Raw genomic sequence first — 60212 nt, 5'->3', positions numbered from 1 at the left:
AAGTGCAAGTCCAAAGACCATCTGGATGCTGCTCTGTTCTCGTCAGTGCACTGCTCCCCGAGTGCCGGCCGCTGCAGCGATCAACTGTTTGGCAAGCAGTTGAATACATCCGCGCCTTCACCAATCGTCAGTCATGGATGCATAGCAACAGTTACTAACCACCGTAACCTTTGGCAAGGCTGCGAGAAAGAAGCTTGTCAATGTTTATTAATGATGCTAAAAGGTTTTTGTTTTACCACAACGTATACAGTATCAAAACTGTCGGGGGCTTATGAAGTGCCTTGAAACTAAGTGGATATTTTTTTTGGCTTCCACATTAAAGTGAACCAAAGGTCAAACTGGACCTTGTAATACAGTGTGATCAAAGGAATGTGCTTCTTTGGACAAAATGATTTATCTGTTTGGCAATAAAAAGGACTAATAGCACACTATTAAAACAAAAATATGGTAGATTTAAAGGGCGGCATCTAACTCTGTGACAGACACAATAAAAACACTTTCATTCTGATCCTTCTCTTTATTGAATAAAGTGCTACACTTGGTGGATAAATGTATTAAATGTCAGCATTTTTTTCAGACCCTCGAGGATGGTGGCTCTGTACCCTTCGATCAGCATCTTCACAAGGCGAGATTCATCTCTAGATTAACCTGAGGGGCTGTGAGATGATGGATACAAGAATATCAAAAATTTGCTCCACTAAATTATGTTTTTTCTAACTTTTCTCTGATCTTTGCTGTATATATTTTTTTTTATCGCCTCGACATCAGCAAACTGATGAGGGAAAATCCCTTTGCATGCTCACAATTCATAGACATGCACCCTCTGTAGACAACGCTTCAGATAAAAGGGTCACGAGCAAGAAAGGTTTGGACCTCGGTGCTCCACCATCTTTTAAAAGGTTTTTTAAGGAATTCTGGGCCTCACTTTGAGAAGTGGTAAACCACGCTGTAGCTTCAGCATCAATTTTTTATGGGGAATGTGTTGCAACATGTTGCACGATCAACACAAATCACACAGAATGAGAAAGGGCATTTAAGCCCATTTATTTCCACCCAAGTTTTACTGTAAAAGATCCGATTCATTCATGATTTAATTATAAATGCTGTGCGGAAAAAAAATAATCTTAAGCATTGAACAACTGATCAAGGTTAATTCACCTTTTTTATTTCATTGTTTCCCATGATTCTAATATTATCACAGAATATTTACACTATAGAGGCAAAACAGGTCTTAACATGTGTCAGATATGGAAATTAGTTGTTCTTCCTACTGTGTATATGTGTGTGTGTCAGTCCAGAATTATCTCTATCTTACACACACAAATACAGTATACACACCAAGGTTAAAATGGCTGTGCTATGCCCCCCGGTCCCTGGAACACTATTTACGTTTGTTGAAAGTCACACTCCAACTCAGATAACCTGTATGAAATGGAGATAAGGGGGGAGTATTATCACTCTCTCTTGCCCCTCTGTCCCGGGCATGAAGGATACTTCAAAAGGCGGCTGGTCTGTCTGAGGTTCAGAAGGAAAGAGAGAGGATGACACAAGCCCGGCTTGTCTTTGAATAGCAGGTGCACCTTTCCCTTTATTCTGGGCCTGAATGAGGAGTGATGGAAAAAGCAAAGGATCAAAGTCTGTTTTCTCACTGTCTGCTACAACACAGCAGAGGCTAGATGGAGAAACAAATTCTCATTTGAAAACAGTCAATAGTCGGGTTGTTTGTGTGTATGCATGCGCGCATGTGTGTGTGTGAGGGCATATGTGAGAAAGAGTACTGACACATCCCCATTTCAAATAACAGGCTTTTATCCAAACCAAAAATTCCCTCTCGCTCTCCATCTCTCTCTAACTAGTCTGTGCTGCCAAGACAGATTAATAAACATGGCAGCCACTCTGTGAAAATCACAACGCCTTCTGTTGAAACCTGACTGGCCACGCTCTGTCCATGAAAGGCTGTGGGGTCAAGGGTTGCAGGGCTACCGGGGAGAGCGGAGCGAGCTGTGTTGCATGAAAAGCTGGGGACTGGGGGACGAGAGGGATGGGGTGATGAGACAGCAGGATGGAGGGGAACAAGGAGGATATGGAGAAGGGAGAGAGGTGAAGGTGATGGGGGAGGGATGGGTGTAGATGGGTCAGGGGGTGAGGGAGCTGAGCCGGGTGTGGGTGGATGGCACGTGAGGGCGATGAGGTGGAAGAGGATGAGGACGAGGGGGGCATGGAGAGGGCTGTGTGTTGTAAAATGATATGATGGAGGCTGGAGAGAGGGGGTGATGGTGGAAGAGGGGGGAGGCTGGGGACTCCCAGGGCCATGGGCTGAGTAAAGTTCTCCTGTGGGGTCACATGTTGGAGTGGGAGGCTGACCTGGAGGGTGTGCTGTGCTTGTGTGTGCATCGTGTCTGCGTGAATCGACTGGGCTTGAGGCTGTGTGGGGTTGTGCAGGGGTGCAGGTGTGTATTGTTCGTCTGAAGTCCCACAGTTGTCTGTCTGTGCTGTGCGTGTGTAGTTTGTCTCCATGTGTGTATCTGCACTCTCTTGCGTCTGTTCCAGGACTTTCTGCATGTGCTCTCTTGCCTGCTCTTGCAGGAGGCGATATTTGTCCATCTCGTCAGCAGTAAAGCTGATTGGCGGAGCTGTCTCTCCACCTGTCTGTCTGTCATCAGTCCTAATCTGTGATGGGCAGCGATTTGGCGTGCTGCTGCGGTTTGAGTCAGCCACGTCCAGAGGACGTTTTTGACTGCTGACGACAGCTCCAGGAACCCCTCCACTGCCTTTAGCTTCCTCTTCGTCCTCTGCCTCTTTCTCCTGACTCTTCTCCAGCAGCCTTTTTTTCCTCCTCGCCTTTCTCTGGATCGCAGGTAATTTCCCTATCAGAGGGAGAAGCAACATCCTGCCTGGTTTCAGTGGCACAGACTTACTGGGGGATAGTCCTGGAGTTGTGCCTGACCTGCTTGATGTGACACTGGCAGAGGGCCCATGTCCAAGGTCAGACTGCGAATTTTGCTCCTTTAGCTGAGGAGGACTTGTTTCGCAATGGTGGCCTGGGACTGTGGGAGTCAAAGAGGATCTGTGGGGCGAAGAATGAGAAGAGGAGCTAGAGGTAAGGCTGGATGGAATGGACATGGGGCTGCTCTGCTTCTTCACCTCCTGTGGGCCCTCGGGTGAGAGTCCTGGAGCTCCCGTGGATGTCCTGCAGGAGCTGACTGTCACATCCGCTCCTGAGCAGGTGCTGCTCCTGCTCCACTCCCAGCTCAACTCGGACATGCTGGTGCTGCTGCAAGGGCTGCAGGAGCGCGGGCTGTGGCATCTGCTGGCCCTTGTGTTGATCACACTCTGGGGGCTATATATCGGTCTACTCGTCCACCACTCAGGACTGGAGAAGTGTCTCGAGCTTGAGTGTCTGATGCCGGCACATTTCCACGTACAGCCGGGGCTGTCTCTGCTGTCTGGCCCTGTCCTAGAGCCTGATGTGGATCTGTGTGTCCCCCTGTCTTCCCAGCTGTCGCTGCTGCCCCATGTCCATCTGTCCCAGTCGACATCTTCTGTGCTAAGGTGTCGGCTTCTCCTGCCCCAGCTGCTGGGACTGGGGCTAAACCTTGCCAACCGATCCCACTCTGCTGCTCTGTTTCTCGACCTCCATCCAGGCCTCCTTGTCCTGCCCTCCTCGCTGCCTCCAGGACAGCTCCCTCTCATCCACTCCCACGGCTCTGTATCTGAAATCAGGCCCCTGTCTCTGTAACCTGGACGCCCTCCCATTTTCCTGCCGCTCTCCCTCTCCTCCCAGGCTTCACGCTGCCTCAAACTCTTCCTCTTATGATGAATGAATTTCCTGTCCCTGTGGAGGGGTTTTCTCTTTCTCGCCGGGCTGCAACCACAGCTGTTGTCAGGGTAACAGCAGTCAATGAAACTCCTGGGGTTGCTATGGTGACCCCTTTCCCAAAACAGCTTTGAGTCACATCCCGGTGAGAAGGAGTGTAAGGAGAAGTGAGACCGCCAGGGAAAAGTCGCTGCATCTTCGTCTCGCTTTCCCTCCCCCTTGGTGTCTGCTGCGTGTCTGCTGAGCTTGGAGGAGGCACCGCAGTGTTCTGCCTGCTCTCTGTCTGCCTGTGACTGGGATTCATTGCTGTGGCTCCTGTGAGGCCTCCTCTTCCTGACAGAGACAGATACTGGCTCAGCCTCACATCTCCCCAGGAGACAGCTGCTCCCTGCTCTCTGTACCCTCCTCCTCCTCACCTCCCCCATCTCCCCATGCCTCCTTTTCTTCCCCCAGCTCCCTCCAGCCTCTCCACTCCTCTCTCTGCCAGTGGAGACTGTGGAGACAACACTCCTCACTTTGCACCTCGCTGATTGGCGCTTGTTTGAAGCTTTTTCCTTCTCGCCCTTCTTCTTCCTCTTTCCCAACTTGTGTTTCTTTGTGCTGGCTTTCCTCTTTTTGCGTGTCACTTCTGAGACGCCCACGAATGGCTGCGGAGCGCTGGCACACTTGCACATTGTCTCACTCCCACACTCACACCTGGACGGGCTGATGCACATCCCTTGTGTGCCAGGCTGGATGACAGACTCTGATTTACAGCTCAGGGCTGTGATGGCTCCCTCCCTGATCCCTCTGGCACCCCCTAATCTGCCTCCTAGAGGATTCTTAGAGTTTGTGTCAGAGCTGTCACTATAAGCGGGGTCAAATGGATGGGAGGGTGCCCTCATGCAATTCTCCATACTTAGTGTGCATCTCCCTCTTTCTGCTCTTGTTTCTGATGATGAAAGGTTTCCGTTCTTTAGGAACAGGTGTTCTTCTGTCTCCACATCGATATGTTGCGCTGCCTTGAAATTCTCCTTGGCTTTTTCCTGTCTGTCTGCTCTCAGCTCCTGCCTCGTCTGTCTTTGTAAACAGGAATGAGCGTCTGGTGTAAGAATAGCTGGCACGCGTGGATTGGATTCATCTGAGAGAGCGCACAACTGAGTTTTCTGCGGCTCCTGCAGGCCCTCTGTGGGTTGTTCTTGTTGCGGGGGGTTCGAGCAGAGCGGGTTGTGGCTGTAGCAGATGTGTGGTTGAGACTCAGTGAACTTAAGCAAACTGACAGGCCATCTCAGACAGGTGGAGCCATCTTTCCCCAGCACACACATATACTGACCTTCCTCCCTCCCCCCCTCTGTTTCTTGTTTTCTCTCTGTCTCGCTATCTGTGTGTTCGGTGTCCATGTGCGCACCCGCTAGTGCTGTGCCCCATATGGTCACCTGGGTCTGTGATGGCAAGAATAGAGAATTGTGGCCCAGATTATCAGGTGCTGCTGTGGAAATGGGACAGTGTTCTTTCACTATTTCTCTTTTTTCAATCTCCTCCTCTTCTTTGGCAGCCTCTCTGGGGATTGGCACCATGTCTCTCTGCCCAGCGCTGTCAGAGCTGGACTTAAGCTTCTCACTCTCACTGAGTTTCCTTTCCTCTACTTCCCCAATTTCCCTGTCAATATCTTCCATTATCCCCTTTATCCTCTCTTTCATCTGCTCCCTCTTCTCTCTCTCCTCCTCTTCCAAGTCCGAGAAGACGGAGGCAGAAGGCTCAAGCCTGGGCCCCCTGCGTGAGAAGCAGAAGGACACCCCGAGCCTGCCTCCCGCTCTCCCCCGTCCAGGGAGGGGAAGCTGGGGACACAAACCCAGGCAAGACTGGGGCTTTACTGCGTCGGATGCCAGATGTGTATTTGTTATTAGTGGGGACTCTGCTAGAGCAGTAGCCAGAGGTGTTTGAGAAGGAGACTGGTATGGATCCTCTAGCAGCTGGCTGAGAGGAACTGTCCTGGGTTGCGTAGGAGGGGGTCTCTGGGTGTGGGTGAAGGATTCAGGCTTCTCCTCAGGGCTGTGGTCTCTTTGGTCCATGTGTCTGTCTTGCTGTTGGCTCACAGCCCTGACTGCACTTCTCAGTCCATAAGTCCTTCCCGGGACACTGCAACAGAAAGAAATAGAAATATATTTCATTGTAGTTGATTTAAGTTGTAGATAGATAGAGATATTGCTGGTTACATTGAAGGTATTATATAACCTTTTTATATATACCATACATAGAACACAGTTACAAAGTGCTCTAAGGAACCGAATAAAACACAAAGCGAATAAAACAAACTGAAAGCCACAAAAACTAAACAGAAAAATCTCACAGAGGGTAAAACAGAATGTCAGAAAAACCAATTTTTGTTTTTCTAAGTGGGTTTTCAAGTGTTGTAAAAATCGAGATGGAGTTTGCAACCCTGGTCTCCTCAGGCAAGTCCTTCCAAAGACTCAGACTGAGCCATGACTGAAAAGGCTCCATCATCTTTGTGTATTCATTTAGACCTTAGAATAACAAGAAATGACGCATCTGAGGGGGGCAATAAAAAACCGTGTCAAATAACTTGAGGTGAGGCCTACAGATTATAAATAATGAAAAAAACTCTTAAAATCAATTCTGAAGCAACAGGTGAACGGTGTGAGGAAGCCAGGAGCAGAGTTTTGGATGAGCTCGAGGCAAGAGAGGAATCCTAACTGATACCAGAGCACAAGGACTTACGATAGTCAGGTCGACTGGCCATGAAGACATGAATAACAGTTTCCAGATTTTTGTTAGAAAGAAATGGTCTTATCCTGGAAATATTTCTGAGATAGAGAAAGCCAGATTGATTGCACTACTAGTTCACGTACAACACTAGTGGGGTACTGCACGTGTACTACTACAGCTGCAATTTTTGTGTTTTTGTGTCTAATTGCTTGTGCAGTATAGTTTCTATTTTAATCTATTCCTATTCTACACACATTTAATTATTCTCTTTAAAGCTGCTGTACGTCATACATTCGTATTAAATTAAGTGTTGAATATCTCTGAATTCCAACAATAATCAAAGTTTTCTGGTATCCCTGCCCGCTTGATCCAATCAGGACAGAGAACTCCATAAAGAGGCGGTCCTGTCTGCTCGGGGAACACACAGAGAGCAGGATCCTCCTGTTCTAGTGCCCACACCGGCAACAGCGTGACAGGGAAAGCAACCAATTCCAGCGCTCCCATTGATGACTTATAGTACGAAAAAGGCCAAGCGATGAAAAATGCTTGAAGAAAAGAAAGAGGCAAAGAGAGCTGAAAAAAGAAAGGAGGTGAGGTGATGTAGAGAGGAGGGAGGAGATTGCAAACTGCAGAATGGACAGGTTCAAGGACAAGGACAAGTTAGTTAAAACAACGGCAGCGCTTGCAGCAGCTTTAATTTTCTTTATTGTACTGTATCTGTACTTATTCTGTTCCTGGGCTGCCCAAAATGTTTGTACTGTATAACTTTTACATGTTATACATTTTATAAATTGAAAGGCAGTTGTAATACAGGCGATTTATTGTAAAACTACATTTTTATGGTCACAGGTTATTTTGGTATTTTAGTAAGTATTATTGTGCTATCAATGCTATTTAGAAAAGAAAGAAAGAAAGAAAGAAAGAAAGAAAGAAAAAAGCAGAGGCATGATATTGGTTGTCATAGTAATGCTGTTCACATAACATTCCCTGATTATAGGAAAACACATTTAATTGCACAGGGAATGGCTGCAATCAAGATGATTATAATGTAATGTATTGTTTTTTTTTGTATCAGTTCTTTTGATTGCTTTAGGTGGGGGAACCTGGAGTTCATCTTTCATCTTGTTAGTCATTTTATTTCCTTTTTTATAGTAACTGCTTGTTTCTCTTCTATTCATTCTCCTCTGAAGCTCCACTTCCTCCCCCTACACATCATCTTCTTTCAGAGTGTCAGCAAGAATGTGTCTTCATGTTATATTTACTTCACCTGTGGCCTATCTAAGACAACTGAGTGCTCTCACATCTGTGGATGCATCCATCACGTCCGAGGAACGTTGACTAGATGTGACGCACTCTAACCCCTCTGGACTCTGCCCCTGGTCTCATTGCACACACACACACGCTTACCGCCACAGACACACATAATTACACACTTCTCCCACTCACCGCTGGGTATCCTGTTGCAGCTGTGCAAGCTGGTGCAGGCGTCTGAGGGCCTTGTCCTGTTTGCGCTGGTCCTTCCATGATTTTGAGGCCACGTTGCGAGCGAACTCCCTGTGCTTCAGTTCTTTCAGCCTCTGCAGGAAATGAAAATTAATGGGGATGGAGGGAGGGAGTGACAGAAAAAGTATGTGGAGGGCAGGGAGTAGCGAAGGCACAAGTGTGGGACAAAGAGGAGAAAAGAGAGAGATTAGTTCTAGGAAGCTCTCTGCAGGCAGCTGTCTTTCAAACCATACACATCAGTCGGCAGCGTTTGCAGATGTTCTCCTCCAAAGCTTATGTCCAATTAACTCCATTCAGCCTGGAAGAAAGCGTTTTTCCTCCAACACGCTGCTTGAGAGCAAACACCCAACTGGTGAATAGTAGATTACAGACACATTTGAGATGAGTGACACAAGTGATTTAATGATGGGGATGCTCTTGTCACTAAAATCTCTAAAATGTTCAACCCTTCCTCAGTCACCAGAGCTTAGTTTGGGATAAATTTTGATCCAATGACATCTGCTTTGGAGCTGGAGTGTACCAAGGGTGTTTTACTGATGCCGAAATTACACGTTCCCAATTGCAAAAGCAAGGCCACTAATCATTGGCAAAGTAACCATGAGAGACATGGTGATGGCCACAGATTCCAGCTGGTAAAAATGCTACATCATTGCACGTATGTTCATATGTATGTGTGTGTGTGGCCTGTACACAAAAGCAAAAAACATAACCTGACAAAGATCTACACCAATGTGAGGATAATTTCATTTTGAGCAAACCGGTGGGTCTTCACCTGCATCGTAGTGCAGAAAAAGATAACAAGTACCTCTGTTTTGTTTAATGGTTGTGTGTGTGTGTGTGCGCGTGTTTGTGTTTGTGTTTGTGTTTGTGTTTGTGTTTTTGTTACCTATTGCTGACAGTTTCTGACTGTGTCCAGACCAGTAGTCCTTACAGAGACCAAAGACTGGTCCTTATGTGGCAAAACGTGATTTCTGAATTGAATTTCTATGAATTGAGGTTAGGTTGGGGTTAGGGCGAGGATAAGGTTTTGGGTTAGGCTGTACAAATGAATGGAGGTCAATGTAAAGTCCTAACAAAGATAGCTGTGCAAACCTGTGTGTGTGTGTGTGTGTGTGTGTGTGTGTGTGTGTGTGTGTGTGTGTATGTGTACAGACCTATACACAAACATATCTTGACAAAGATCTACACCACAGTGAGAATAATTTGATTTTAAGCAAACTAGTGGGTCTTCACCTGGAACGTAGTACAGAAAAAGATAGCAATTAACCCTGTTCTGTGTGTGTGTGTGTGTGTGTGTGTGTGTGCGTTTTTGTTACCTATTGGGGACCGTTTCTGGCTGACCATCACAGGACCAGTAGTCCACATGGGGACCAAGGACTGGTCCAAATATGGCAAAAAATTATTTCTGGCTAAAATGGATTAAGGTTATGGTTAGGGTTGGTGTTAGGCTGTACAAATGAATGGAAGTCAATGTAAATTCCGAACAAAGATAGCTATGCAAACCTATGTGTGTGTGTGTGTATGTGTGCAGACCTGTACACAAACATATCTTGACAAAGATCTACACCACAGTGAGAATAATTTGATTTTGAGCGAACCGGTGGGTCTTCACCTGCATCGTAGTGTAGAAAAAGATAACAATTACCTCTGTTGTGTGTGTGTGTGTCTTTAGCGTGAGAGCGTATGTGTGTATTTGTGTCTATAGCCATAGGTGCGCCAGTCCTCTCAGGGAAACAGTGATTCATGCTACTCTCTCCTGTTTCCTTTTCTGACACACTTTAATCCCTCCTTTATCCATGCTTGGCAGGTGTATGTGTGTGCATGTGCATGTTGGTGTGTTTAAAGGCTAAAAGGGGGGGCTAAGGAGTTTGGGAATAGCTGCAGTATCGTGCACCATTGTCCCTCCATATCTCTGGTTTCACTTCCCAGAGCTACCTCAGCGTGCAAGCCACCCATTCAGGATTCGTTGTTTATGTTATATATTTGTGAAGCTATCCTGTAGTAAAAATTGCAACCGGATTACACCACTCTCACTTTTAGATTATGTTACGCTATTATCCACCCATACAGTATGTATCACATACACATGCACATATGCACACATCAGATTAGCCCCTCAGACATCAGATTTATTTATACACTCACTCTCTTTCACACCCAGATCTTATGCTGGAGCTGACAGTCGTCAGGTTAATCTCTGCTGAGTCTTACACAATCGGGTGTCTTTCTACATTATCGCGCGATGCTTAACATCCCACTGTCAGCTCACTGAAGACAGCATTAAGTATGTGCCAGCGGAGGAGCACTCGTGGGTTTGTATCCCTTAAACATACATGTCTTTAGGTAGGGGTGTTTGTCCATTTGTGATCGTGTGTGTGTGTGTGTGTGTGTGTGTGTGTGTGTATTGTTAGTGCACAGTAAGGAGCTTTCAGGGGCTTTGATGCCAAACTCATTCTATGGGAAATATTAATCATGTTCAAGCAGAGATGCATACATAATGAGCTACTGCGGACAGAGCCAGGGAGGAGGAGGAAGGAGGGAGGAAGAAAAGATGAGAGTCGTGGTAGCTGTCCATGGCAATGACTTGGAGAGAGAGCGAACGAAAGACAGAGAGAGAGAGAGAGAGAGAGAGCAGTCTGTAATAGGAGGAATATATGAAGATGAATTCCTCCTCCTTCCTTTTGCATTTGCACTCTGCCAGGTTATTGTTCTCTCTTAAAAACAGGTCCCACTGCAGGCAAACCTGTAGCTATATTTAGAGCAAAACAAAATATTGCACGCAGAACCATTTTCACTGAGCACACAGGGCAGAGATATTTCCGCTTTCCCTCTTTAAAGCCAATACTTTTGTCTTCAAAGATGATGCCATGTCCCCAACAGCGGGAAGCGATATTACTCCTGCTCTCCAACATGTCAGTCTCGCTATGTGCTGTGAAGCTCAATCCGTCTGTCAAAGCCTCGATCAATATTCCTTTAGATGTGTTAAGGAGTGCTCAGGCTGAGGCAACTATGGATGAGTCAGAGTTGATTCATATCCACTAGGGCCCTAGAATGAAGGATGATGTATTCTTAGGTAGCATGTGAGGGGCCATGCTAATGGGCTGATTGCTCTTTTATTTAAAAGCGAGTGTAATTCTGTTGTAATGAGCAATTTCTGTAATCAGCAGTAAATGCTGATAAAGCGCTGCATTCAGACATGTTTATCCTTGAATCGATGACAAGGAAAGGAGACAGAGCAAACGCAATCAGCTTCCATTCTCTAAAGCCAATACTCCTGCAGGGAAGCCGTCTTCAGCTAGAATTTCATCTGTTGTCTGCTCGGTAGGCAGAGTGGGCATGCATGCCTGTGTGTGTGTGTGTGTGTATGTGTGTGTGTGTTCCTACAGTGCCAGTGGCTACTGTCAGCTCAGTGCCTCATGCAGCTCATTTCATGTGCCCGCCGCTGGCTAAAACAAAGCATTAACATTGGCCTGCAGTTGCCTCGATTAATTTTCAAAGAACAATGACAGTGGAGGAACAGTCTCATTTAATGTTTATTTCATGTTGAACAGTGTGGGCGTTGAAAAGTGGGAAGCGGCTTGGCTTGGTTCAGAGATTGCCTGCATTTGAGGACGAATGTGTACCCGGGTAAGTGCTCGTCTGTATGTCTTTGTGTGCGAGTGTATGTCTTGGCATGACAACACATAGCTGTAGGAGAATGTGCTATCAGCAGAACCTTCAGCTTGTTAGTCCAGAGTGGAGGTTGTGTATGAAAACAAATGAGGGCAGAACGCAGGAGAAAAACTTGCTGCCGGGCCTTTTCCTAACGGTCCATTGGCCTGATCTTGTCCAAATCGGAATAATAGAATCATACTTGAGCTGTGACTAATAGCTCCATTAGAATTTTTATTTTTCGTTTGAAGGAAGTACAAATTGAAGAATAAAGTGAATTTTGTAGCAGTATCCCTATGCACCAGATACATACAAATCAACTGCTCTAAATTTTGAGATAAAGGAAAAAGAATCTTCCGACATTAGAAACTGGTGACTTGCAGATGAACTAAATCTTAAATAAGTATGCATGATATGATCTTTTCCCCTCATTTTCATCCAGGTTGCTTTGGTTAAGAAAAAAACTCAGTCTCCTCCTGAATCTATTCCTCAAGTCAATCGTATTTTTGTGTTTATTTATTATGACCTAGTTCTTCAGCTGGTCCAACTTCTGGGTCAGTTTATCTTTTATGCAATATGCATATTCAAACAATGTTTTGTTTGGGCTTCTGGAGCTCCTGGGACCTCTTTAACAGCTCAATAAACATGCTGAACATTGCTTAATTACCTTGATATTTTCCCTTATTCTATGAGAATTACTTTGATTTTAATAGACGATTGAAGATGACCTTTTACCCCAAATTTGAAACATTTTCATGTGCGCCGTATCTTTATTACTCTACAATACCCCTCCCAAATCCAAAATAAGTCTGTTTTGATTTCAACTAGCAGTTTTATAACAGTTTGTTCATAATCGTGTGTTCACAGCAAACATGAAGTGTTTTTTTGTGTGGGGTGCTTACATACAAAAGCCCTATTTGCACAGGACTAGTATTACCTGTGCACGTCTGTTTGTTTAATCCTGTGCGACAACAGACAACTCAGACAACTTTACAATTATGGGATTTGATCGCAGCTCATAATATGTTGAACGGCTATACTGACATTTAAAAGAAGAAAGAAAAGGTTAGGAGCAACTAAAGCATGGTGAGTTCAGCCAGCTGTAAGGTGAGTGCACAGGGACCGTCTACAAGGTGCAACACGGAAAAGTGACTCCAAATTCATCCACTCCAAGTTATTGTTTTGTTTTTTTTTTGCTTCTAGGTGTCGCACTTCGTAGACTCTTTCCATGCACTGGCCTGACAGAGAACACTGTAATTTGTCCAGGTCGTTTGGATCAAAATTAGGGTGTAGCTTGTTGTCTATCTTGAATAAATGAGGCATTGCTCGTGTTGGCAATGTTTCTCTTACAAATTTTTGATCCCATAAGTTCAAATCTATGAATACCATTCCAATTTAGCCTTAAGCTGACAGCATATCCAAGAGATGATGTCAGTAAATAGGAGTAAAATACAAATGAGGTCCCCTGATGATACTAGTCCCCTGCAAATAGGGCTAAAGTCAATGCAAAGACAAGAATAAACACAAATTTGCTTCTCAACCTGCTGACGTGCCTACCTTCACTGCTAGGGTATACATATGTGTATCTATGTTATGCTGTAATGTTGACTACTGACGAGATGAAATGTAATTATATGATTGTACAGAGAGCAGAGGGGGGAAAAGAAAAGAGAGAACTAGAGTCTCTGGTGAGTGCTGAGTTCAGTCAGAAGCCAGCTGGCTGTTTAGGGCAAATAAACACTTGCCCGAGGCAAAACGTGCTTGCTTTCTGTGTGAACACAGCATAACAGACTAACTGACCCCAGACGCAAGTAAAATCACTTCATCTGCCACATGTAATATATCTTTATATTTGTTGTAAAAGCAGTGCTTTATGGTAATATATGTACTTTTTCATGAAATGTGTTTATCCAGTGGCTAATCTTTTGACTGCTTTTCTACATATTTAACATCAGGTCAGAAAAAACTAAATAAAATGAGTTTGACTGTGCATTTCTTTAAACATGCAGCAACTGTCTGTAGAACCTCAAAATAACATTTCTTATTTATCATATCTTTAAAGTGTATTTAGTACCTCTATTTCTATTTCATGCTCATATTGTTTATAGCTAAGCATCATTTTTATACAGTTTCTGTGCTTCTTTCCAGCTGCTGTGGCTTAAATCTTCCTGCGTGGGATCAAAAAACTTGCTCTTATCTTATCTTCCTTAAGATATCAGCCTCTTAAAATGGAAATCTAAAGTAAATGCTGTGCTATGTGTGTGTACTGTTCCGTTTATGTGTGTGTGTCCGCCTCGAGTTGAGGTATCCCACCACTGTGTGTGTGCTTGTAAGAGTTGATGTGGTTGTCACACTCCTACTATTACCTGCTGGGAAACTGTACCCGATGGGCAGATTGACATGGAAATGTAAAGTAGCGTTCCATCAACACGCGTAACGCTAACACACCCAAATGCCACGACAAGAAATCATAAAAAAAGAAGTCTGCTTGTGTGTGTGCTCGTTTGTGTGCTGTTAAGTAGCAAGTGTGTGTGCGGCTGTACTGCGGGTGCATCCCATGTACCTGTTTGTGTGCATGGTCGTAGGAATTGATGTGGTTGTCAAACTCCTGGTGTCTGAGGTACTGCTTGTGACACAGCTCACAGTAGAAAAGAGCCTTCAGATCCTCCACTGAGCAGCCCAAAGCCCTCTCTGCACGCTCCTGGAGAAAGAGAGAGACAGAGAAAACGAGTGAGAGCGTTGGAGGGATTGGAGGGGGGAGAAATGAGAGAGAGTCGGGATGGAGGCATAAACAGACAGAGACATAAAAGGGTTGGAGGGGCAGAGATAGAGAGCAAGGGGAGTCGGGGGTGGGGGGTTGAAAGAATGGCAGATTGTTAGCCATTTAGAGCAAATCTGCATCCCAGACACATCAGCAGTAATAGCCTCTACATGTGCTCTGCATAAAACTGTTAAACGGCTTCCCATTAAAGTATGCTGCCTTTTGCTGCTGCTGCTGCTGCTGCTGCTGCTGCTGGAGGTTGGACAAAGGCACTGAAGCCTGGTGCTCATGGCAACTTGAGCCTGGGGACACATTTAATACAGCCACTATAATAAAAACCTGCGTATGTACTGTAATGGCAAATAGTCGGAGTTTGACTGCGGAGAAAGCGGCAATTGGGGCCGACAGACGGAAAAACTGTGAATCTAAAAGGCACAACTTAGACTTTTGTACACTGGCAGAATTGTGCATGTGACGATGGGAGGGCTCAACCAAATACACACACACACACACACACACACAAACAGACACATACATATATAAAGGTGCGTAAATAGCACTGCGCAAATGGCACATGGACCTCAGGGGATAAATCGCTTGTCTGCATGCTCACATCATCCAGAGGCCTTTTTTTTTTTTTGTCCGAGGACATGCACAGTGGTGTGTACAATAGATGCGTGCGCTTGCTTGTGTAAATGTGTGCATGCGTGCGTGTTCAGGGGTGTGTGTGTGTGCATTCATGCCATACTCTGCTTCAGAATGTAATTTCCCTCAGGCTGGGGGCTGCCAATAAACACTATTGAATTCTGTTCTACACTGACATGATGGGAATTTAATTTGAGGTTGTCACTTCTTTCTCTCTTTCTTTCTTTCTCTCTTTCTCCGCTTCTTTACTTCACTCTGTCCATCTCCTTGCTCTTTCTTCCCCATTTTTTTGCGAGTTCTCGCGCCGTCCGAGCCTTTCCTTCCGACTCGCTCTTTCCCTCCTTTCCTTTATCTCCCCTTTTATCCACTTTATTTGCCTTTTCTCTCTGTCTGGCACGCTCTTTTTCTGTTTGGTGAGCCCTGGGTCATGCGGTGACAGAGTCTATTGGCCCCAATTTGCTTCAGTAATATGCCTGCACACAGGAACAGAGGTGAGAGGAAGAGAGACGGAGGATCGGTACGCACGCGAGAGGAGAGACGACCCCTGCCTGCCCTCGGAGACACACACACACACACACACACACACACACACACACACAAACACACAAACACACACATAGAGACACGCTGAAAAAAACTTTGCATTATTATTACCGCAGAGTCTAACAATCCCTGTTGTACATGCCACCGGTAAATGCAATATCCAGGCAACTGTTAACTGCACACACACACGCACACACACACACACACACACACACACACACACACACACACATAGACACACGTACAGGGAAAAACTGTCCTTCCTCTAGCCCGTTCAATTTGGTTTGCAGTCAGAACGGGTTGGGAAGAAAGAATGACCAGGCCGACACAACTCTCCTGGAACCAACTGAAAGGTAACTATTATACATTGATCCTTCGTTGTTCACCGTGTGTGTGTGTGTGTGTGTGCGGTATCGATCCTTGCAGGCTTAAGACACGAACAGGAAATGATCCAATCACCTAGAGCGGCCTTCCTTTGAGTGCTGCAGGGGTGATGAGATTGAGATAATGTATGCTGCGAATTTGTCAACCTTTGGGTTTATGCAAGATTACATAGGAGCCGTGTAAGTGCACGCCTTCATATACTCCTCGTATATGCGCGCGCATGTGTTTATTTTTGTGTATGCATGCCTTTGTGCCATCTAACCCTTTCTTGTCACCTCTCTGCATTCTGTCAGGGTAATTATTTTGAACATGGAAAAATATATATGGAAAGAGGAGTGTGTGTACAGTAGGTGTGAATAAATGAAAGCAGAAATGTGTGCTTGTATATGTGTGTGTAAAGTGAAGAGCCATTTGTTAATGTCAGCGGCATCCTGACATGCTATTCCCCGTTTTCCTGCGGAATACTTAAATCAAACATGAGAGCTTTCATTTGCCCTAAACATGTACACCTCATATTCCTGCACTTATGCGCCAACATAGCATGCATATATATACACACTTGCAGAATAACATCTACACATTATGCATGCACAGTCACACACTGTCTGTCAACCTGATATACCACTGCTAAATTAATCTAGACCTCAATTTACCTCACTAGCATAAATCTGTTTGCAGAGAAAGCACAATTGATATGTGCAGACCTGAATGGACAGTGATTGTTTGCATGATTATGTCTAAGAGTGTCTGCGCAGGACTGCGAATGTGTTTCCAGGTTTTTTCTCTCTCGTTTATCCTCAATTTGTAGGAGAAGTGCCATGTTATCCCTCTTTATAGCTGAAATTATGCCACAAATAAGAGTCGTTATGAACCGTAACCAGAGTTTAAGACACACACGCATGTAATTCAGTGTCTTAAGCCTTCTGTGGAAAATGAACAGGTCACGCTTAAAAACACACGTTTGAGAACGTGTGCACCGGAAACTAATCGTATACAATACACTCATAAAAAAAAAAAAAGTCCTCTGAAAGAAAAAGTCCCTTGAAGAACCACTGGGAGTTCTGCAGATTGAAACTGTGGCGGCACCTTTCTGATGCAATTGCCCTGTCATCGCCTTCGTACCTATTCAAACTACCCTCTTGGTTTCATTCAGATGAATGAACATAACCAAAGGGGTTTCAGAATTCTTTGTCTGATTATCTTGACCTGCAAGACTGCTGATCTGCACAGAAAATCAGAGACTCATTAGATAATATGCTTATCGCTTTCAGAACTTAACTTCTGCTGAGAAGTAAGAAAGTAAGCTGACTGTGGGAGGAGCCTTGTCAAGGCCGGCTTTATGTTTGAGGCCCAAGTATTTAAAAAAGAAAGTTCACTCGTTCAAACAAGAAATAATTCAATACATCTACAAAATAATTTTACCAGTATATGAACATATTAACATGTAGAATATGGCCAGAATCCCAAAAAATAGGGGGCAGCACATCACAACAACTGTAACAACAACTGCCGCTCTTTGTTTGCGATACTTGGCTGTACCTAGCTACCATTAGCTATTTAACTGAAGACTAAGCTAAGTCAGCCATGGATGCCAGAGGTCAATTTGAAGACAGGGGACACAGTATGGAGGCGATTTACAGCGGCTCTGACCAGGGTATGACTTCGGGGACGACAAGACACATCAGGCAGGGAAATGTCATTTGTAGCTGTTTTCACATCTTATTTGGTGAATTGAGGATTTATTACCATCAAATCAGAGGTGATTGTGGAAGGACAGACACACGCTGTTTTGGTGAGTTTAATTTAGTTTGTCAAATTTGGATGAAGTGTGTTTTAGGCTGAGTTAACAAGGCAATTGAGCTCGTAGTTCATAGAGTGAAAGAAAGAAAGTTGAATTCAGAAGGTGTTCGGTTGTATTTTCCTTCGGTTGAAGGAAGAGTATGCATTCATGTCTTGACTTTTTGTGAGTTTATTTTTCCTGCTGAAACCACAGGGGGCTATCAAGCTATCGCCTCTTGCTGGTACACTATAAAAAGGTGTATAGATATTATGATAACAGATTCTCTCTTGTAGATATTGAATTACCCTAATTCAATAAACAATACTTAACTTTGGTTTTTACTGTCATCATATGTAGAATACACATGATTTTACTGTGAATATATTTAAATTTTGGTTAAATTCATGGGAAAATACTGTAATATATAATGCATCAATACACAATTATATTTATTGTTTATTTTTTTAAATAAAACAGAAGTAAACAGGCATGCAGTCTATGCAAACTTGATGTATAGTGACTTTAATTTGCTCAGTGGTGTTTAATTTTTCCATAATTAGTTATGATTTAACAAATGGGATTAAAACCGTGTTCAGCCACCTACTGTAGTGCACTTGAGCTAAATTGTTTCACTCGTCTCAGTGGTCACTTCCTCGGTGGTTGTAATTAAATATTGAGCAGCATTTTCATGGATGGCTGGACTCAATAGAGAGCGTGAGGGAGGACGGTACAGTCGCTGCGACACAGCGTTTTGAGAGAATTTTGCTTCCTTAATTTGATTTATTTTCTGTTAAAACAGGACGTTTGGATGGGACATAATGCAGGGAGAGATCATTAAACCCACAGGCTCAAACAAATGGGATGTCACTGTGGGAGAACATGGCTGGTTTGTAATAATACAATAACCCCGACAAAGTGTGAGGTTCTGAGATAAAAATGCTGCAAATGTTTTGTGTTATTGTGAAGTAGGTGTGGAGATTTTCATAAACTTGCCATTGTGCTTTTAATGGATAAGTGCATGTGACTGAATGTGCATAGGAGTGTTGAGTACTTGAGTACTTTTTGCAGAAGAGTGTGAATTATTTGTGCCTCCTCAGACTTACTAACTGCTCTGGCTCGGACATACTGAGATGAAGATGATCAGATGTGATAATTGCTAACACGATTGCAACACAAGTTTTAATTGCAATCTTGGTTCAGTACGAAATTCAAAACAAATCCACGCTAGCAAAAAAATAGGCCAAAATAACACTCGGCATGCATAATAAATCAAGGAGGGGAGAGAAAGCCAGAAGCAACATAACTGCTGGTAACAGATTCTCTCTGTTCAAATATATCAACGTCTGCTGAAGAGAACTTTTACTGCAGGGGGTACAAAAAGTCCAAAACTTCATGGATGTGGCTTACTTTGAGGAAACCATTGTTACAGTCACTGAAGGGCTGATAGCGACTTTACAAGGTTACATGCCAATATTAGTACTATGCCTCTTTATAAAATATCTGTTATATTACTGTTTCTCTCAGCTTTTGTTACATTTCTTTCTGATTCTTTCAAGCCCAGCTACAGAAACTGACTCATGTTACTATGACACCTATTGTTCAGCACACAAATTGATTCTTTTATGATTGAGGGAAACTGGTGAGTGACACTCAACTGCCTCATACGATTCACTTGTCTGCAATGCATGTTATTTGATATATTATTGCCTCATTATATAGTATTGCCCGCATTTACTTCCCGGCAAAACATGGGTCTCGGCTGATCTTCGTCTTGTTGACGGCTATCAGACTATCGGCAAATAAGATGACATTCACCGATGGCAGTGGCTGATGTGTCACATCAATTTTGAGCTGGCACATTCATGAGCTACTGGCTCGTGACATCCCAGCCATCAGTTTGTAAGGCTTTATAAGTTCTGATATATTCCCATCATTGAGTAGATAGTTGTATAGTTGCTTCTGAAGGAGTTATTTTTCAGAAAATTAGGTTATATTAAAGAGGTTCTATGTAGTTTTGGAGAAGAAATTTAAACTCAGAATTTTAATATTTACAATATTAATGAGGTAATAATACAAACTCAGAAGTATTTATTTTTTCCATAAATGAATAAACAAACTGTTCTGAGTGGAAAATAAGGTCCTGAGAACAGTTTGAAGCTAGAAAGGTGGCAGGGTCCGCCGAATATAAATAAAAAACTCAGCATGAAATCATGTTGTCCTTTAAGGTCAGTTTGTTTCAGTCATTAAAATGTGAGTTTTGTGTATTTAGTTTGTTTTAGTATAAAAAAGGAATCAATGAAAATCTTTCTCTTCTGACAAAACTACACAGTGCACCTTTAAAGGTATGTTTAATTAATTTGAATGATCAAATTTCAAAGAAAATGTAATAAAGGGCTGGATCTTTGAATCAGTTTTGTTTTTCAAATGAAGATTTCTTTGTTTCCCCGGCACAAAAGGGCGAATAAATAACAACAAAAACAAAATAAGCAGCAACAAAAACCACCGATATCAGCATCAGCTACTGGCCAAATGTGTTATTTCAAACAACAAGCAGTGCATCTTTAGTATTCATATCTACTGTTTCATATTTTGAACAACTGGATGGAAACGAACATGAAAAAGGAGCAAACATAATAAGTGCGTCTTCTATTGTGCAAACTACTGAATACACCTTCTGGGATTTCACAGTGTTGTCTTTCACAAAACAACATTTGGTAAGTACAAGACGAGATCTCTTAGGAATATCAAGGCTACCTGCCTTTTAAAAATTTCATTTCACTTGAAAGTGTGGTATCTATTTATCATCAAGAAGAGAAGAGAAGAGAAGAGAAGAGAGAGTGACACAGGGACAAACTCTGAAAAGGGGATGTTTATGAATTCAGACTTCTAATTGCTACTGTGCCTTGTGAGAACAATTCAATAAACAATTCATAACTGTTTATCAAGCCCAATTAAGTCTTTAATTATCTCCAGCTATAATTATCACCCCAAACTTGGCCACTGTAATGAACAGAAACAATTCCATTTGTGGTAAAAAAAAAAAAAAAAGTAATCCAGCAAATCTGTTTGCCTCCCGCGCTCAGTCAGTCTATTTACATGTATCTGCCGCTCTGTTTTCCTCTCAGCCTGTCTCTAAAGTGTTCCTGTGATTCTCTCCATCAGACACACATGCACAAGTGGAGAGAGTCTGGCGGTGTGAGAGTCTGGCAGTGTGATGTGATTTCTGGCCAGTCTTCTGTAGCTAATGACAGCTGACCTGAGGGCTAAGTTGCTTGTTACTGTAATGACCTGTAGATCTCAGCGGCAGACACGCTTGTGCACACGCGCGCACACACGCGAACACACACTGCCAAACAGGATAGCCGAGTGTTAATGAGCTGATATTTGCAGCCCTAATGCATTTCCCTTGACTGCCTTTAATATGCCTCCATGGCCAGTACCAACCCATTTATCCATTTGATGTGTGTGTATGCATCAGCATGTACGTCCCAGCCTGTGCTATTGTCTACGTGTCACAATCTGATAGTGTTTGTGTATCTTTGTGTGCTCTGGATCATTAGAAGCGTGGCCAAAACAAGTAGAGGGAGCAGCCATAGCCAAAACCACAGATGTGTTGACCATAGACACAGTCATCAGGGTTTTCTAACAGCCAAAAGGACAGATGTGTTAGTACCAGCGAGCTACGTCATCTCACACACTGCCAGCAACCAGCTCTGTGAAAGAGAAACACCAGACAGGCTGGAAAAACTCAGAATACAAGATTACCACAAACACGGAAAAGTACAGAGTGTATTCCAAAGATCCAGTGTCAGGTTTGACTCATCGCGTCTCTGTGTAATCGCTATGCTATCTTAAGCAGCAGCCTCTACGCCATGAGTCACCGGTGTTTGTCTAATTCTCTTCCTTTTCTTTGTGTCTTGCTGATAATATTACCAAAATGTTCTGTCTCCCTCTGACCTTTTGAGTTGGGCACCGGGCAAGAAACAAACGGAATAAATAAATGATGAGGAGATTATATTTGCTAATTTGCCCTGTGCCCTTTGCTGCCTCGTTGAAATGTGGAGTGCTTCTCCCTGGATTTGATCCCGAAACTGCGTCCATTTTCATTCTTACAGACGTTTCGTTTACTTTTAATCTTCAATCTGCTTCTCCACTTTAAATTTCAACACTGTGGGAGGCATATGGCATTTCAAATGGGGCAATGACAATGAGTTATAGTGCCAACTCCCAGCTTTAAATGGGTACTCCAGTGATTTAGTATTGCATAAAACTGAGGCACTAGCAAGAAACAGAAAAAAAGGAATACTCATAATTGGTAAAGCAGAGACTGAGATATCTTGAACTTTAGTCTATGCATCATACATTCCCCTTAATGCAACTCAATAGCTTTCATCCCTGATGAATGCTCACATCTTAGTGCGTAACCCCAGCTTTCTGTTGTGAACTTTAAAGCTGCTGTAAGCGTTATTTTCTTGTTAAAATATGTGTTTAACAGCTCTATATCCCAACAGTAATCACTGTTATAGAGTGTCTGGTCAGTAACTTATGCCTCTCCTCCTCCTGCTCATGCAGTTAAAGAGAACAGACATTTTCTGGTATCCCTGCCCACTTTATCCAATCAGGACAGAGATATATAGGCGGTCCTATCTGCTCGTTAACGTGCAAAGAGCAGGATCCTCCTGTTTGCTGCTGTGTCTGCATATTACGGCTGCACGTTCATGTTGGAACGTAGAGAGGAGGGAGGAGATTTCTAACTGCAAAACGACCAGGAAGTTAACTAAATGATGAGAACGCTTGCAGCAGCTTTAAGTCTCCAGTGAAATCCAGGATAACCCTGGTGACATCGTTATTTTTAAAAGTGCCACAGGAGACTGTATACACTTCCAGAATCCATTGTGGCAAATTAACTTCAGGTTCGAAGCAGCAGGGTTAGATCACAGATATGTTTAAACCTTCCGTTTCTTTTTCTATTTTATGACGACGCTGTGCTTATGGTCTGGTTAGGTTAAGGCGCAAAAAACACTTGGTCAGGGTCAGGAAAAGATCAAGTTTTGGCTTAAAATACCAGTTTTGGTCACCACAAACACAGCTATAAATTGTCCCGAGGAAAATATCCAGCGGTTTAACACTTATAAATGTTTTAACACAGTCTTGAACTGTGTTTACTGGCTTGGCACCCTTCTCACCTGTACAGTAACTGAACCATCTAAATCTGAATGTATCAGTGGTTTGCAGAAACGTTACCTGCCAACATTTTATGCGGGCTGATTGTCCTGAAAATTGAGCGTTTCTCAAACAGAATGAAAACAGAAAATATGTGACTGTTGAGATACTTACAGGCTGCACAGTGAGTTCTGAATTCATGCTGTTTTTTAAGTAAGTAAACCGCGTTACACATGTACTCTTAAAATAAGTCTGTCTGCAGGCAACTATGCTGCTGAAGACCTAAACTTCACTATAAAAAGAGAAATCTACAAGTTAGCGTCCTCCTCAGTCTAAATATAACGTGTGACACATCACATCCTTATATAAAAGAGGGTGTAAAATAGTGACAGAAGTGTGTTCAAAAGCCTCAAAATAACCGGACTGCTTTTGTCTGGGGCAACAGCAGGAAGGCTGTGGCATGAAAAAATCGCACCGCTCTCCTGTTGAAGTCATAAATCTATGATTAGTCACAAGGCCCGACCAAACGATCACTCAGCGAGCGATCAAAATTTAATTCCCTGTCCATCACAATGCAAGGCCAAATAGCCTCTCCGCTGATCTGTCCGCCCCTCCCTGGCTTCATTCTCTCCATCTCTCTCCATCTCTCCTCCCCATTCAACAGGGCTCCCTTGTTTTCACATAGTTATTCATGCGATGTATCATTGATCAATCCTACACCGTGCCACATTTAAAAATCTACCCAGCTCTCAACGCCCCCCCCACCCCACTCTCTTCTCTCAATCTCTCTGCGTTCGTGTCATCCTGCATACAATGTGAGCTCAGCCTCTGGCTCGTGCAGGACAAGTTAAACTGATTCACCGGGGCAGAGCATAGCTTACAGACAAAAAAAAAAGCAGAGGACATCTTAAGACATTTTCTCCACTTGAACAAACATGACCCATAGTTTCTTTCCAGACGTTTTGTGGATAAGATTTGTGTTGGGGTGGGATGCTGGGCGTGAGCACGAGTGCGTGAAAGCTTGCATGCAAATTCCTAAAATACCCAAGCGTACTACAGACTGTGGTCTCCTCTGTGTCTTTTAATGTATTTTTATGATCCAACCACTCGCTCGCTGTGCTCTTCAGGGACTTGCATTTGTTTCTCTAAAAGCCGAAGGTTTCCTTCCCTGTCTCTCAGTGCACATTAAGGAGAACATCATAAGCCAATTACAGGAAGACAAAGAACGGTAGGTATAAAGGATGGAGAGGCGAACTTTGCTCTTTGTCTCTGCAATTTCGACATATATATACATGCCGTCACTGTAAGAAAGCTTTTTATGTTGTCTGTTTTTCTTGCACATATTGTTTTCCTCTCTCCACAACTGCTCTCAGGAGGTGAAAATGACATAAAAAGAGCCCTTGATGGTAAGATTGGTGAGATCTGATCGTCTCTCGTCCTTTCGCCCTCTCCCATCACTCCGCCTCTCATTTTATTTCAGGTATTTCTTTTCTATTGCAGTCTTTTATATTATTTTGTGAGTTTCTCTCAGTTCCTCTCTCATATCTGTTGTCCTCTCTCGCGCGTTAAAGGCACTTGTCAGTTATGTGTCCTTCCATCTGTGCGCCTATCAGGCTTCTCTCCTCTCTTGCTAAATGTCATCTCCAGTATTAAATGCTTTCCTCTCCCAGCTGGCAGAATGATGGAATTATATGGACCATACACTCTTGACATTTAAATTACATACACAATTGAATACCGTGCATGGATAAATGGATAGACGGTGTAATTCAGTTGGTGCACGCATGCATGCACACGCACACACACACACACACACACACACACACACACACACACACACACAAACACAGAACTTCAATGACTAGTTGATTAATTGATTGAAAGAAAATTAATAACCAACTGATCCGATAAACAATTAATTGTTTAACCAATTTTTCCAGCAAAAAATGAAAAACATTTGCTGGTTCTTCCTTAAAGGGGATCTGTTGTGTTTTTAATTTTTTTCCTTTCCTTTTAGCGGTTCTTGTGCATGTAAAAGGTCTTAAAGGTTAAAAAGGTCTAAGTCTGCACCAACAGAAGCTCCTCTATCCCACAGAAAACCCTGCTCCTCAATCAGCTCGTCAGTAGTCCCGCCTTCAATTCCCGGACTTTGTGACATCACACTGCACCATACATTTGCATAATTTATTCCAAATGGCTAGTTTGGCACATAAGCGTTTTAGACAGAGGGAGAAAACTGATGTGTTTTTTGAGCAGTAAAGTATATAAACAACTTATTCTAGTAGTAACCCAAAATACAATTGCAGAAAATGAAAATGAGCATAATATGGATTTGGTCATTTTCTTTGTCATTTATGACAGTAAATGAAGACTCTTTGGGTTTTGGACTGTTGGTTGGACAAAAGAAATAACTTGAAGATGTAACTATGGCTCACTTCACTGTTTTTTTAATATTTTAGTGACTAAACGATTGATCAATACATGTCGTCTGTCCAGACAAGGCGGCTGATTGACTGCCTCAAAGAGGATCGTGTCTTTATCTTTTAGGATGATCAAACTGGGACTGTAATCTGTCAGTGTGATGATACAGATTAGAGTGAGAGACAAGTTAAGAAGATGAAGGTAATCAGTTTGCAAAGTGACAGATTTAAAGAACAGGATTAATACAATCGCAGATTACACGCTACGCTCTTAACGCTCATCTAAGTCTCGGCGTCTCAAATGCTCACAGACGAGGAATGAGGGGTGTGACAGACTGAGGGGCGAAGCGAGGGAGCGATGGGTTGCTGTTGTCGCTGAATTGAAGAGTGATTGCTCTCTTTCAGGCATTTATGATTGCGGTTTCTTTTGAAGCTTTGAAGCGCGGGTGAGCGTTTGTATGTGTGTGCGTGTGTGTGTCCATGTTCGCTCTGTGTGGTTCGTTTGTGCTATCAGGGGACAGCATGAGTGTGTCCAATAAGGGTGAGTGATCTTTTCTCCTGCATGTTAGAGTGTGAGTACATGGATTCCTAATGATACTACAGATGAGAAGGCTAAAAGGAACTGTTCGCTTTGACATCATCGCACTCATCCAGGAGGCGCACACAGACTCGCTGCAGATGCTCTCTGGTGCACATCAGTCCAACTTTGCTAAAGCTGGTTTTGCTGTACTCAAAGATTGTGTAGCAGTTAAGACCCGGTGCTGGCCCGGGGATTGAAATCCCGCCAGGACTCACTCGGCTTTCAACATCCAGCTCTGCCTCCTTCCATCTCTCTGCTCGCCACATCTCCTTCTTTCTCTGTGCGTCCTCGCTATCGTTCCCAACTTCTATCCAGCCCTCTGTATGGCAGCATTAGTATGTATGGCCGTGTAGCTCAGGGTTTAGAGGTTTATGTCTCCTAATAGACAGAGATTTGTCCTGTCACACCAACACCCACATACAGCTTAAAAAGAGAGAGACAGAGAAAACGACTCCCTCAGCTCTCTCTCTCTCTCTCTCTCTCTGTGTGTGGGGGGGAGAACGAACATTTATGTTCCCGTCTTATCTCCAGAGAGAAAGGTTCCATTTCTGTACAGACAAATTATAAAGCACTCATTTGTGGCCTTCTCTTCTTTTCTCCCACGCTTTCTATCTCCGTCTTCCCCCTCTCCCGCTGCCTCCCTCTACCCCTTTCTCTCCCTCGTTCGCTCGCCGTGATTGGATTAAGACCAAAGAAACAGAGTGAGGAGATGAGGAAGGGATGAGGGCTTATTAGGCATTTGAGAGGTGAGATGACATAAAGCTGTGCAGAAAGAGATTGAGAAGGGGTGTATGTGACCATGTATGGGAATGTGTGTGTGTATGTGTGTGTATGGTGCACTTCTGTATTTATACCCGCAGAAGGTGGGGTGAGAAGAGGGAGGAAGTGAGGCGTTTAGCTGTGGAGCACTTTAATCAAGGGGCGAGCAATCCTGCATGACCCACTCTGTCATCCATTATTGATGCCTGCCTGAGCCAGGCTGATGAATCATTAAGCCACTCATCAGGCCTGGGAATTCTGCCTCCTCCTCGGCCGATGACACTCATTTACATAAATCACACGCTGCCATTTTTCACACGCTCACACATAAACACAAACACACACCCACACGCAGCCACACACACAAAGTTCATCGATTTTGGCTCGCTTTGCGCTGTGCATGGCTCACACTTTTTTTTTTGCGAAGCTTTTCCAAAACACACACATCTCTGTCATACCTGGAAGAGGTAGAAGTTAGCTCGAGCTGCGAACACAGAATTTAGAACAGGGCTTATGTTGCTCACGACATGCTGCAACACCTGCACGCTCAGAGACGAGAGACAATATGCTCCACATCCTCCGGACCTCACATTATATCACTTTCATTTTACTGGACGACGGAGACATTTTGCATATATAATTCATGCAATGGCACATGTACAAATGCATAGCTGACTTCACATGAGGAGGGGAGAGAGTGAAACAGGAGGAATGACAGAGAGTGAGACAAAAAGAGGCAGAGAGAAGCAGATCTTAGAGTTTGTGTTTACTTCTTGCCTCTAGGTTTTATGGCAGAGGAAAAGTGGAGAATCTTAGGGAAATTGATGAATACCCATGGTATGCAGGCACACATGCACTCGCACAATCCACCCACACATTTCTTCTCATCTTTGTGGGGGTTTCCCTTCCTCTCCTCTCCTCTGCTCTGCTCTGCTCTCCCTCTATTCTCCTCCCCTCCTGCTGTTTCCATGTCTTCCCATTCAGTGTGGTGACTAATCCCGTACCACAGGGTAAGAATATACCTCACAGCAAGGGTAGGGAGGCCCCATAGCAGAGTCCTGCACAAACGTGCAAACACAATCATGACAAACATACATACACAAACAGACAGACAGATGAAACCGGCACCCTGCCCGTATGAAGGAGGGAGCCAAGGCCTTGTGGCTGGTAGCTGGAGGCTGCTTGCGGACTGCTGTGATCTTGCCATCCTGGCAGCGCGCAGCCAGGACATTTCTGCACAGCGCTAAGCTGAGCGCCTGGCGTCTCCAATCTGCTAAACATAGGAATGCTGCTGCTCATGATAATTGCAGTAGGTTGTTCTCTCCATCACGGCTGATGTGAAGGCAGGTTGAAGCAAACGGCATGAATTATTAGTGTCTGCATCATGGCTCGCGCTGCTGGTGGAGGTAAGTCTGATATAATTTGATGCATTGTTACTGATGCATGACCGACCCTGCACTATCAGAATGTCCTAGCAGGTCCTATCTGCTCTGATACATAAACATGAGAGCACACCAGAATGAACACACATGAGAGCTCACACAATGTTATTATAATACGACATGCATTTTTACCCCACTTGTGCCCTTTGTGTTTTTTTTGTTTCCCTTCATGCCCAAATGCATTACTGTTTGATATGTGCACACACACAGGCAATATACTCCAAAGTACACAGAGATATAATAAGGTAAGAGTTCACTAATGCCCTTTTAATCTCCCTGAATCCTTGACCCTAACATTGACCTTTTCGTCACTCATTTTTCCCCAGAGCTGCGTCTGTCAGGGGTCAGAGCTAAAAAGTGAAAGGTCAGGGGTAAGAGGCTGTGGCTGAGACAGCAGAAACATGAAAGGCTCACCTTGAGATTCAACAAAGCTTCATTGATAAAAAAAAAAATCTAATTATTTCTTATCTGCGTTGGATGAATGAGATTCAGAGAGTTCTTAAATCTACTCAAGTGAAAGATTTGTTGTAACATAACATGTTAACAATACCTTGTGATAATAAGAAATACATCCCCGTTTTTCTAGACAGCAGACATCCAAATGAAAATTTCAACATACAAACTACCAGTCTATGCATACCTTATAAAATAAGATTTAAATAATTATTTCAGTCCTAATTCAGAGGGTGTATTGGTGTACCCAGCTGTGCGGTATGCACCAGAACAGCCTATTCTGTGCAAGGCACAGCAATGCAAAACATGAAAGCCTTGATCTTATGTCAATGATTTCAGGGAAGTGAAACTTGTTCATATGCATTAAAATTCCTCTGCCACTTTGATCTATAAATGCAACGTGCCTGCTCGACTTCTTTCAGTCGCAGTTATTTTTATAAATTGGCCTTATGCACATGAAAAGTGGAAAAAAAATATGATCTGAAGATCAAGCTGAGGATGAAATCCAAGTTGCTTTATGCAGGAGGAAGCCCCTTGGTCTCTGCGAGGCTGTGACTGATTCCTGGGCTTCGGCTCAACCAGGAGGTGGCTGGTTCACAGCCTCTCTTTCAGTGAGTCATCTCTCCTCCAGAGAAGAGATAATTAATTTGTCTGAGCTGCTCTTAACCCGAGCGTGTATCAGTGGTGGAGACGCGCACACAGGCATTCAAGCACACAGGTGCGGAAATACGTGTGACATGCACACTCACATGTGCATGCAGGCAAATACTGTGTGCACGCCGAGGGTTAATGGTGCTATAATTGTATCCCCACAGCTGCTCCTACGTAGAAACATGAATCCAGGTAGAGCAGCAGGATGTGAAGCAGAGTCAGAGTCTAAAATTGAGGTTATTGAAAAACAGAAATACTGACCAACAAATAAAGCGCACCCTCTCTTTTCTTTCATTCCTTCAAGGATTTTTCAGCAATATTGCAGCTGCAATATTACTCCCATCGCCTACCCATACAAACTCCCATATAGGCATACTGTAAACACATATGCCCACAAACACAAACCCTCACACACCAAGATTCAAAAGGCCTAAACAGCTGAACCCTTGACCTGCTAAAAAATGAATGGGCTGGAGAGATGAGATGAGATGAGAAGCGATAGGAGAGGGGGATGAGAGAAAAGCTATTGGCTGGAGAAAAGGAGGGAGAGACAGAATGCAGTGGCAAATGATCGGTTTTCTTAAAAAGAAAGGGATAAAGGCAGAGACTGAGGTTGCACAGTCCAGGAGAATAAAAGAGGATAAGATCAAACCTTGAATGAGACATGACATCCTAATGACTGTGAAACAAAAACGCTTTCATCTCTTCATCTCTCACTTGTCGTCTTTCTACCCACGTTTGTTCTTTTTTCAGGACTTGGGCACTGATACTCTTTTGATAACTACAATTTTGAGTTTTTTGTGCGCATGATTTTGTTTGGAAGCATGTCTTTCAGTTCCTACCTGAGCTGGCGTTCCAGATGGTTCATCAAACATCCTGTAATTATCAAACACTCTCTAATTGTATGTGAGTGTGTGTGTTTATGTGCTGGTGTGTCTCCAGGTAATTATCTGATGCTGCGATCACTAATGACCACACAGACAAACATCTGTCCCCAGGTAATATACAAAATGAGAGGTTGGCCATCTGCTGTGCTCGTGTGTGTGCGCGCGCGTGCGTGCATGAGGACTTGTGCGTCACTCAAAACATACATCTAATGCCAGAGCCTGCACTTTAAAGACGTTCTGCGCACTTCTTGATCGAAATGTTTCATCGAAAGAAGCAACCCTCGCTTATCTTGTAATAATACACAAACCATTACCAAACACTCTCAGCCCACACGATACCCTCCGAACGTGCTCACACACACCCACATGGAGCTCACGCAGGTCAGCTCAGCCCCACAGACACCCATCGAGCTACGCCACAGGAGCAGATTTTACCTCTCAGGCGTCAGACCCAAATAAATAAATGCTTCCAATTCATGAACCAGCATCTTAAGCCTGAAAGAGATTTTTAGTCCAGATGGAAGGTTGTAAATGTGCACAAGCTGAAGTGCTCTGGGTGAAACGCCCTTTATGTGATTGAAAAAGTGTTTTTGTGAAAGTTTAAATAGCCCTTCAATTCAGGCAGTCAAGGCAGGGTTGCATGTGCGGGTGAGTGACTGTGTGCATGTTTGTGTTTCCAGTAAGCAGCAGGTCACAGAGACCCACACAGAAAATGAGTCAGTCGTCAGTAAATTGCGTAAAGATCATCTCCATCTCAGAGGTGAACGAGCATCACAAAGCCAGCCAAGCACACTGAGCGGAGGCACAAAGACACCTATACATAGGCAGAGATGAATGCGCTTGTATATCTTGCGCCTCCCTCTTTTTCTCCATCGTTCCTGAGGGCGTGCTGCGCCGTTGTTAAGAGACTGGCAGGTTATGTCACCTCAAACAACGGGTTCATTTACAAGTTACACAACGCAGCACAAACAAACAGGCGGGAAACTGGCTGGATGGAAGAAAAAGAAACAGAGGTGGAGAGAGCGAGAGAGAGAAAATATCAAAGAGCGCTGAAAATGAGTTTGGAAAAGTCAGAAAATATCGAGGCAACGCAGTAAAGACATTGCATTTCCTCCGGGGAAACCATCCTGGTTATCAAGTAGAGGTTATTATGCTATGAAGCACTAATGAATTCATTAGCTAAATGAAATGTCAATAAAGGCTTGAGAGAGTGTTAAAATCGATGCCAACTGTCTGGCTCTCTCCCCTCCCCCTCCTCTTTCTCTTCTTCCTATCTCACCCATCTGTCCCAATTATCCACCTTTCTCCCCAACACACACTCGCGCGCGCGCTCTCTCCGGAGTGTTGAGTGTAAACTGTGATGGAGGACATTAGCGGTGATCAGTGGGAGCACTTTGCAGCGGTCAGCAGGAATGGTCCAGTCATACAGGACTTTAGTATTCAGCAGCACTCACCTGCTCACTCTCAAACTGCTCCACTAGGGCCTGATGGCTGGGCTGGTGTGTGTGTGTGTGTGTGTGTGTGTGTGTGTGTGCATTAACATTGCACTTTATGAATGTGACTGACTGCAGCATTGGGGGCCTTGACTCTGAAAAGGCTTTTCTGACAACACAAGGCTCAACAACCCTCCAGCTCGCATTTCAATCACCTTTTCTTTTTTTAATCTTAATCTCACATTTAACTAATCTTTGTTTCTGACATTTGTCCAACTTCATAAATGTCAAGATGCTATTACCAGCTTGATCGCGCCCTGGGAGTTCTTTGAAACCGAGCCGCCTGCATCGCTTATTATCATGACCGTCATTAAAAGTGGTATCCTGTTTACAGCCATGAGCAAACTGGCACGCCAAATGGCGTACCAGTTGGCTCGCCTCACCTCTGTCCCCTCATGATGGCTTAATATTCGCAGCTAAGTACTCGCCGCGCTCCGAACATGGCTGTGTTTTTGTGCAGCTAAATACTTGTTTCAAGATAATTGTTCGGGGCATATGTTTAAATGCCACCTCATTTACATAAACACTGTTCAGATCCCTGCGGAATCAATGAAAACACGAGGGTGCAAGTGCTGAGTCGCACACACACACACACACACACACACACACACACACACACACACGTTTGCACTCACTTTGACACTGTGCTGAATAGTCAACGATTCATCTGTTTTCTGCAACGGCAGTGAAATATACATCAAAGTGGTCCTCAGCAGATGAGCAGCTAAGTATGCACACACACATATTCCACAGGAGGGTTTTATAAATGGGAAACAGACGGAGGGAACAGAACTGGAGGTTTTTCGGACAAGAGGCAGCAAAAGAAATGGAAGGTGTGCATCGGTTTGTGTCAGTTTCTCAATTGAGGGATGCATTACGGCTGTCCTCTTTCTCTTTGCACACACCTTTCCGTCGCTCCTCCTGTCCTCCCTCTTTTCTGACACCAAGAACAAAAAAACCTTTGAAGTGTTAATGAGAGTTTGAAGAATGACTCACCACTGGTGATTAAGCACTAATATACATACGGGAGCCAGAATTTAGACGCGTCCGAGAGACCTATCACAATGACTAATTAGTAACGATAAAGTCGTAATGAGCAAAATCCTAATCTAGACATACCGCTGCACTCCACGGGGAAGCTAACCAAACAACAAAGCAGAGAACTCTTAACAAACACGAGAGGATTTGTTGTGGAGGAACAGGAGGGAGGGCTTCTGTGTCGAGACGACTGGGCTCTAGCCCTCATAGGCGCCCAGTGTTTTCTTAATGCTGCAATGCCTTATCAAAGTGGAGACACAAGAAGTTACCCCTGACAAATCCCAGTTGTAATATCCTTTGTACTCCACTGATCCAAGCCAAATCAAAGAACAGCTTGCTGTTTTGCTAGCTGGCACGGCATCGCTCACAACGGAATGGACAGGAGCAAAAGATGCTGCTCAGCATGCCTCGAGGAGGTGTGTTTAACTCTCACGCTCTTGGCTCAAGGACTTCGTTTCACCTAATACGAGAGGTCGCTTTTGAACTACTTGACCACAAACGCTGCCTGTTTATCATGCTGACAGGCTCATAAATTGGGCCATGTCTAAACTAATATGGATGAATCTGAAGGCACATCTTTTTTTTTTTTGACCTTCCATACCTACCTCGCCAGCATTTTCCAACACTGAAGCATTTCCACGTGTAGATGTATCTACGTTAGTTAGGATGGCATGGCCGTGGAGGTAAGTGATGTCCTTTCCGCTGTGAATGACACCTATTGCTGTAAGCCTGCAGCCTGCTTGAAGGGAATAATATGTATTTGACATAACGTGAACTTCTATTTCTACTTGTCTCACGAAGGCCGTTTATAGTTGAGCTTTAAAGACCCTGAAGCTGGTGTGGATACAATGTTTTGTTCGACACTACAGCAGGGTGAAGGCTTGAATGAAAATATTCCTGTTTGCTTGAATGGTTTCCTTTCATCGCATTTATGCTGGTGGATGATATTTGAAGGGTTATAGATTGGACTCTTAATGTTCAATGCCAGATTTGATTTGACCACTCAATATGACCTTCAGTATAGTGGTATAGTAGTAGTAGTTCATTTACTGGTTAATGCTTTTTCACTGAAACGCCTCATTGTTATGAGCAACTCCTGTGCTTCCTCTACTATGACAAATTAAAGCGGCTACAAGGAGCTTTCATCTTTGTTGGTTCTGGCGACCACTGTGGTGAAAAGTGGTATGAGCACCACCGCCTCCTGACTTGATCTCTTTAGTCTTATACACAGCTGTTTGCAGAATTCATAGCGATGAGGTAATGTATCTATTTGCGGCTGTGTAAGATTAATAACTGTAATTAACTGTAACTGATTAATTACATAACACGAGAGTACAGAGCAGCTTCTTTCTTCAGACTGTGAGACATCCTCAGCACTCAGCCATAAAAAATAGTTTTAATTTGATGACTTATCCGGCCTGGATGAGACAGAATCTGACCCAGTGACATGCATTAAGAATAACTATAATAACCTTCTAGATATAGCCTTTCTTCCTGCTCAAGGTCTCATTTTCTTGCATGGTTCATAGAAGCATCAGGATTAAAGTGAGACTGTTTCATAACCAGTTAAAAAATTCCTCGTAGTGTGTTTAAAATATCTGCTTTGAAAAAGGTCTTTTGGGATGGTGGACTGCAAAACTAGAGCTGAGACAACATTGATTTAGATCAGGAAATGCAGTATTACAAGCTTTCACAAGCACTTGAGTGCATCTCCGATAAAGGATTTTCAAACAGCCTCAGCTGCTAACAGCCTCGCTAGAAACCAGGAACCATCTGAAACTGGGAGTTTTGCTACTGATCCTACGCAACACTTTCTTAGATGATGTAGTTTGGGGAATATAAAACAAGTATCTTAAAAGGTGCACTGTGTAGTTATGGGAATTTTAATCAATTTTAAGAGAGATTGACTGATTTTTTATGCAAAAACAAACTCAATAATCAAACTCTTTGTTTTCATGACTGAATAAACAAACTGACCATAAAGAACGACACAATTTCATACTGTTTTACTTTGTTTATATGTGGCGGACCCTGCCACCTTTCTAGCTTCAAACATTGCTCTGGGAACCCTATTTTCCTCTGAAAACAGCTTGTTAGTTTAGTTATAGAAAAAATAAATATGTCTGAGTTTGTATTATAACCTTGTCAGTATTGTACATTTTGAATTTCTCTTTCAAAACTTCAAAGTGCCTCTTTAAAATGCTCACTGTGTGTTAATGGAAAGCTGAAAGTTTCCTTATTTAAATCCACAAATATTTGAATCAAATCAAAACAACTAAAAAAGCCTAAGAATCGCCAAGAACTTGATACAGGCTGCAACTAACCATCATATCAGTTAGCCTGTTTATCATGTTGTTGACTACTCAAGTGAAGGAGCTCAATGTGTATGGAACGTGTTTATCACTTTTTCATTGGCCATACGTGAAACGAAACATGAAAAATGAGACTTTCCCGCCTTTTTTCGGTTGCCTACGCTGAAGTTGTTTAATGCTGCTGGACTGTGGATTTCTTTGTGAAGGACTCGGGTGGGATTTTTCCGCGACAGTCCAAAGGATGCGACTTCATGCAGGTTCTCGAATCTCGGTTCCACTCAGAGAGCAAGAGCAGCTAACGTTAGCTTAGAAATGGAGCCCGCTAACGTAAGCTACCAACTGACTTCAAGCGCAACACAGAAGCTCCACAGAGCCCCTTTAATAGTTTTGTCTGTAAAATGACAGCGCCATCACATTTTCCCAGAATTCAAGGTGAGGTCTTCAAAATTGCTGGGTAAATGTAAATCAACTCAGCCAAAAGGTGTTCAATTGTTTACCAATTTAAGACATGGCACTGTAATGTATTACTCATCTCGAACAAGTGTCAAGTCTCTTCAAACTAATTTTCATAACATGCTTAAGTGAACAGAAACATGCCCGTCTGAGAAATAGGCGAACGCATCCATCAGTCTGACATTGTAGATATGCTTAATACACTCAGTGAAGTACATCCAAATTAGACTCTCTGAGAAATTGGACTTTCTGAGTCGAGACTAAACTTATTACAAGGGCAATAAAATAATGACTCAACAAGGAGATCAATGGGCTCAGAGACTGATGATTCAAATCAGCAAATTTACAAGGGGAGCCCTAATTTGTGGAAATTGAGATATATGCACATTATGGAGTGTATAGGTTAATTATCTCATTCAGTGGTGGTATTTCAGCCCATCTTGAAATACTGCGTGTTTGTGTGTGCGCAGAAGTTTGCAAGTATAAATTTGTTAAGATGATTCTTTGCAGCATCCCTGCTGGTCTGACTGTGCCTGCTCAACACTGCTCGCTCATTCCCATCACATAGCGAGCGCGGGCCGAACATGACAGACTGGTAATGACTTGAGTACGAACACACACGCGCCCGCACAGACACACTCACACACACATACCAGCTGCTCCTTTCCTCCTTTCTCATCAAACTTGTCATCAGCTCCGCCAGTTTGTCTCGTCTCACATTAAGAGCTCATGAATAATGTGTGATTACCAGAGACCCTCAGAGCAGCTCCTGAATCTACATCTCTCACACACACACACACACAGGGACGCACGCACACACACACACACCCTAATTCACACAGTCCAAAATATCATGTACGCATTTATATTTACTGTCATTTTCTTTGCTTTTCTGCCTTGTTTCTCTCGCTTTGACACGCTCTTTCTTTGTCTCTGCAAGTGCAAACGCACACACACACACACACACACACACACACACACACAAAGACACACGCAAACACACATAGTAAGCAAGTACACACAGACTGAGAGCCAGCTTTCAACTAAATGCCACTTTGGTGGCTCAAAGGAACCACAGGCACCGGGGAAAGGTCATGGACTTACCCGAACAGGCTGAACAGGTCACAGGCACACACACTCACAGACCAACACTCACCTGACTTATACTCCCCAGGTAATTAGTGCTATTTTCGGCCGGGCAACTCATCTCTTCCTGAGAGCACTAATGTAATTTGATTCAGTTAATTCCCACAGCCGTGAGAGAGAGACAAGGAGGCATGGGGGGACAATGGCTTCATGCTTGGGTACCCAATTTCTCCTCTGTTTAAAATATTCACATCCACTGTCTTCTACCCACAAAAAATCTTTCTTTTGTGGCTCACGGAAAAAGAAAAGATCATCCCTTGTAAAAACAAATAAATAAATAAAAAAAACCCGCCTCTGTCATCCACCTCCTCAGTAGATGACAGTGCCACTGGGTCTGCTAGGCTGTTGTTGTCTTATATCCTGCACCCACACTGTTTACACACTCTTTTTTAATCTCCCTACACTTGTAGGGAAACAACACTAATTTCCTGACTCTTATAATGAACTAGCCCCAAGAGGAAGTGGAGGAAAGTGGCTACAGTAGGCTCCCCCCCCCCTTTTTCTTACAAGCTCAATAACTCAAATTCACAAAACACACTCTCCCACACACACCTAAGGGAAATCTCTCAAGACCTTGCGTGTGCTCCTACCGGTGAATCACTGGTTGCCGTTGGACACAGCGGTCCTCTGAAGACTCCCTTGACGCGCCGAAAGTGCCCATTGCTCAGGTGTGTGGAGCTGATAACCAGGTAGTAACACGCACTGCACGCCATCCCAGGGGCCTCACGAGGCTCCGGGCCCATGCGCTCTACGGCGGGGTTCCTCTGCGTCGGGTCCTGGGTGTCGGAGGACGCCACGGTCCCGCACGGATGCTGTTGCGCAGGTGAGAGCGCGACCGGCCCGGTGCGGCGGAGGACGTCTCACTCCTGTCCTCTGTTGGGAAGTCTGCGCCTGCATTAAGAAAAAATAAATAAATAAATAAAAGACCAGATGAGAATGTTGCTGTGTGGGATGTGCGTGCGTGTGAGAGAGAACTACAAACAGGAGACAGACTCAGAGAGGAGACGAGGATGTTATACTGACCGAGCTCTGCCGCTGGAGTCCGCGCTTGGCATGCTGTCGTCGGTCGGGCTTAAATAAATGAATGAGCGCCTGTGGAGTGCCAGAGAAAGAGAGGGATCCATCCAGTCTCCGTTTCACACACACACAGACGCACACACAAACTCTTTGGCTCACCCCTCCTCTCTTCTCTATCTGTTTTTTTACAGTCCAGCAGCAGCAGCACCCCAATTCTTAGTGAAGAAAAGGGGAGCAGGGACTCTCGCAGGTGCGCGTCCGCTCCACGCACACGTCGAGGAGGAAAGAAGAAAACATCTGACCCCTCTTTTCCTCTTTTCTCTCCCTCTCTCCCCTCCTCTGCTCTCTCTATGTTGATTGTTTTGTTGTTGTTGTTGTTGTTGTTGGCTTCTTCTTTTTTTTTTTTTAAATCACCCGTCTTGTGAATGAAATTCCGCGGCACGAGGAGGTGGAGGAGACGCCAAATTCATCCTGAGCCGTCCTGCAGTTATTATCAGGCTCCAGCGGAGACAGACTGAAGTGGTTCAGAGTCTTTCTCAAGGAAGAAACACACACACACACCACTCTCTCCCCCTCTCTCTCTTTCTCCCTCTCTCTCTCTGCCTCTCTCTCCCTCCTCTGGGGCTGCACCGGACCGGACTCCTGTCTGCTGTAGCCTGTAATATGCAGCCCGTGGCCGTGCGTGGGTCTGGGATAGGGGGATCATTTCTGTCCACGCTGTGCTTGAGTAACTCAGAATTGAAGTCCACCCCTCCTCCCTCTCCTCCTTCTCCTCCTCCCTTTTCTTTTATTTCCTTTCAGTTTCCTCTCCATCTTTTTTTCTCTCGCGCGCTGTGAGGACAAACTTTATTTTCCAACGTGTCACCGTGCGTGATTTAACCCGCAAACGAGGCACCGACAATATGTGTGTGTCAGCCGGTTTTTTTCTTTCTTTTGGGGGCATCAAAGTAAAAGCGCCACGTTTTTGTTTTTTTTCGTGCAAGGTCTCGGGCATCATCGTCTGGGGGGAGAGGAAACCTCACTCAGTCGCAGCCTCGGGGGTATAATGATTTGATTACAGATAAAAGGGTCTTTCTCCGGGCTCGGCCTGTCAAATTGCGCCGGGTGCCGTCAAAGAGCAGCTCGGAGCTCGCTGCAGCTGAGCCTCTCAGTCTGTCTCAGCGGCGTATGGCGCTGTTCACCACCGCGGTGCTGAAACTATTCAGCTGAGAGCACCCACAGCACCGCGCGGCGCGTCATGCATATTCAGCCCGGGATTAGGGTGCCTTTTGTGCTCAGCGTCAACACTGAGCGCCGCAGACAGCTCTGGGTTTTCAGAGGTAAACACGAGGTGGAAGGACGCGGGGGGACACGGAGGGGAGGGAGTCCAACTTTTCTCTCTGATACATGCAGCCGCAGAGAGATAACACCCTTCAGGTTAGCGCGACTTTAAAGGGGCACTGCGGAGTTCAGGAGAAGAAATTCCAACTCGTGAAATCCGACCAGAGTCGTTCACAAAGAGATCCACAGTCCAGCAACAACTTAAACAAATCCTTAAAAAGCCTCGAAAAGGCAGCTGAGGTCTCGTTTTTCATTGTCGAGAACAAGGTGGTTCAACGGTGGTAGAGCAGTCGCCCACCAATCAGAAGGTCGGTGGTTCGATTCCGGGCGGCACCTTGCACGGTAGCCTCTGTCACCATTGTGTGAATGCTGACTTGTGTTGTAAAGTGCTTTGAGTGGTCGCTAAGTACAGTCCATTTACTGTGTAACATCGCACTCTGCTAAAAGTAATTAGTACATACACATCGTTACACAACATACACATTCAGTTTATTCAGTCATGAAAACAAAGAGAGTTTGTTTATTTACTTTGTTTAGGCATTTAAAAAAAAATCAGTCAACACAGATCTTCCTCTTCTGATTAAACTGTACGTACTGCTCCTTTAACATCCTGCTCTCATGTTTTATTTGAGGTAGGACACCTGCCAGCGCAGATGAGATACGTCGCAGCAAAACTGTCTCTCTCTGATAGGCTACTTATCCTCCCACGTCAAGAGTGCTCAGATTTAGTGCAGCTATCAATTCGGCTTTAGGGTCTTTAAATATCTGCCTCCAGTGACTAAATCAAAATAACATGAAACCAAGGTGCTGCTGCTGTTGTTGTTGTTGTTGTTTTGATGCAAGGAATAAAGGAACCCCAGCAAAACTTTCCTTTATCCCATCTTTTATTCAACAAACACCCCAAAGGACACCTTGCACAAAAGAAGATGAAAAACAAACAGCTTGTTGGTTGTTTCTGAGGCAATTGAACTTCCAAACACTTCTAATGCAAACATGGCCGATCCTTCTTGTACTTCTGCAGCTTTCGCAAACATATTATTCTCGACAGCCTCCTACTCTTTGTCAAACTGTTGCTCCCCTGCAGCCTACTCATTCTCTCGTTCCACAGTATTTTCCTGCTCTTTACCAAGTTTCTGACCGGTCCTCAAGGCTGGGTTCCTGCCACCCCTCGGCCCTTTCAGACCGCGGCCCTTTGTAGATGCCTGCATCGCAGCATGAACTAGTCTCAGAGCTACGCCATTCAAAGCAACGTTGCATTTCGGTTTTGATCTGTTACGACTGAAAGAGAGTGTGTGATGGCGCTGTTTTTTATTTATCTCCATGCCCTCGTACATGAGAGGTTTGCTCCTAGGGGACTCTGCAGTTACAGTAAACAGAAAGAATGAAGCATGGATCTGTCTGTCTATACTCCTCATATATGGGCTTATTATTGAACTTATGCCCTCATCTTCTATATGATTGTGTGCACACACACACACACACACTTAACATCTTTGTTTAAACTAGTATGGTGACCCTCTGTGGTTTCTCAGGGGACCGTGGACAGGCGTTCCCGTGTGATGGATTTCCCCTCTGCTTTAATGGTCGGTGGGGTGTGCAGAGTTATATGCCTGTGTGTGATGTTGCAAGACAGAGAGAAAACATGCGTTAGAGTGTGTCCTGAGACCATGCAAGTGTGCACAACATGCACAGTTTTGCTTCTGTGTATGTCTGTTCTTATGCAACCATTGATTTTGATTGTTATGAAGTGAACTCAATAAACCAGACCTGCTTTTTTAGTGGGTCTGATTCCAGTGATTCAGTTGACGTCATGAAGAGCAGGAGCGCACTTCTTTCAAAAGACAGATGTAACCTTGGATTTCGTTAAAGAGCCACTTGTATTCAATAATCCAGCCAGTGCAAAGAGGACAGATGCTGTGCTCATGTTTAAGTGCTACGTGTACAAAGGTTTGGGGAGATTTGTAAGAATTGGCCACCTGTTGAATTCATACTCTTAACAAGTAGGAGGCAGCATATCCCCTGAGAAACCACCAACTGCTGCTAACTTTAGCTGCTGTCAGCTAGTTAGCTCAGTTAGCCGTACAGCTAATGCTTCTATTGGCTGAATCTGCAAAGACTGGCAGTCCGGGGCACCGAGGAAGTGTTGGTATTGGTTGCTGTCTGATCAAAGCACCTGGGAGCTAGCTACTTAGCATGCTATCCTCAGAAAATATCTCTGCAACATGATAGAAATTTTTGATAATTTCACTGAATATTTAATTGTTTTATAACTAAAAACTAAGAATGAGACTAACATATTGCACCTTTAATAACCTTTTAATCTAAACGCCCTGCCTATTCATCTCCGTACCATTTGAAGACCAACTGAATTATCTGAAAAATGCATAATCAAGAAGCAGAAAACAAGGCTGTTTTCTTAGCTCATGAAAAGTTATATACATATGTAGGTTTCACAGGACTGAGACATTAATGTTGGGAAAGAAAATGTATGTACAATATCAATGAAAATATCACTAAAAATGATTATAAATCCAAATAATAATCAAGCTAAATAGACTTTAAGGTGTTATTTGTAAGAAACAGCCAGAATTTGAAGGAAGCCGCAAAACTATAGGGGGCAGTATAACCACTTGCTGCTGATCAGGTGTTATGAGACAGGATGAGCCGGGGCTAGCTAGTTAGCATGCTAACTTCAGTAGACATTTCTGCAACACAGTAAATAGACATCTTAATGTGTCATAACGCTGTTTCACACTCTGTTGGTAATGTTTAGCTCATTTTTTGAATATTCTAAACTAAAATACTACACATATCTTACAAATTGCACCTTTAAATTTTGGTGCACCCTTTCCGTACCCTGTTGTTGTGATGTTTGTTTGTTCTTGCATGAGTCTGAAGGTCCGCATGCTCTTTCACGAGTACAACAGGGTTTTTTTTTCTACTTTTCTAACTCTGACTCAACTCTCTGCAGTGATTTGTTTTCTACTAAGCTGTCCAGGATCTTTTGCCAGTTCACTGTAACCCTGAGGGTCAACAGTGTGTGTTCGTTCGTGTATGTATGTGTGTGGCTGTTTACACTGTACTGATGCTGATCTGTCCCAATGACCGGCATTATCAGTTTGTTGGTTTCCCGCTGCTCTGCAGCCTAAACTCAAACATTTCCCCGTCGTGCCAATTTCCTCCTGCAGTCACTGGCCTGAACCTCAGGAGATCATATCAGCACACCTCCCTAATAACAATAAAGCTGTCTGAGTGGAGAAAACATCTGCACGCTCACCTACACATACATATATGAACCCATACAAACACTTGGACGCATCCTGTGTCAGTGATGGGAACACCGTCTTTGGGTTTGTTCTCAACCACTTTACCGCCTGGGAATACACTTTCCTCACACAAGAAAAAGGAAACCAATTTTACACAAGAAATTACCTTCATACTATCTTCTGGCAAAAGCTTTAGCTAATGTGTCATACGCTTAAGCACTGCTAGGCAATGTATTTTCTGTGTCCCGGAGCACCATTGAGAGCGAAGCAGCAGCAGTAATGAGTGTATCCTGAACAATCAGGTAATGCAAAAAAACAATGGCACAAACACCTAAGGCTCCCCGATAGTTATTGAAAAAAGGAGCTCCTCTGTATGTGTTGATAATGTTCCTCTAATGCTAGGCACACGGTATGCAGGCGTGTCATGCAATATGTTCAGGTTGTGCTGGGTGCATGTGCAGATGGAGATGGGGGGGACTATTTGCACTGATCAACCACGAGAGAAAACCGTTGTGTATATTTTAAACACTCTAATTCCCTGAAGTACCTCCCCTCTCCCTTGCTATCTCCCTGCTCCTGGTGCACTCATTACTGTTGGAAATGATGCAGTAACACTGAGAGGAGGGGAGTGGGTGGGTGGGAGAGTCAGAGCGAGAGACATATGGCGAGACAGACCGAAAGAAAAAGAGAGACGGGGAGAGAGAGAGAGAGAGAGAGAGAGAGAGGGAAGGCAAAATCTTGGTGGTATCTGTTTTCCCCAGTTGCTGCCTCTGGCTCTTTTTCTCTCTCCTCTCTCCTTATAAACCGCTGAAATATTACAGTTAGGTTTGGGGCTCATATTGCTGTCTTTTATGCGCAGTGAGATGAGATTGCATCTGAATGTATTATGCTCCAGAAGTGTTGCGAAACTAAACGTGTGTGTGTGCCGTGTCGGCGTGTTGGACAGGAGCATGTTTTCTCTGAAGAGTCACCATGGCATCAGGGTGCAAATACAATGCAAAGGATGTGGAGGACAGCGTGAAGGCAGATAAATATTCCCACAATAACATTTCTTTCCCGCTCATACAAACAAGAGTTTCAAAGAGAGGGTGGGTGATTTCTTTCATCGAATAAATATTACAGAGTTCAAGGTAGAACATTCTTTATCAAAAACTACAATGGAGTTATGAACACGACACACCCGAGCTATCATTTGACTTGAAGCGACCATCAGCTGTGAGTGGCTCCATATGTGTGCCCACATATGCTTGCATACATAAATGTGTAGGCTGTGAAATTAAGATTTACCACCGTAATATGTGCATTTGTCCATGTGTGCTGGTGAACATTGAGATTTATTGCACAGTGTGTGTGTGTGTTAATCTCCTCACCTGCATGTGTGTGTGCTATGTGTATGTCTATATATCTGAGCATATGTGCTCTCCCCCCGTGCGTGTCAGCACACGCGCCGGTGAGAATATAAAAATGCCATGAACAGTTGTGTCTGCATATGGGCGAAGCCATCCACACATTGGTCTTGCACTGCAGATTGATAGGAATGAAATATTCTGTAATCTAAATGTAAATGGAAGTGAAATTTACCGGTGGGTTCTATGTAATTACCAGTGCCACAATTTATTAGAGTTGTGTTTGTGTAAGGTGGAGAGCAAGAAAGAGAGAATATGAGAGGAAGAGAGAGAGAGAGGGAGAGGAGGGATGGAGGGGGAAAATAAAGAGAACAAATGAGGGAGTGTGGAGGGGCTATCAGAATGACAGAGTAAGAGAAAGGATGATTTATATTTAGTTATGGTTTCATGGTTGAGCAGTGTAGGTGCAGGCACAGGAATAGGAAATAAGAAGCTGGTCATATCTGGTCAGAAGGGTCCGTTGAGACAGAACCCAGAACAAAACTAGTGGAGTGGCCTCAGGTCTGATTATGACTTTGTTCAGCGTAAAGCAGAGAGGAGCACGAGGCTAAAACATGGGACGTGAGCCACACTCGGTACTGTCAGAGCTGACAACCTGGCTTTTTTGATGTGGATTTGATCTCCAGGCAGGTAGTGGTCAATTAGTCACCCTCTGGTAAAATGGTCTGATATGTCTTTGATATATGTGCAGTTGTGCTCTGTCCTGATGTGAACCCTGCCGGCCCTGCAGTTAAAGCGAAATGGTGTCAGAGGCAGACGCACCGAGAAAAGATAGGGATCATTAAGGTGCAATGCTGCGCTAACACTATTAATTAATGAGACTGCAACTCTGTACTCATGCATATGCGGATAGAAGTGTGTATTTACAAGTCTGCGTACATTTCTCCGTGTGTGTTTGCGTGCTGCCACAATCCTGTGGGGAAGAGATTCAGGAGGTAGTTTTTAATGCACCTCCACAGCAATTCATTCCACATTTCTCAAAAATCCCTCTCCCTCTCCCTCTCCCTTTTTCTTTTTTTTTTTTTTTTTTTTTGCCCTCTCTCCCCTCTGCATCCGTTGGCTTGCTCCCTGGAAGCTAATCAGCACATATTGTGCTGCAGATGAAAGTAATGGTCCCCACAGTTAGCACCAATACAGGAATCTAAAACACTCTGTCCAGAGTGAATGACATCATTCTCAAGTGTGTGCCTCCATCACTTTCTGCGCATTTCTCTCCTTCTCTTATTTGTGTGCCGTGAACTTTTACCGCTCTCATCAACCACATGCTTGTTTGCCATTGTGAAAGCTTTTTGAAAAAAGTTACTCACCGGATCAAAAGATACCGCTGTGTCTGGATGCCTGAAAGCATATGAATGTGTTTCTCTTGTTTGTGACAGCAGAAAGTTGTTTGGAATGGCAGTTTAGCTTATTTATTGGAATATCAGTGCCGCTGTGTAAATAATAGATAAGGTCTGCTGATGGGGTCTCCAGTTCATCGCTGAGTACAATAGGAAACACACTGCGCTCAGTCAATTTTAGTCAAACACGGGAGCACACTCAAGAGCCCTCTCATCTTCCGTTATTGTACTTCAAAGCAGTGACAGTTAAGATTAAATATGGTGAGCGGAAGCAGAGGCTCCGCCCCGCTACATCAATAATCGTGGAGGAGGAGAGGAGAGGAGGGTTGAAAAGGAGGGAGGAGAGCTATCTTAGCGGTACAAGCTGATTTGGAGAAGCCCTTATCTCGGCCTGGCTCGGTGCCCCTTTCCCTCTTGGCTGCCAGCCACGCCGAGCAGCGCCTAGCAGGGTCAGAGGAAGTGAGGTCACGTGAATCATGGAAGCAGTTAAAGATCCACTTGGCAGCAAATGGCAAATTCACCACTGAAGGTCAGACATACATCACCTAACAGAAAGAGATAGACGTGCTGCCGGGGCAGAAAGAGATAGCGAGGGAAGGGGGAGGGGGGGGACACGGGGAAGGGGAGATCTTCCACCTTTCACTCTATTGTTCTTTTTTCACAGAGACACAGGGCGAGATATAGAGCGCCCGTCTTCGCTCGCTGTAACGTATAGCCCACCGGGGGAGCTTTATAGTGCTGTTCTCGTGCTCGTGCTTGAAAGCAGAGATGCCATGCAGATAAACAGCAGCTGCTCCGCTATTCATTTCGCCCTCTCTTCCATCCACCTGCGCACGCCGCAAACACTGTTTAATATCAACAAAAGAGTCGTATTTCCCAGAGAATTAAGCACGCGGCCCGGGCCTGCGCGGTGCGTGCCTGTCGTCCGGATGGTGAGAGCTTCTGGAGCCAGAGGAGCAGCACAGTGACCCGTCTCACGCCGCTTTAATCTAATCAGTCTCTTCAACTTCCTAATGGGCTGGTTTCCCAACAGACTCCTCCGCTGGGACTGCTTTTATCTGTCGTATGGCTGTTTACTGTGCAGGGGTCAGGGAGCTGCGGTGCTTTCTGTACAAGAAACCAAAGCCACATCACAGCACATTACACCCCGGCTCTCTGTGATTAATGTTCAGGGGTATCCGCTTTTGTGTTTATTCCATACACAAGTGTGTGCGTGCTTGTGTGTGTGTTTTAATGTGCTTGGCTGGGTCTATCAGCTAGACTTTAATCTAATCTGGTAGCCAGGCCTGCCATTGTGACCTGTAATGATTTAGAGCTGACCTCAGCTCTCTAACTCAATACACTCGTTCCCTCTCAGCTGCGGGGCGCATACGTGTGTGTGTGGGTGTATACGAATGTGTGTGTAAGAGCATTCTTGCTCGTGTGTCAATTCAGGCCTATTAACATATAGACAGTCGCTCCGGTGACACACAAGCACATACTCATGTGCTTGTGTGTCATCACGCCACCTTGACTTTGCACCCCCACCCCACACACACACACACACACTCACTCTTTGACCCCCGTAATCCTCACACACGCACACACTTGTTCATGCAAAAGCGACACACACACACACCCCTACTTTTCTCTCCATACCGATCTTTGTCTTTCCTCTTCTTTCTTTTTCTCTTTGACCTTCAGTTTGAGTTTATGGGAGTAACCTCCAATCCTATAAACAGGCCTCAGTCTTGCCCACACACACACACACACACACACACGCACAATGGTTATTGGATTCATAACTGGGAGACTCCTATCCTCCTGCGCTCTGTGCAAGATGAGAGGTGTTGAAATGAAATTCTCCCGCAGAAAAGCTCTGCTCTTACCTGGGATTTAGAAAATCTCTAGCAGTGCTCTCTCCCTCTCTCTCTCTCTCTCTCTCACACACACACACACACACACACACACACACCCCGAGGCTAGCAGAGGCTGTGCACTGGAATGAGAGAGAAAGAAGAGAGTGAAAAATAAGCAGAGTGAACGAATGAGAGTCGGAGAGACAGAGAGGGATTACAACGGGGGGCGCTGGGAATGGTTGCGGGATGACAGGATGGGGAAGAGGAGCTATGAAGGTACTCAAAAACACACGGGGAGAGCCGAGTTTCAGACAAAATTGATCTGTCTATCTCTGGGGCTGAAGAGAGGTGCGCGAGGTGACCAGGGGTGGTCAATGGGTTTAGAGGAAGAAAGAAGGAGAGCAAGACAAAAACAACACAAACGGAGAACTAAATCTGCCCTCATGGCAGAGCTGAAGTAGCTGCGCTCGTTCTCTCCAACACATAAATTAATAACAGTACAAGTTTTCCTCAAAATCAAAACATTAAGTCAGAGGAGAAACACGAGCCGCAGCTTTACAGACACAAGTCATATGAGTGTTTTCTGATCTCCATCTGGTTACGTTCTGTTCAATTTAAGCAACTGAAACTACTCGGTTAAGTTAATAAAACATTTTCACCTCAAGGTCCATTTAGGAGCTGTTTGGAGCTTCATCAGCAGATGGAGTTTGCATAACAGTCTAGGGATTGTAGATTTTCAAATGATCTTTTCTTTTTTTCTTTTTTTTTTTCTGAGCACTTTAAAGACTCCTCATCTTTGTTGACTTGAAAGAGTGCAGTTTCAAAGTTAATTCTTTACCTCGGAGACAGAAGTTGACACAGAAATTACACCTCAGTGTTCATTCAGTTCTTCTGGAGCCTTCAGTCATACCGCTTTATCCTTCATCTCAGCATATGAAGTAGACACTCTTACTTTGATTCGGGTAAAAATCATGAAAAAAATCATGGTTACACACAATATGTGAACCACTGGCTCCGTTGTCTATCTCGCCTTGTGGCTGAACAGTGGTTGACCCAATCAGCTTAAAACAAAGATGGCTGCTCCTCAAGAGGTATTTATATCAGAACTGGAGAGTGGATTTCATTGAAAGATGAGCAAGAGATGCTCTTCTTAATTGATACATTTTTAATTGATTGATTGGTTGGTGGAGTTAGCCTGTGATAGATGATTAAAGGCAGATGGTTTGCCAGTCACCTGACAAGTAGTTTGTGAAAGTGCCTGCCTTTTTCCAATCAGTTTCTAGCGCCTTCCCAGATGGTATTGTGTAACAAACAAAAAAACAATCTGGTGCGTCAAGTAAAGAAAACCCCCAGGTCAGAGGTGTTTGCTTCTTGCTCGCAAATTGGTGCTCAAACACTGAGTGTGAACCGTTCGAAGACATAATCAAAGAGCTTGCCGGTGCCTCACTGATGCCTGAAAGATATCAAGCAGGCTAAAAATCTGGTCATGATGGGGATGGATCCAGGAGCCATGCAGCGAGTTACAACCAGTAAGAGCAGACATGGGGAGGAAAGGTGTTGAAGTCATGTGGTGTGGAACCGCACTCCACGATTCCTGATTACGACAGAAACTTGTATGAACAGTAGAGCAAGACGACTTCCACTGAACCCAAAGATCCTCCCTTCCCCATTTGAACCTCGCGTAGTTTTAAGGATCCAGAACTTCATCAAGATCGTACACGTTTATTTCCTCACACACCCGTGACTCCTCTTATGATAAACAATTTGAAATGTATGTTTAAATGATGATTGATGTTTTCTATCTTTATTGTGGTGGTATTTCTCACTGCTTTGGCAATGCAAAGGGGTCTTGTCGCACCATTAAAGCTCTTTGAATTGCAAAAGGCACAAACACAAAAGACGCAGAGACTTTAACGGAGCATCTTACGGGAAAAAAAACCTCACCTGGAGCTCAATTGACAGGGAACAAGACGGCTATATTGAGAGTGAACCTTGAGTAACCCCAGCCCGTCGCTTCATACCCAAAACAGACTAGAACATTACTTACACAATTTCATGCCAGCTTATGGTCCGCTGTATCCCGAAAGAATCGCACTCTTCTACCGTAACATGCAAACATGCACAGTATCCGCTTGAAAATAAATGATAGTATCTATAATTACGGCGGTATAATAAATAACTAGTGTAACTGCTCCCCTGAGGAGTTTGCTTTGGTTACATTGAGGCCATGATAACACAGTCAAGCTCTCTATTCTCAGCCTGAAGCAATTAAATGGCTCCCATGATTGCACCCATAAAATATCCCGTGTCTTTAACAGGTCCTATTTTCTGTGTTGTTAAGCAGAGTCATTACGTCTGAAAATGATTTTTGTTGATGGAGTGAGAGCGGGGTAAAAAAAAAAAAAACTGCAGTTGGACGAATCCTGTGAAGGATTTCGTAAAGTCTCCATTTTAATTATGTCACAGTGAGGGAGAACAGAGATAAGGTCATAGTCACCCTCTTGCTCTCCGGTGCTATCAGCCTATCTTTTAATTATCCACCACTCCTGTATGGAAAGCAGAGGGTTGGTATGGAATAGCCGAGATAGCAGGGGCTTACATTCCCTCATCAACTGCCTGGCAGAAGTGTATGATGATTTGATGATTGAGTCTCCTCTCTTTATCTCTCTCTCTCCCACACTAAACACACTATCACTCTCTCTACCTCCTGTCTAATATAAAGGATTCATCTCTCTGTGTCGTCTTAAAAGAGTCTCTTAAACTCTTGTCTCTCCTCAATCTCCCCATATACCCACACAATCACTCTTTTGCATACTATATACTTACTGTAACACATTGAAATTCATCGTATAAAGAGAGGATAACACGACCTGAAACTTTGACAGCCCTTTTTCACAGGGGGAAGAAGGTATTACTTTGGTGTGAGAATAAAGGAAAATACCAGAGGGAAGTGCACGCGCATGTGAAGAATACACCTTTGGAATACAATCTGTAGACAACTGAATCACCGTTGCAAGGATACATTGAAGGGAAGCATTATGAGATGTGTCGCCATATCATGAATCACTCTTTACGGCTTGGTATTTACCTTGACCCATGAGCCACAGCAGCTTATCCAACGTGCCCACTGTAAAAGACGACCTGCCTTGGTGAAGTCTGTTGAAGCAACAGGACCACACCATTTGTTTTTCATTACAAATCCTGTTTGCGTCACTGCTGATCATTTTGCAAACCATACTTTTGTGTTTTAGGTGTTTTGATGCATTTCTTCTTTTCATTGTCGTATAATGCGAAAAATCAATATGTAGACATGATATTTGCTTGAGTCACCATCCATCATCCAGGTTTTCATGAATTTTTATCAAAGTCACTTTGATGCTGCTTTTAAAGGTGGTGAATGTGCAGATCAAATTTGAGATGAAAATTCTGAAAGACATTATCACACAGTGACTATGGGACTTTTCCCAAGGTCTGTGAGTCTGTAACTTTCACTCTTTCTTGTTTTGTCACCTTTTTCAGATTCAGATCTCAGTGTTCGGGTATTTTTCCCAATAAGAGGGGACTGTAATGCAGATTTATAGTAATGGTCAGTGTTAAAGATTTCACAACTCAAGCAAAAGATTACACTTTTTTTTTTACGGTTGGTGAAATCTGAAAGCAGAGATGCCATGCAACATTCAGTAAACTGATTTTGTTTGGACTTGCAAACATTTCAAATCCTTGCACTTCATCTGCTCCTGTATTTCAGAAACATCAACCTTATCTTATATTAATGTCGACAAATTGTTTAGGTAACAAATGAACTTCTCAACTTATTACCAGAGTCACTCATTCTCATCTTGTCCTTTCATCTTCATCTTTCCAGATATCTCACCGGCAAAGATCAAAGATGATTTCTCTTTTAGTTGGGTAAAATCATCTTTAAAGTCCCACAGACCTTTTAGAGTCCTAATTTCTAAAAAAACCCCAAAATGTTAAGGGGCACTTTGCAGTTTTGGAGAGGAATTCAAATTCTGAATTTTAATATTTATTTTATTAATGAGGTAATAATACCAACTCAGAAATATTTATTTTTTCCATCACTGAATACACAAACAAAAGAAAATAAGCTCCCCAGAACACTGTTTGAAACTAGAAAGTTTGTTGTTTAATTAGTTTGTTTAAGAATGTGACAGTTGAGGTTCCGGTCACTATGCCTCCAATTGATCATGTGCCCTGGCTACTTGGCCAAAGGGATGTCCCTTTGGCTGACTGGCAAGCGCGCATGACTCTTACCTGGGAGGTGTGGGTTCAATCCCCGCTTGGGCCCTCTTCACCTTGCCACAAGAATAAAAACCATGAGGTTATTTCTCTTCTGAGTAAAATTTCTTCCCAAAAACTACATAGTGCACCTTTAATCTTGGATGTATAACTTTTCTGGACAAATATTTACATGCTCTATCTTTGACAGTGTGTATACTGTGTTATGTCATTTATGGTAATATACTGTATGAGCGCTCTTGGGTGTTTTGTTCCCTCTGCACATTACCTTGGTATTTCAACGTTAGTTGTTTGATTTTGCACCTGTGAATACCTGCTGCATGTTTGGCCTTCCTCTAGCGTACCGCGTCAACAAGAGACTCCTCAGAAACTCCAGAAGGCATTGCGTTTGTCGCTGTGTGTGTGTCTGTGTAAATGTGTGTTTGTGTGCATGTATGTGCCCGTTTGTTTACTGTAATCTCTAATCTATAATTAATCACTGTCACTGTCCTAGAATCTGAGCTTTTTGTCTCGTAAATGTGAATACCTACTCCACCACTCTCTCTCGCTCTCTCTTCCCGTTTCTTCCCCATGGGGAGCGTCTATTTTAGGAACCTGATGTTCTCTGACAGCTTTCACACATTGCCTCTATGGCATTAACGCTGTGCAAGGCACACACGCACACACGCACATGATAAGACATGACACGTTATAAGGGAAAGCATGCACATGCACATAAAGGTATATGGAGTAACGTTAACATCTACAGACAGTCCTTGGGACATGTTAGCTGCACTCGTGTAAATGGGCCTCCGGACAGACACAATGAAATACAAAACAATCTTTCCAAAAGGCACAGCACATTTCCACACACAATACAAAACATTACCATACAATACAATACAACTCTGCTCGATACGAAACATCACCATACATTACAATAAGATACACTGCATAATGTACATTCCTCATCCGTTTAGTATTGAGTGCAGGCAGGCTGTCTCTGCTTGGGTCTGCCAGCTATGATGACATGATATCATGTCATAACGTGTCAAGTAAGATTATGGCCAGCGTCATACATGACATACAGTATTGAGGGGGGGATCACATCCCAAGGCTCACAGTGCATGTGTGTGAATACAGTACTGAATCCTGGCACAGACACCACACACACACACTTGTGCAGCGAGGAGTGCGAATGACACTTAAATGTCAATCTGTAGCTCAGGAAGTCAGGGACTAATTACACTCCTCTGCTGACACAAAGACGTTCCATCGGCTCTTTCTTTGAATCTCCACGGCTACCTGACAGGATACGTGACCCGGACAAAGCCGGAGGGATTAGTGTCCTGAGTCACACACACACACACACACACGAACACACACATACACACACCCTCCCACAACTTGACAAAATGTAGATCCACATGTTCCAGGAGAAACCTTCTTATATGAAGTGATCCCTTTCACACACATGAACGCATTCACGGATAAAGTTTGACGGCACTTTGGGCTATATTTTGTCATCTTGCTCACTGCTATAGAGACTGCCTTATAACCCTGTATGATCATTTAACATTTCCGAGTGTTTTTTTCCTCTTTTTTTTCTTTCTCAAATGAAAGTCAGGAACATATCTAGAGAAAGCATGAATGTACCAATTAGTATGAAAACCTGCCATGTTACTTGGTTTCAATCTGGAGAAGCACTGGACTGATTCCCTGGAAACTCTGCGTGCATTTGTGCATTGTACATCTTGCATCTATACATGTGAGCCTCGAATAATTCTGCTGAATATGAAGGTCATCAGCAAGGGTATTCCGAGTAATTATACGTTTTCTCTTGTGCAAGCCAATCAGAAAGGACCACGGCTGGCCCTTGACCTGTCGGAGTTCACTGCTCTCAGCATGGTCACGCAGCAATTAACCCACACATACTGTGAAAACTGTCTCTCCTCCTGACTCTCTGTCTCTCTCTCTCTCTCTCTCTCACACACACACACACACACACACACACACACATACATTCATGCGCACATGCATGAACTGCAACTGATGCAAATTTAAACTGCATGTCTCCCTCGCCGCTCCTTTTCCATCTGTGCCCTTCTAAATGGGGTCAATTTTATCAAATGGAATATTTTAGCACAGTCATTTGCACATTGGAGCGGATAGATTCAAAGGAAATAGAAAGTTAATTTGTTTTAGCAGCAAGTTTAACGCCAGCTTTTGTCAACAACTTTCCCTGCTTTCTATCAGGTTTCTCTCTGTATAATTCTCTGTATCTCATACACACACACACACACACACACACACACACACACACACACAGAGGCAGGATGCATCATTCAGTGTGTGATTTTCACCTGTTCTTGCCGACACCTGCCATTTCAGGTTTGCATGCGCTGCATTTTTCAGCCGGCATCTGAACAAGGACGCTGCCTCATGACACACAAACCTTAATACACACACACACACACACACACACACACACACACACACACATACACAAACACATCTACACAAATCATTCATGCTTGAATTCTCTAATACGTGATTGCCGCAAGTCATTAATTATTTGTGCTTCTTTCAAAATATATTTTCCTGAACGACAAGGACACACTTAGTGGCTCTCTCTGTCTGTCTCTCGCTCTCTATTGCGCACTTGAGGACCTACACATGTTTACGCACACACGCGTGAACACACACCCGCAACATTGAGAACCATCTCTATCTCAAACAGCTGTATCTGTTGAATGCACCCGTTCATTATCCATTATTTGGATGTTAAACAGTATGTTATTTCTGCCACTAGGGGTCTCTCAATCAGAACAAAACAACTAAAAAGATGAGGTAATGTTATATGGTTTTATTCTCGTTATGTCATCAGTTTAGTTTTTTTGTGTTTGAACATTCTTGAAAACATTTAGGATAATGTAAGCAGACAACTCATCAAAGGTCTAGTCCAACCGCTCCCAAATCGTAAACAACGCGACCCATTTTTAAATCGGAAAAAACCGAAAAACTTTTAATCCCAAGTCTGAGCCCTTCACTGATGCGATATAAGATACGTGCCTATTTTGTGTTCCGTAGTCTGTTCCCCAGTCAAATAATGTTAAGGTTGGAAGGTGGCTCACATATCAATGGGAAACAGATTTCAACACAGCACTGGTTAAAAATTGGCAGATATATGAATAGCAAACACAATTTAATGCAATATTATGTAGAAATTGGAATTTTGTGCGATTTTGCACCCCCCACAGTTTCTCAGTGCAACACCACCATCATAAATACAAATCCCAGGGCTGTAACAATTTCTCAGGTGTAATGTAGGCACTAACTACAAACAAAACTCATTATGCCACGTGTTGAAAACATGTTGAAGTGAACATGTATGTAACGCTGTGATCCTCTCACTGAAGTTACATAGTGCAGAGACACAATTCACCCAAATACAAGACACTGTACCATCAAAATGATTTTGAAGCTGTTAGTTTAAGGTAAAAAAGTTACATATTGTTGCTTTAAGTATCTTGTTTTATCAGTTATGATTATTATTTTTTTGTGTAAATGTTTAATCACAAATATTTTATGGCAATTGCAAACTTAATTACAAAATAGAACATAAAAACCTTCTAATTATTCTTTGTAAATGACTTCTGGTAATTTTAATGCAGAAATAGTACAAATTATATCTTTAAAGACACACTCAGGATAGGACTTTAAATAGGATGGACTGAAATGTATGTACTGTAGGTGAAATGCTTCACGATGGAAGAATCTGTCTCTCACTCTCACTCTCACTCACTCCCTCTCTCTCTCTCTGTCACACACACACATGCACAGAAGAAAACACAGTTGTGTCTCTTATGGCAGCTTGGCAGTATATGAATATTACATCTTACACCCAATCATCATTTTTATTTATTCATTTATCTGCTAAACGTCTGTTTCTTATCGCTGCTAGCAAGCCATCTGCTTTTTGGAAACACAATGTTGAATGAAAGCGCAGGAATGTTCAGCACAATAGAACATAATAGAATCACATAGAATGGCAAATAGAAGTACGGTTTTACAGACCTAACAGATTAGTGTACTGTAGAAGACAATGAATAATTCTCTTTCTCTATTAAAAACCTACATGAGCCAGCAGAATGCACGAGAAGCTGGTGTGTCTTATCAGCGCTGACAGTATGTATGGCTGTATTTTCTCCAGGGATGCGCGAGACATGGAAACGCTGGATGGTTCTGAATCAGCCCGACTGAGAATGTTTTTTTCTTTGCAATTACAGAGAAATTTAAGTAACAAAGCTCTTACATTAACATCACAATACACTTCAATTCAAAGCAAATCCCTGGAAATCATGTTTTTCTCTCTGAATTACCATCCACTGGCGACACAGAGATAGACGGGCGGCCAGACAAACCAACAGACATATAAACAGGCCGGCAGAGAGAGAGAGAGAGCCACGAATAGACATCAAACTGTTAAACAAATACATTTTCATATTGAACATGTCTCAAGAGGTTTATTTAAATTCCATGTGGTTCACTCTCTTTATTTTGGTTTGCATTCAGACTGAGGTGGCACAATAACCACACCACAGGCAGAAAATACAGCTCCGCTATCATTCAAACTTACTTTATTGAAGTTTGTTAGAAATCACCAGAAAACATAGTGTCATGGGTGTAAAGAGAGAAATGTCTGTGCTGATGTTGTCAACACTAAACTGATGGTTACTCATATAAAACAACCCACAGATGCTCACATGCATATTTCATATATTCATATCACTTCATGTTTTCTTAAAACCGAAGGTCATTTGCAGAAAAGGCAATTCAAGGCAAAGCCACCGTTCTTTTCACTGGAGTCAGCCTTACCAAAATTCAAGGTAACACTTTCTAATAAAAAACCTTTTATAAGTCTATAAGAGTTAATAATTGTTTAGAAATATTTTACAGTTGTAAGTCCTGGTTGATAAAGAGACAACAGTGGTTACCATGGCTACATCATGTGTGATATAATACTACAACAAACAGCATCTTTGTCAGAAAAAAACAACAGAGGAGCAACTGGTGTGTCTGCTAACAGCACAGCCAAACACATTCTTGTTGTACTAATAAAGCATTCTGTCAGTAATAATTGCGACCACGGACTGATTTCATGCTGCACGCAGCACGAGTAGTTTTCCTCGCAATAGGTGTGTAACCTGTCACCTGCAGCTTTGCATCTGGCAGCTCACATGTGCTGCTCCTTCTTGTTTCATTACCTCAGACAATATCTAAAACTGATCTGCCGTCATAAAATAATGAAAATGACTGTTGTGCTGTTTTGCAGACGCACAAACAGGGTTACAAATACATAACATTTCCTGTGGCTGCTTCACAATAAAAGCCACCCTGTGTTTCCCCATCTGAACACTTGATATAATACGGAGTAAACTAATATGTTATCAAAAGAGTGAGCAGTATTGTTGTAATTATGAGATTACATGCTGCATTATTTTCTGTGAATGTGTTGAATGGCGGACTCCGCCACTAACAATGACAACTGCTATACAAGAGATAATAACTGAATGCAATTACAATGAATAGGCTGTGCTGAAGAAATGCCGAACATAGCACCATAAAGAGATTTGATTTGATGAAAGCCTTAAAGGGTAACTCCGCCAATTTCCACATTAAAATGTGTTTACAGGTCTTTGGGAGTACAACTGCACTTATGGCATTTGATGAGTCGGCTGCATGTAATCTGATAAATTGCCTCCAGTGACGTCACTTGGTTGCTAAGTTGCATTCTGGGTAATGAAAGCAACAAGAAGAATGCGTAGAATAAATAAGGTATATCTCTGGTGATGTTGTATCTATTTTAATCATTTGATTTTAAACTTTCTTTGGTGAGTCTAACAGTGTTAAAGAAGTGCAATTATAGACTAGTGGTGTACAAAACCCGTTGCCTACATTACCCACAATGCAACTTAGCCACTGAGTGACATCACTGGAGGCAATTTATTATATTACATGCAGCTTCCTCTGGAGCCACAAAAAGCTTTATACTACTTTTTTCACATATGCAGTAGTACTCCCCGAGACGTGTAAACACACTTTAATGTGGAAAATTGGTGGAATTTCCCTTTAAAGATGAACATTAAGATTAAAAGAAACCTCATAGAAAACAGATGAACAGTTCATTTGTAGATTTTAAATTGAATAAACCATATACAAGTTTGATTGATATTCTGTTGAGTGCATATAAAACCCACGGATTAAATTATATCATCAAAACAACGTAATACCAGTTTGATTGATGTTCCCTGGAGTGCACAAAAAACACGATATCCGAAAGTAAATCAAAACAGAGATGTCTGTTATTGCAAACGAACCCATAAAATATAGATGCAAGACAGAGAGACAGGCAGATAGAACACTAGACTGGCATGCCAGACAAGACCTCAATTAAATTTAGTTACCATGCTACTGATCTAACAGGCCTGCTGCAGGCTCGTAATTATTTTTCACCAATCATGGATCTAAGTGAATAGATTCATTTAGACATTGTATCCCAGAAGGCAGTTTGAAGGGGGATGAGAACAAATGGCATCCTGCCTTGTTAGGAGAATTTTTCTCCCTTGTTAACTATAGATTTGGTGTGAAAATGTACATAGAACAATAACAATTTACCTAATCACCATTAATCACCATACTGCTCGTTAAATCTGTCCAAATTGCACGCTGCCTGGCCCGCTGCCTTCTTGCTTCACCCTTCCTGCTGTAAAAATATAGAGCAGAGAAATTGCACCTCTGATGAGTATGAGGTTTTCATTCTCAAGGAATTAGACTTCTGTGTCAGCTTTTTCCTACCTTGTCAGCTCTTTCACTCGACTGGAGGTAAGGCTGAGGAGATGAGGCGAAAAATTCTTTAGGCCTATTTCAGCCTCATAATGGGCTGCCGATTTCCCTGCAGCCACTAAGGAGGAGCTGTGCGGATGCATGCTATTTGCAGACCACAGCTGTTTGTCAAAGATATGATTATATAGAATGACACAGATACATCAGAGATTTCAATCTCAACTCTCACAGCATGGCAGCCAAAATTGCTCTGTTCGGTTTCATCTATCTTAGATCATATAAAGAGTGACGTGGGGTGCAAGGGGGAAGGAAAGAGTTCGATGAAGCAAAGAGATTATCAAAACTTGCTTTCCAAGGAGAGGATGAGACAATTGCATGCAAGCATTGTCTTTGTGGAGACATTTTCAAAGTGTCACAGTCCCCTCTGTTGTTGAAATGGCTGAATTCTGAAATAAGCAAGGCCACATAATTCAGCAGCCATGTGTGTCGGACGAAAGAGGAAAATCTCTAAATCTGCAGTTTCATGCAGCTCCTCCCCGCCTCTGATTTCTGCCGCTTGGCTTGCCAGATAAGATTCAGAACTTCAAACATGCAGTCAATGCTCATCCTGTTAGAGCAGAGATAGAGGATGAGGCTCTATGAGTTCGGAGATGTTCTATATGAAATGGCCTGCTGTGGAGACGGTGATAATGCTACACCAAGCATACACAATGAGACACACGGAAAGACCGACAAACATAACAAATTCCAGAACATCGAGAAAAGCATGTGTGCCGTACATACTACGCAGATATATTAATACCATCAGCCCTACAGCAGCAAGAGAAATGTGTGCAGAAATAGGTTACACTTTCATCCAAACTGTTTCTGATTCTCCTTAAACCTATTCTAAGTGTTTCATAATGAACATCCCAGGCGTGTCTGTCTGGAAAGCCGGTAATGGAATATTTATAGAATATTTCTGGGAATACTTGTGGGAAACTCTGGTTATAACAAGCGTCTTTGTTCTACAGAGGCACAATTTCTGCTTCCATAAGTTGCATCGCTGCTTCTCTCTCTCTCTCTCTCTCTCTCTGCTATTCTCTCTTTCTGTTTCTGTCTTTGTGTCTCATTGTATATACAGTACCTTTCTGTCTGTCTGGTTTTTTTTAACAACCTCAAAACTCAGTCAGAACCTCAATCTGAACCTCATACCTAATGCATTAAAGTAGTAGCCATCATGAGAGAGAAATCCCTCAGAACCCATCTATCCTGCGGGCTATACTTTAGCAGCATGGATCTACATACAATATGCACGTTGTATCTCAAAACTGTCTTTAATAACCGCGCCTCGTATCATTCTCTGTGCCCTCTGACAGCTGGAAACAGCTGGAAACCCCAAAATCATTCCCCTCTGGATTTGGACTTCAGCAGCACAGTGGTTCACTCTTGTGCATGCAGTGCAGTGTTGTCAGTGAGAGTTGCAAATGAGAATTCCTCTTTTTTTTGTCTGTTAAGGTGCCAGATTAATGTTTAATGTTCACTATTGCGTGCAAAATGTTTCAGTAAAGCCCTGCAGGCTGATCCAACAAAATGTGAGCCTGGTTTCTCACATGAGCAATGCTGCCCTGGCATTTAAAAAATGGCAGTTCAGCATGTGTGTGATGTATACATGTCCCAGGGAGCGTCACTGCTAAATGTCGCAAGATGTTTTCGGGTAAGCATAAAATACTCACATGGTTTCAAATCCTCTCTGGACTTCTGCAGAAACCTTCAAGGACTCAAGTTTTGAAGAACCTATCAGAGTTGCGTGTGTTTGTGTGTGTGTCTGTGTGTCTGTGTGTGGGTTTGTTTTACCACATTCAGAGACAAATCTTGGTCTACACACTAGCTGATTAGGGAAAGCTTGGCAAATGGGGGAGAACTTGTAAATATTTTGGATTCAGCCCTCAAGCAATGCCTCTCTCCAGTCACTGCACCACCCATCAAAGTTTATTTGGCTCACGTTATGGCCACATTTAGGGTTTGGCATACATGGGTTACAGTTAATGTTCTAATCATTAAAGCTGCTTTAATAATTTTTCGTAATGTGAAAGGGGTCGATAGAGAATTATCCCGGGACTCTGCAGTGTCCTTCAGCTCTGGGAATTATTTTAGCCCCTTTAAAACTTCTTTTTTTTGGTTTAATGGTCCTGTCTTGGTTCACTACTTGCATCAGTGTTGCTTACAGGCATAGAAGGGAACTGGGAAAAAAACAGAACCCTTTAAAAACCCATTGTGTGTCCCTCCCAGAACCAAATGGTACAGAAACTAAATAATTAGCTGAACATGGTGGAACATTCGGCAAAGAGCCAGTTATTTCCCTTGAGTATTGGTG

At 43.4% G+C, this 60212-nt stretch overlaps 1 protein-coding gene across 1 annotated transcript; it reads right to left on the bottom strand.

Moving 5' to 3' along the window:
- Window positions 1-1143: 1143 nt before the first annotated feature.
- On the bottom strand, window positions 1144-37731 carry znf804b (zinc finger protein 804B). The gene is given in 6 exon segments (XM_084356946.1): window positions 1144-2135; window positions 2137-5935; window positions 7970-8100; window positions 14241-14378; window positions 37178-37478; window positions 37611-37731. Coding segments are annotated over 5 exon segments (4377 nt in total). The 5' UTR covers window positions 37331-37478; window positions 37611-37731; the 3' UTR covers window positions 1144-1979.
- Window positions 37732-60212: the final 22481 nt, after the last annotated feature.

Source organism: Pagrus pagrus (assembly GCF_965226575.1).
Source record: "Pagrus pagrus genome assembly, chromosome: 7".
Taxonomy (NCBI): Eukaryota; Metazoa; Chordata; class Actinopteri; order Spariformes; family Sparidae; genus Pagrus; species Pagrus pagrus.
The sequence above is the reverse complement of the archived record's forward strand: the minus strand, read 5'-3'. Positions and strand labels throughout refer to the sequence as shown.